Source organism: Cibotium barometz, chromosome 51, assembly GCF_041138505.1.
Source record: "Cibotium barometz isolate CiBa-2024 chromosome 51, ASM4113850v1, whole genome shotgun sequence".
Taxonomy (NCBI): domain Eukaryota; kingdom Viridiplantae; phylum Streptophyta; class Polypodiopsida; order Cyatheales; family Cibotiaceae; genus Cibotium; species Cibotium barometz.
Window position 1 is genome coordinate 36,098,646 of NC_141096.1, and position 72,089 is coordinate 36,170,734.

The following is a 72,089-nucleotide window of genomic DNA, read 5'->3' on the forward strand; positions in this document are numbered from 1 at the left end:
ATCGTATCCTTTTTGCATGGCGACGTAACATGCTAAATTATATATACTTCTATTTGAAATGAATATTAACCTCGTTGTTAAGAGTAAGTTAATAAGAGGTAAAGCTCATATTACAAGAGCTTATAACAATAGTTCATGGACAAGGTTGAGGGGGCTTAAGACCATTATATGAAGATTCACAATCTGAGTGGGCTTAAGGCCATTTTATGAAGATTCAGAATCCATCTACACAGAGCAGCTCTTGGAGCACAATTCTCAATTACCATATGGTTCTCACTACCATGTAGCCTTCCATAAATGGCATTGTAATCAGTAGGTCAGTTGGTTAAAGTGGATGGCTTGTAACCCAAGGTAACCCAAGGTAATGGGTTCGATCCACGGTTGCCTACATTGCATGGTGCAACCTTGTATCTCCAGAAACCGTAGGTGTGTGTGTGTGTTTGTGAAAAGGGTATGCGGGACCCTCATGTAATAAAAATCATCCAACTTTAAGAAATAAATAAAAATAAAACCTCTACACAAAGGAAACTTGAGCAAATATCAACCCTACCATCTTAAGTTGCAATGTAGCTATATGTACCACAATTGAAAAACTAATGGCATAGCTTTTTGCATCATTGACATAAATTAAGAATATTTTCAAAAGAAAGGAATTCAAGTGTACATTTGAAAAGGGCACACTCAATTTGAATCTAAACTTCAAGTATTGTGTATATCAGCCATAAAAATATTGAGATAGTTTATTCATAAAAAGCTATTCTAAAGTATCAAGTGCACAACTTTGCAAAGTCTTCAGTAAGTTGCATTATCTAGGAAAAAAATTTCTCATAATCCAAAGTTTGGTATGTGTTTATATGCTTTCATCAATAAGATGATTCCATTTTACCTTCAAACAACTCTCTCTCTCTCTCTCTCTCTCTCTCTCTCTCTCTCTCTCTCTCTCTCTCTCTCTCTCTCTCTCTCTCTCTCTCTCTCTCTCTCTCTCACACACACACACACACACACACACACAAGTGAAGAGACCACATCAACGAAACTTAAAATGTATCCACTCCATGCGCATAATAGTATTATGCTGTTTCTAAACACACATTAAATTATAGAGCTAGCCGCATTGAAGCCAATTCACACAATAACAAGATCTAGTCTTCCATAAATGGCAATGTGAAGTCCTTACCACTTATGGACTCTACATAAATTAATGCAATACATTTGTTTCAAAGAAAAACTATGTAGAATCTTATATAAACAAGCAGCATAACAGTTTTCTTTGCATACTTTTATAAGAAACCTAACTACATTCTCATGTGTGATAATTCATTTTTTTATCATTATTATGGTGCTCGAGTAGCTCTATGTGACCATTAAAAATATAAATAACCTTACAAAAATACACTGAAATTATGATGTTTATTGCCAAACAATCATCTAGCTTGTCCTTTCATTTGTGACACGTATTAATAATAATTACGAAGCATGGGTTGTTATACTTCTAGTAGAAGGTAAAGATAGTGACATGAAAGCACAAACCCCCCCCATACACGCACACACGCACTTAAACAATAAGAAGCCTAATTTACCACAGATATGATATTGCTCCTCCACAGGAACAAGGACCATATCAATGACCTTTTCTTACTACTCCAACTTAATGTGCTTAGTTATGCTACAAAATCAGAGCATTCTATGCCATCAATGTGTGTACTTGCATCCATCATAAAAAATCTAATAAATTCGATAGAGACTTGTTGACCCGTATTATGAATACCCATGCCCTCGCACTTATTATTACATTGCATAGGAACCTCATCTACTCCATGTAATGAAAGGGGCTTGAGTTTGTATATAAGGAGAGGCTCATGGGCATGGTTATGGCCAGTCAAGTATGAGGCCCAACATTAATGAGTGTGAAATGGTGATGGGTAAGTATATAAGTGAATATTGTAACTATGGTCATAACATACTTTTACTAATGAAATCATACTTCTTGGAGCTTCATGCTTCTATGGCTATGGTGGTACTCCCTTGAGTGCATGTGGTACTGCACTGAGTGCAATTTTTTTCTCTTTCTTTTTCCCATCATTACAGTTGTATCAGAGCCTTGTCTTTGATCCAAGATTTCTGAAAATTTTTAACAATTTTGTAGATATTTTCATCAATAAGATTCTATTTTACCTTCAACTCTCTCTCTCTCTCTCTCTCTCTCTCTCTCTCTCTCTCTCTCTCTCTCTCTCTCTCTCACACACACACACACATGAAGAAACACATGAATGAAACTTTAAAATATATATTTATAACAATATATATGTTTTCTAAACACACATTAAATTAAAGAGATGATCACATTGAACTTAATTTGCATAATAACAAGATCCGTCTCTCCATAATCGGTAATTTTTTAAGTGCTAAAATCATTTTGTAAACAAGTTCTACACAAATTAGTACAATACATTGCATTTGTGCTTTATAGGATCAACTTCATAGATATCATATGAAGAGCAAGCATATTAATTTTTCTTTGCATACTTTTATACTCCATTCTCATGTGTGCTAATTCTTTTTACTAACTAATATTATGGTGCTTCATTAGCTACGTTGCGGCCATGTAAAACCATGTGATGTTTATTACAATTGTTGCCAACAAACAATCAACTAGCTCATCCTTTTGATCACCCTGTCTTGAAAGTTGTGGTACGGTAGAGGTATGGTGAAACAAGCATGCTAGATGTTGAATTTGGCCCTACACATGGGTACGTGTTGATAACCAACAGCAACTTCTAGTAGAAGGTCTAGAAAATGACATGAAAGCACACCCCCACTATGCGCACCCAAATAATAAGAAGGTGCTCCATGTGAACAAGGGCCTTATCAATGACCTTTTCTTGTGGCTCCGACTCAATGTGCTTAGTTTAGTTTTTTGTAATGATTGTACTCTCACGCCCTTTTTAACACACCCCTTGGTGGAGTGGGTGAGCTCGATTCGAACTCGTGTCGTCCTGGTCGATAGAGCTCCCAGCTCTACCTCATTATGCTAAGTTATATCACATCAAAATTCAAAGGTTCTATGCCACCACATTTTAATAAATTTAGTAGAGGCCTATCGAATCGTTTGAATAACCCGGACCTTGTACTAAGTTACAATCAAAGGGCCATGCCATTGCATGGATACCTTAGTGACGTGTCTTTATTGTGGATGACTACTTATCATCTTCTTCGATAACCTCATATGTGCTTTTGTGGGGGATTTCAACGTACTATGCTTGATTACTAACTACCATATTCTTTTTGCATGGTAACGTAACATGCTAAATTATATATACTTCTATTTTAAATTAATATATGCTAATAGTAAGTTGATAAGAGGTAAAGCTAAGATTATAAGAGCTTATAACAATAGTTCATGGACAAGGTTGAGGGGGCTTAAGGCCATTATATGAAGATTCACAATCCATCTATACAAAGCAGCTCTTGGAGCACAATTCTCAATTTCCATATGGTTCTCACTACCATGTAGCCTTCCATAAATGGCATTGTAATTTAAGTGACATGGAATGATGAAAAATAAAACCTCTACGCAAAGGAAAATTGAGCAAATATCAACCCTACTATCTTAAGTTGCAATGTAGCTATATGTACCACAATTGAAAAACTAATGGCATTGCTTTTTGTATCATTGACATAAATTAAGAGTGTTTTTAAAAGAAAGGAATTCAAGTTTACATTTGAAAAGGGCACACTCAATTTAAATCTAAAGTTCAAGTATTGTGTATACCAACCATAAAAATATTGAGATAGTTGATTCATAAAAACTATTCTAAACTATGGAGTGCACACCTTTGCAAAATCTTTATTATCTAGGGAAACATTTCTCATAATCCAAAGTTTTGTATGTGTTTATATGCTTCTTATTCACATGCCAATATTTTCATCAATAAGATGATTCCATTTTACCTTCAACCAACTCTCTCTCTCTCTCTCTCTCTCTCTCTCTCTCTCTCTCTCTCTCTCTCTCTCTCTCTCTCTCACACACACACACACACACACACATAAGTGAAGAGACCACATCGACGAAACTTAAAATGTATCCACTCCATGCACATAACAGTATTATGCTTTTTATAAACACACATTAAATTATAGAGCTAGCCACATTGAAGCCAATTCACACAATAACAAGATCTAGTATTCCATAAATGGCAATGTGAAGTCCTTACCACTTATGGACTCTACATAAATTAATGCAATACATTTGTTTCAAAGAAACTATGTAGAATCTTATATAAACAAGCAGCATAGCAGTTTTCTTTGCATAATTTTCTAAGAAACCTAACTACATTCTCATGTGTGCCAATGCATTTTTTTATCATTATTATGGTGCTGGAGTAGCTCTATTGTGACCATTAAAAATATAAATAACCTTACAAAAATCCAATGAAATTATGACGTTTATTGCTAAACAATCATCTAGCTTGTCCTTTCATTTGTGACACATGTATTAATAATAATTACGAAGCATGGGTTGTTATACAACTTCTAGTAGAAGGTAAAGATAGTGACATGAAAGCACAACCCCCCCATACACGCACACACGCACTAAAACAATAAGAAGCCTAATTTACCACAGATATGATATTGTTCCTCCACAGGAACAAGGACCGTATCAATGACCTTTTCTTACTACTCCAACTTAATGTGCTTAGTTACACGACAAGATTCGAGCACTCTATGCCATCATTGTGTGTACTTGCATCCATCATTTTCAAGTTCTAATAAATTCGATAGAGGCTTGTTAACCCGTATGAATACCCATGCCCTCGCACTTATTACCTTGCATAGGAACCTCATCTACTCCACTCACTAACTAATTCCCATCCATTTTACACTTGTTGTAAAGCACTTGTGCCTATGTGCTAGGGTTTTTAGAGACAGAAAGAAGAGTGCACACAACGCACATAAGATTCCTAAACTATGGTCTATATTGTGTACAAAAAAGAAGTAATACAACTAAATCTCTAGTACAATGGATATGGCTAAGTGAAAACCTCAACTACAACTTTGTGACCTACTGTACACTCTTGGCTAGCACTTCACTAGAAATTCACGAAGGTAAGGTGGTTCAAAGTATAAAAACTACTTCATGATTAATTAGGATAATAATTAAGCACTGATCACAATTAGATCACAATTAGATGAATACAATGATGAGTAAAATCTAGAAACTGGTTTCCATTAATCAAGCTATAAGCCCCCATGCTTTTATAGCATTGGGAAAGTGTCCCTTAGACTCTCCAAAAGCCACGACTCTTTGCTAGCATGAAGGGGTATGCCCCTTTCTATCACCAAGAGCTACCTTTGACTCATCTATAATGTTATGTGGAATCTTCACTTTTACATTCACGCTTTTACATTTGACTTATAATCTTTGACCTTTAACCCTTGAACTATGAACTCTTCATAATTTTCTAAGGTTACATGCTCCCCCTTAATGCGTAAATGGTTGCACCCTTCATCGCTTGGTTTTCAGCACCCCCTCTCAAGTGATGAATCCCTATCATCATACATGTCTTGGGCCTACACAGTATTGGTCATTTGCTAGAGTGGTCCACCTCAATTTGCCTCTTGGGATAAAATGCTAACTATTGACTTCAAACTTTACATAAGCGTGGGAGTAGGTTTACAACACGAGGTGTGAGTTATGCCTTTTCAGTTTACTCGCTCGTGGCGAGTCCAAGATTCAATTTACTCGCTCGAGTGGCGAGTCCAAGAGACTTCCCATTCAAATTTTGGTTCACAAGTGCTCATAATGGATGCATACATCAAAGGTAACAAATTGTTTAAAAAGGAAAAATATCGATGATGGAAAGCAACACGTGAACCCAAAGTTTGATGCCAATCTTGCTGACGAACCACTTGCCCATGGAAATAGTGATGTAAATGCCACACAAGCCGGTAAAGAAACCTGTGATGGAGCCCAAATGAAAGTGCCCATGTGAATAGTCTCTTATTTAAGACTCTTTTACACAACTCAAGAAGCAGCTTAGGGTTTTAATTTTAGAGATGTTTTTGCCGCCCCCCTTTCCTTCTGCCGCCTTAACAGAATGACAGATGACTGCTACGCGTGGCGGCCTTGCTGCTCGCTGTCGAGATTGGCATTTCTATGCTCTGGTATACGCAGAAATGCTGCTTCTCTCGCCCTGCAAGAGGTGCTGCCTGATGAGAGGCAAATGCTGCGCTTGCGTAGATCTGCAGTATTTCGTGCTTGCGTTGAGCTACAGGCTGCTAGGGCCCTTGTGTCGTGCTTGTGGACACGATGATTGCCTGGGCAGCGTTGAGACGGAGGCAAGCTTGTGTTGGTTCTAACACAAGAGAGATGACGATGCCTGCGCACTCTGTTTGAGCTTTTGCAGATAGCCTGCACACATGGAAGAGTACGTTCCGACCTTTCTCCGTTCGGTAAGCCTGTGATGTCAGCTTTCCAGTGGCCCCCGTTCAAGAAAGAGAAGAGAGGGTTTTTCTGATGTGGCACCCTCCCATTTGCAGCCAGAGGAGCTTCCACCGACCTGAGAGTGTTTAGCCTAAGCACTTCCGTCGATGGATCCAGCAGAATTCAGCATTTTGCGTCGGTCGGACTCATGTGTGAGACATATCTCCAACCGGCAAGGTCCCGTTGATCGGACGGATGCCACCGCTTGGAAGCATGTGCGCAGGGTAAGAGGGTGCTGCAACTGGAATGAGCTACCCCTCTCTCTCCTCTTTGAGATGAATGATGCTTGGCAAGAAATCACCGCCAATTGCTTGTAATAATAAGCTGCTCTCTCTCTCTCTCTCTCTGCTTCCATGGAATCTAGTGCTTAGCAATCTATGAGATCGATACAGGCAAGCTCAAATGCCCATTAGAATCAAGAAAAGAGAGGGAGAATATTATCTTGCCCTAAATCAAGGTGTTCCTATATACACCATACCCTAAATGCTTAAACATTTCAAATCTCTTGCTAAGACCCACTAGCCTAGGATACTTTGATACCAACTTGACATTCACTAAGCTAAGGTGATTCAAAGTATCAAAATTTAGGCTGATAATCAAACACTAATCACAATTAGATAGACACGGTGATAAGAAAAATTAGAGACTGATTTCCAGCCTTTGTTGAGAAGCACGAGCCTTGGTAGATGCTAAAATCTGAAACAATAGGCACTCAAGATGTTGATTCTATCTGATCGCGACGATTACATATGGCTTCCATGCTTGCCTTGAGACCCAGAAGAATGCGAAACTAGGGATAAAGAATGACTGTTAAGGACAAAAGCCTTTCACACTGAGAAAGAATGGGTGGGATAAGGATGGTTACCCTATACCACAAATACCAAAAAAAACCAAGATTAATTACTTTTCCAAACCTGGACCCGGACTTGTGCCACTCCTTGAGCATAGGAACTTTACCTTGTCAATGCACACGAGTGGCAGAAAAAAAAAAATTTACAAGCTCACTAGGCCCTAATACCAACTGTACGATACTTGTGCCTACGTGCTAGAGATTTCAGAAATATAAAGAACTTTAGAGTGCGACAATCATGCCACGAGTCCTAAACTATTGTATGTATTATGCACAATAAAGAAGTAATACAACTGAATCTCTAGTACAATGAACATGGCTGAGTGAATTTAACATCACCTGCAACCTTGGGGCCTACTTATTGTACACCCCTCGCTAGCATTTTGCCTACAAAAAAAATCTACATGAAGTCCAACTCTAAGGAAAGAAGATGATTATGACGATTTGGCTACCCACGAATATATATGCTACAGGTCAGTCTGTTTTACTGCGTCTGCCAAGTCTATGACTTGCCACGTGGCACCTACACCTGCCCACGGGGCCTACCATACCACAGGTGAGGTGTGACGCTTCGCGATATGGTAACAAAATAAATTTATATACTTACCTTTTCAAATGATTCATAAAAACCTTGTGACAAAGTTAATGTGGTTAAGAGTAAGTTGAAAAGAGGTATAGTTCAGATTACAAGAGCTAACAGTAGTTCATGCAGAAGGCTGAGGGGGCTTAAGGCCATTGTATGCAGATTCGCAACTCATCTACACAGAGCAACTTTTGGAGCAATCGCCATACGATTCACACTGCCATGTGGCCTTTTTCAAGTGGTGAAGTAAATGATTTACATAATGGAATAAATAAGACCATGATTGATAAGCCTGATCATCATCCTTTACTTTCACACTGGGATGGCATCCATTTCCTGGCCAAAGCAAAAACTTACATGTAACTTGTGGAACCAGCCAAAACAGCATTTTTACCCCCTTGCATATGTTTGGACTCACAACAAGCTGCATGAGGTCTTGCGATGCCACTCAATACCTCCAAATTGCGTTTAAACGGCGAGAATCTTCTTTAGTACATAATTATCTGAAACCTAATGTTACAGAGTTGGGTTAATCTGATGTGGGCGACCAGAAAGACCCAAATATGTCTTTTACAAGCGAGGTATCGTTGACTGCAGTATTTCGACCTTGTCACCAACGATCTTGATCTCTTATCCACTTTGTGGCAACCCACTTCTCGCCTTTGATAACAGGGCAGCTACCATGTAAAGATGTCTGCTCAAGTTCGCGAGCCAAATCATTGTCAGCATCATGCACACGCACATATGCACTGACTATTCTGAATCAAGGCAACTAGCTATTACAAACATGTGCTGACCTTATCAAAAGTTCCATTCGGAAACATAGAATAAAAGAGAAGGGCATCTCCTTGCTGAGGTTTCACCTTCAGACCAATGCACTGTTTGTAATCATAATTAATGTTCATATTTTGATACCCCTGCATGTAAAGTAGTTGAAACACAGTATGCACTATTAGCAAACTCACATATCCTGTGTATGTTTAATATCACCTTAGTACTTACAAGAAATTTTTGCAAGATTGAATAGCTTAGCTTATAACCTCAAATGGGAACATGGTCTCCCCCCCCTCCTCCACATCAGATAGATAAAGAAGAAAAGACGCCATCTGTATATAACCAATGTGATGATCTAGAATGTCACAAATCCAAACTGAAACTTAAGGTGTATGGCGATGCAGAACAAAGCACAAAACTGTAATAATTATTCATGCATAAATCAAACACACCAAAAGAGAAAACGGTTATAAGACCTGCAAAGTCACATATTGGAGGATGAGACAAGCACATATGTGCAAATCAAGCACACAAAAAGGCAAACAGTTCAAAGGATCGGGTCTCACATCAATTAGCTTATAAAACAAATCGTTTAAGCAACAGCTCTTCAAAATGAGACTCACTAATTATAACTTGAATTTGCAAAGACATGCACCTACACAGTCTACATCAGAATTAAGCTACTCTTACCTAAGTAAGGATGCTCCTCTAGGGGCTTTGGAGCATATTTGATGAACGAAAGACCAGAACCAATACTTGCTCCTCCCTTTTGTATTCTATCAAAACACAGCCAGTGAAAAAGGTCCTTTGACTCACTTTGAATACAGATATACTCTTGCCAGCAGTGTGTAATCCTTTGGCTAGAGGCAGGAAAACAGCATACTATGCTTTCAAAATACATGCAAACAGGATGAGATCCTGGACTTGGGCTCTCAAGAGACAAATTTACCCCTTCTACTTGTATTTACCAAAGATAAAGAAGGGTGGAAAAAGGGTGCAGAGAAGGAGGGAGGGGGAAGAAGATTTTCTTTTTTCTTTTTTCTTTTTTGGGGCGGGGGGGGGGGGGGGGGGGGGGGGGTGGCGTTGGGGTGGTTGTCTGTCAACAGTTATACTTAGGAGCCTCTTCAAAGTCAAACCCTTCCCCTACATTCTCTTCCACATCATGATGCCATTCTCCATGATGGCATAGGAAGCACGATGCAACATGCAAAAGACACGGACGAAACTACCAAGATACAAAGACCAGCTCATGACGGAGCAAAGATGGTGATAGGACTAGAACAAATCCCAACCATTCTTTGTATCATTCTTTCAGAGCATTTTTGGACATGCCAAGCTAGAAAGGCAAACAGCGAGGGCGAGACAATAGGGCACCAAACTAGACAACAACTAGAAAGACCCCAGCCAGATGGAAATCTCCATCATCACCTCCATACACATACCTTCCTCTAGCTGTGCAAATGACACCAATTTTTACTATCGCATTAGAAGACATCTCATCGACTTTTCCCTAGATGGAATATCACTTTCCAATAAACAGGACTAAAGGCAGCCCCAATTGATCAAAACATGAAGTTATCAGATATGACCTTTGACAGCTCTAAATCCATAGAACTTGACACGCTCCCACCTAGAATAAGTCTATGCAGAGACATGAAAATCCATAGCACCATCAGTGTTTATTGAGAGGGGCTCAATCCCTCTATCCAGATGGCAGAGTCATTGAGCAAAAGAACCACAAACATTGTCTCTCTACTTGTAGGCATTCAAAGCAAATGTTTTTTTATCTCATAGGCCATTTGGGCCCTCCACAGACTCTCTCTCTCTCTCTCTCTCTCTCTCTCTCTCTCTCTCTCACGCACAAATTTGCAAGCTCAAATAATTTCATTGGAATTTTTTTGGATGGCCACATATTTAAGGAAAATTTGTAACCAGAAAAACACCACGGTAAGTGTTGTTGAATGATGATTTACCCTTTGACTCTTCTGAGGTCCATACTCAGCCGGATTGAAGAAATCATAATGGCTATTATACTTTTGACCTAGTTCATACCGCAAAATATTGAATGCCTGCAAATTCAAGGAAAAAAACACAACCACGTAAAGCAATTTCCTCAAAAACTTGGCTCACTCACGAGTCTGATGTGGATTAGCATGTGTGAGGGCTAGTCAAAAAGCATGCCAGAGGCCATCCATTCAGCATTGACAGATTGTTGATCAAAAAGAAAGAGGTAGACAAAGAAATTGCACACAAGAAATGAAATGGTTCAAAGAAGCAATGCTGCACCTCCCCATGAGAGACAGGAACCATTGTAGCTCTTGCCATCTTTTGCTCCACCAGAGCCAGGGATCCTGTTTTGTCTTGCCTTGCAATGAGGAATGTACCTGAGCTGGCAATAAGTAAACCTGTCTGTTAATATCGCCCTTTTCTTTAATTTCACCCTCCTCTCCATTGTACAAGATCTCTCTCTCTCTCTCTCTCTCTCTCTCTCTTTTCTTCGTAATTGAAGTACCTAAAAATTACTTTACAAATGGCCACATGGCTGCCATGTGATGTACTAGTTTTCCCTCACTAATTACTCCGAACCACAGGTGTAGCTCGGAGTACCCTCATCCAATATATAGCCATGTCATTCTCCACCAAATGAGCTGACCGCAAGGAAGAGACTTGTCACAATAGTAGCCCTTTTATACGACCTATGTGAGCTGTAATACCAACTTTTGCATCAAATATGAAGGCATTCCTAGTTAACCAGATATGCCACAAACCTGTCCACCTGAAAAAATGAAAAAAAAATTGAATGTTGTGGCTTATCTGGCCCATTCAGAATCTTGCCAAAAATCCAGTCTTTAACCTTTAAGGGCCTATCTCTCAACGGAGTCCATATGCGAGAAAAGAAATCCCACACCTTCTTTGCCACCGGACATGAAATGAAAAGATACATCCGCCGGTTCGCTAGTCACCCAATGGTAGGCCTTCAATTAGCATGCGCCATAGGAACACCTTCCCTTGATATGGAATCTTAGACCACCAGCCCTGTGAGATTACTTCCTTCCACCAGGCCTTACTTTTCCTAATGTTCCATACCCTATTAGCCTTCTCAGTGATCCAGCACTTATCTTCCACTATCATATGGTACACTTGATTTGTTGTACGCTGGACAATGTCCTGAGGTTTTCTAAATGCCCAACCAAACCAAGGTTGTGTCAGAATACGCAGCGGAGATGATGACCAGATCTGGGAACACACGAGCAAAAAACGCATGCAAAAAAACAGCACAAGAGAGAGAGAGAGATGTAGGCGTGTAACTCTGCTCTGATATACACAAGAAGATCCCGGTATGATACAAGTGTGGCATGGGGGCTAGGGGCCTATTTATATGCGCTCACACTTAATGGTCACCGGGGTGTTTGACACATTCCGATCGATCTGGAACCTGTGCTTGTCCCACTTGACATCAGGAAGAAACTTGTGAAACCACTGGATACCCAAAATTATGTCTGCTCCTACAAGAGGGGCAACCATAAAGTCACGCACAAACTCTATGCCCTGAATCACTAACTTCGCACCTAGAGCTTCATACTTGACGCTCGTTGTCATACCTGTGCTAAAACCCTCAACTTGTTTGTCCACCGGAGTTAGCTCGAAACGGGCACGCCTAGCGGCCTCTTCCGTGATCACATCCTCCGTGCTGCCGCTGTCAAACAAGACAACGACTCTCTGGCCACCTATGTAGCCAAAGGACTTGAGCAATTCGTTGCGCTCATACTCCTGGTCATGGGCGCCCGGCTAATAATTGCTCCAACTGAAGCACCGGGGGTTGAAGAACCAGGAGTAGCCGCTGGGGTCTGTGTGGGAGCTGTGCTCACCACGGAAGCTGTGGAGGCGGCGGCGGCGGCCTTTGGAGACTTCTTCGGACAATCCCGAGAAGTATGTCCTTTTGTGTGACAAAAGTAACATCTACCCTCCTTCCTGTACTGAGAAAGCTCCTCAGCACTCAACTTGCCACCTGTCTTGCCTGCCTCCGCTTTCTGGTCTGGAGTAAGCTTAGACGCATTGTTCGAGTTCTTGGAGCCAGAGGCTCCCGGGCTCTGTCCTGGGGAAGACCCCGTCTGGTTCTGGCTTTTGTTAGAAGTCATCTCCTGTCTAGATTTATACACCAGGGCCTTTGTTGTGGGTGTGCCCGCCCTTATGAGGTGTTTTATCATTTTTCCCCACTCTCCGTATTTTTCCCCTATTTTTCCCATTTTTTCTGAGGCTTGGGAGGGCTGCCAGAGGGTGCCAAGAGCAGTACAGTGCTGGCCGACTGGATGTTTATCAGTCATGGGCACTCTTGCTGCTGGCCGACTGATTTTGATCAGGTTTTGGCACCAGATAGCTGGCCGACTGCATAAATGCAGTCGTGGGACATATTCAGCAGTCGTGGGCTTTACTGTTGCTGGCCGACTGCCCTCTATGGGAGGTATATATATGTCCTCAGCCCCCATACCTCATTTGTATCATATTCGGGATCTTCTTGTGTATATAGAGCAGAGTTACACGCCTACATCTGTCTCTCTCTTGTGCTGTTTTTCTGCCTGCGTTTTTGCTCTTGTGTTCCCAGATTTGGTCATCATCTCCGCTGCATATTCTGACATGGTATCAGAGCCTAGGCTCTAGATAGGTCTTGGGATTTGTGTGAGCAAGAGGGGGGCTGTTTTGTGGCTGATTGGTGGACTGTTTTGGACTGTTCGGGAAGAGGAGAAGCAAGAGGAAGGCGGGCTGATTTGCTGGACAGCCACTTGCAGGTATCAGTTCTTCTTTGTTCCCACCCACCCACCCTTTTCAGAGTACATCCCCGCTATGGCAGATCTGTTAGAGATGGCCGAGAGACATGTGAAGATCCCGACACTCCCCACGTTCCCGGTGGACCGTCAGTTGGACGGGAGCAACTACGGCATATGGAAGGTGATGATGGAATGCGTTCTGGAGTCCTACGATCTCGCCGATTTCGTCGTTGTTGGGATTCCACGGCCGGAAGTAGAGGAAGGGGAGTTACCGTCAACCCGAAAGGACCGGGAGGCCCAGACGCAGATGTGGGATCGCGTCAACGCCAGGGTCCGTTCGTTTATTTTCCTCAATTGCACACCATAGGTAATCAATCATGTAAAGCACATGACGCTGGCCAGAGGTATATGGCAGCATTTGGCTTCTCTGTACAACAGGGTATCACCCATGAAGAGGATTTCTTTGGAAGTACAGATGCGGGTTATGAGCCCTGCAAAGTCGGCGACGATGCGGGAGCATATTAACAAGCTGCAGGCTCTTCAGCAGGAAGTTCTTCAGGCTGGGAAGGAGATATCGTCAGAGGACATGGCCATAACGTTGCTGTCACATTTGCCCTCTTCGTACTCAGCATTCTACTCGTCGTTGATTACCAGTGGCAGGCTCAGCACCATCACGTGGGAGGAGCTTGTGCCTATGGTCCTGGACCAGGAGGAACGATTTACGAACCCTCCTCAGGGTGGAGGTTCGGAGGCCTTTACTGGCCAACGGTCGAAAGGCCGTAACTCGGGCAAGGGGAAGGCTTCATCGGAGAAGTCTTCTGAGAAGATGTCCGACGCTGACCGCGAGAAACTAAAGGCAGAGAGGACCTGTAATGATTGTGGCGAGAAAGGCCACTACTGGAGGCAGTGTCCCAAGCGGAAGACCGAGAAGGGTGAAGACTCCTCAGCAATCATGAAGACTCCAGCTTTTGTGCACCTGGAGGTGATGGACACCGATGCTTCATTTTCTTCAGGCAGGGAGGAGATTGGAGGACTCTCCGCAATGGATACTCGGGAGTGGATTCTCGATAGTGGTGCTTCAAGGCACATGACTCCTTCCCGTTCCGGTTTACAGGATCTCTGCAGGCTTTCTGGTCAGATTCTTACTGGGGATACGTCCACTATCCCAGTTCACAGTGAGGGCAGGATGGAGATAGTTCCCGATGGCAGAGGGGGGAAGCATTCCTCCCAGGTGTTGTATGTTCCGGCACTTGGTTTTCATCTGTTGTCAGTGCATCAGGTTTGCAAGACTGGCATACGGGTGGAGTTTGATGAGCATTTTGTTGCTCTCCGGGACAAAGCAACAGGCCAAGTGGTTTGGGAAGGTGGAGTGGAGAATGGAGTTTACAGGCTTTCAGCACTCTCTCTCCCAGGTCCTCAGGATTGTGATGAGTGGCAGTGTGGTAATAGCTACTCAGGTGTGGATACGCTGCAGGTGCGAGCTTTCCGAGACCAGGTGGTGGATAGCGTACCAGTAGATGGCAGCAGTTGGCAGGAACTTTCCAGTACTGAGGTTGGTAGTTCTTGTGTTCGTGAGTCAGAGGAAGCTGAACAGGTCACTTATGCTCTGATGTCTCGTAGTGTTCGGGACATAGAACTTCCAGTAGTTGAGGATGTTCTTTCCACGGGGACCTTTCGGAAAGCCAGGCAGGTGACAGGTGTTTGCTTGCAGAAGGAGGTGGTTTCTCCAGGCTTTGTGGTTCCGGATTCAGAGGGGGTGGTTGACAGGTTTCATCAGGTTTCCAGGACTTGCTTGTGCACCGTAACAGGTGTTGATCCTTGTGAGCAGTGTGATGTCTCTGTGACTCAGAAGCTGTATGGTTCATGGATCTGGTTGATGGACACCGGATTGGACGGGAGATTCCTGATGAGGCAGTTGAGCTCTTGGTTGCAGATGTCTCTTTGTGAGGAAGGATTGCGTTTCCTGTGGTTTCTGCGGCATGCGAAGGATCATGGACTCTTGTACACAGGAGGGGGATTGTTGGATGGAGTCCGACTCCGCGGTTGGAGTGACTCAGTTTGGGGAGGAGATTCGGACACGAGGGGATCTACTTATGGCCCAGGAGCAGTTTTACGGAGCATGAGGAGGTTACATTGCAGGTTTGGGCTTCCGCTGGAGGAACCCTTGGTCATCCAGAGGCACTTTGTTCGTGAACAGATTGTTGCTGATGACATCTTGCTGGAGTTCTGTTCGACGGAGGACAGTACGGTGGACCTCTTCACGAAGTCGCTCTCAGGATTTGCTCAGGCGGCACCCCAGCTCCAAGTGGTTGGTCACACAGCCAGGAGCTGAGAGGGGGTGTTAGAAGTCATCTCCTGTCTAGATTTATACACCAGGGCCTTTGTTGTGGGTGTGCCCGCCCTTATGAGGTGTTTTATCATTTTTCCCCACTCTCCGTATTTTTCCCCTACTTTTCCCATTTTTTCTGAGGCTTGGGAGGGCTGCCAGAGGGTGCCAAGAGCAGTACAGTGCTGGCCGACTAGATGTTTATCAGTCGTGGGCACTCTTGCTGCTGGCCGACTGATTTTGATCAGGTTTTGGCACCAGATAGCTGGCCGACTGCATAAATGCAGTCGTGGGACATATTCAGCAGTCGTGGGCTTTACTGTTGCTGGCCGACTGCCCTCTATGGGAGGTATATATATCAGCCCCCATACCTCATTTGTATCATATTCGGGATCTTCTTGTGTATATAGAGCAGAGTTACACGCCTACATCTGTCTCTCTCTTGTGCTGTTTTTCTGCCTGCGTTTTTGCTCTTGTGTTCCCAGATTTGGTCATCATCTCCGCTGCATATTCTGACAGCTTTTGCCCCCCGAGGCGTTAGCCTTGGGAGAAGCCGGCTGGGAAGTCTTGGGCTTGCCACCATTGTGTTTCATTTCTGCACTCTGCGCAAGCGAGGGTGCGTCCTCAAAGGTGGCTGGCCTAAACATACGCACCTCCCATTGGATTTGCGTGTCCAAGCCATACAAAAACTGCCCTTTCTTGTCCGTATCAGATAAGCCTAATTGCAGACACAAGGTCGAAATTTTATTGGCAAACTGAAGGACTGGTTGCGCGTTCTGACGCGCTCCCCTGAACTCGTCTTCGAGTCGCTCAAGATAGTGGGGCAGTAGAAACCGCTGCTTAAGGTCGCGGACGAACTTGTCCCACACATAAGCTGCCATACCTGCTCTGGTGTGGGCATGAGCCCACTGAGTCCACCAAGGAATGGCCCCACCTTCCAAGTACCAACTAGCTAAGATCACTTTGTCAATATCTGTTTTCCTAACTGCGGCAAAGTAAGCTTCAAATTGATGTAACCATGAATAAAGAGTAGTGGGATCGAGTTTACCATTATACTTACTGCAATTCATTTTCTCGGGAAAATGATTCGAGGGCGCCGCCGGTGTCAATCTGGCGTCCAAAGCTCTGAGGTAACGCTCGTGTTCCACTCGTCGCATGGCGTCGTCTTCTCGTTGTCGAATCTCCAATGCACACATCTGCATCTCAAGCAAGGAGCTTGGCTGCAGCTGTGACCCCTCGAGAGGGTCCCTGTGACGAGGATCTGGTATCTGGGGTACGGAAGGAGAGGGAGGAGGAGATGGAAAACGCGACGCTGGAGAGCGAGAACGCTCCTCCAGAGCCAAAATCCGCGCCTTCTGCTCATCCAACTTGGTTGTCTGGTCTGCGATTGCTCGCATCATCTGCTGGAACATATCTGTTACACTCAAGCCGGGTGCCCTAGTTGGGCTGCCTGGTGCACTCTGGTCCCATGGTTCTGGTTCTCTCTTGTCGCCGAAACTCGCCATAGCGGGAAAATGCAATTCCTTTCCGGAACGCAATCTGACCATCCACTATCTGTGTGGGAGACTTCCGGAGACTTCCGGAGGCTAAAAACCAACCGTCCTTCGAGGGACAGGAGTCACTCCGAAAGGGGTAGTCCACCGGCGTCTAAAAACCAACCACACGAGCGAAAAAATTTTCTGGTTTTCTTTGCTGAATCTTTGTCCTTGAAGTGAGCTCTGATACCACTGTAATATGCGGAAGCTTCGGAGAAGGATCGGTACTTCAAAACTCAGAAATCGACACTCTTTTCGCGACGGAATTAACGCACAAACTGAAAGACGATGTGCAGAAAATAGAGAGAGAAGGGGGAGATGGAGAGGACACAGTATTGGGTCCCAATTACCCTCTGTAGGGCCCCCACCACGGATGGTGTATTTGCTTTATTAGAATGATGTAAATCTGAAAACAAATACAGAGTACTTGACCTTTTCTTGGCTGGAAAACCTGCCCTTGACCTTCAATCCTTCACCCCTTTGCTTTAGCAAGTTCTTGGCTGTCCTGGCCCTTGTTTGCTTGGAGCACTTGGTGAATTATGAGATGGATTCATGGATTCTAGGCTGGAGTATTTATACTCCCTCTTGCATCGAGTCGGCCAGCTTCAGGTAGCTCCACGACTGGGTCTTATTTAAATAAATGTTTTCACACTTATAATAAATGCTGCTTTCACACTAGGCAGCCTGCTGGCCTTTCTGCGCAGCCTTCTGGGACAGCTTCATGCGGCTGGGCACACCTACGCATGGGTGTGGGACTGCCCCTACACCTGGCCTGACCTGCTGGGTAGGGTTTCAAACCCTGTCGGCTGCCTGTCCAGCAGCCCTAGGGCTGGCCGACAGCCCTTCCAGCCCATGCCTTGGCTGGTGGGCAAAGCTTGGGCCCTCCTGGCCCCTTGGGGGTGGTTCTACACCTCCCCCATGCCCATACTAAGAGTGCAAGTGCAATTCTTCGCACTGGGGTAGCCCTATGGGCTGGCCCCATCTCTACATGCAAACCTACATGCCTACAGAGGCCTGGCATCCAGTTGCAAACCAGATACACAGAACATCTGACATCATTCCAGAGGGAGACTCATAGCGCGGACTGGCACTGCTTCATGTGCAGGACAGTGCACACCTGACCTTGGACTCATGTGCAGGACAATGCACACCTGACCTCGGACGACTGAGATGGATCTCTGGCTGACTCGTCCCGGACTGGGCTCACATGGGACCAGTTCACCATCCCAGGTCCTGCACCTTCTGTACAGAAATGTCTACGTGGCATCCAAGTGCGTGATGAACGTGACATATTACCATGCACAAGTGTGACCTCCTCTATGAGGGCCTTAGCCATTACCACCCATGACTCTTGAGATACACACATATCTGGCAATGAAGGCCATCTCCTAGCGACCATATGTAATCTGAAATCTAATAGGGATGCCCCTCCACTCCTCTTCGGAATAGATATGCAACTTATGCCGAAGTATTCTTTCAATGGAATAGAGAGGAGATTGCTTCAAGTGCTTGCTGAAAGTTGCAGAAATGATAAAAGGGAAGAGAGAGAGAAAGAACACAACGCACCCAATTAGGTCCCAACCGCCCTCTCAAGGGCCCCCGGCTATTGCCAGGTCTATTTGCTTATGTATTGCAAGATGTAAATGAGGTACAAGATTTACTGGCTGGCTGTCCACTAAACAGTGAACAAAGACACCTTGGGGACAGTTTTGGGCTGAATAGATGTCATGTGCATCCATTAATCCCGATGCTCATGGACATGCTTATCCTCATTAACAAATAACTCAGCAAGATAAGAGGCAGAATATGGACTGATTTGAGCAGTATTGGCAGCCCAAACAATGCCCAAAAGTGCCCAGGACATAGCCCAATGGTTGGGGCACAAGTTGGACACGTTATGAACACAAAATATGACTTTTTGCACAAAGCTTTGTGGGCTAAAAAAGAAAAACCGACTCAATTACGAATTTCTATCTTAATTGCTAAGAATAAGTACCTAGCTGCAGACAATGCAATACATAAGTCAAGAGCTTCTCCTATTTTGTCCATGAATTCATAAAAAAGGCCAATAGAGCTCCCTCCATGTCTGTACATGGGGTTCATCATCTTCACTAGGCTTGTTGCATCATCCCACCAAGCATCTCTCATGACCATGAGACAGAAAGCTAGTGCCTTAGGATCATTCTTATTCTCCCATTGGTACGCAACAAACCATGTCGTACTCTAACAAGCCTCTCCAATACTATGAACATATACGCAAACCTTGTCTTCGAAGGCTTTAGAAGCTCAAGGTCACTGTTTGCCCTGTACATGCTCAAAACCTCGGGTCTCTTGCAGACAAAATTGACCATGCTTGATGCCGCAAAGAAAATACGAGACACCCAAGGTAGCTTCCCCACATCCTCAATCATGAGATCTAGGCTATGCGTGGCACAAGGTGTCCAAACTATTGTGGAGAACTCCTCCTCAAGCATCCTCCCCATGGCCACACAGTTTGACCCATTATCTGTAATGACCTGCACGATGTTGGCTGCACCTATTTCATTGATTGCGTGGCGTAAGTGAGACCATATAAATGCACCTGTAACCACAGTCCCTACAGCTGATGCATCTATGGCATGGAGAAACATGATTCCTCTGCTTGTATACATTTCTCTTTCTCACATTTGATCATCCATTGCAAAGCAAGGTACATCCATACTTCTCCCATGTTGCCTTCAAAGTCTCAAGCTCTCTCGTCAAAGCTTCCTTCTCATAGCGAAGCTCCTTGGTGCACGATGTCTCATAGTTCGGACCCTCCCACTTGTGTGAAAACAGCATTTTGTCCAGCCCTAAAAAGGGAATTTTCTAGGCTTTTTTGGTTTTATTTGGTATTTTGTGGGTCTTTGCTGCTGGCCGACTGCTGCCTTCAGCCTGGCCAACCACCAGCCCCACATACTATATATAGGTTAGCCTCATCATTCATCATGGTGTACCATTTCTTGACCATATCCAGTACCATCTGCTGCTTCTGCCGGGCTCTACACCACATTGCTTCATCATCATCGCCTGACAGGACAGCACCTCAGCATTTTTATCATTTGGCCACATCTTGGGACAGCAGCCCACTCTCTGCTACAGGCCACCATGGGACAGCAGCCCTCTGCTACATTCACTACATTAGCATATCATCAGTGCTTACATCAGCACACCATCAGCGTTTACATCAGCATATTATCAAACTTTACTTCAGTATTTTACCACAGCTTATGGGACAGCAGCCCTCTCTGCTACAGTAGAGCATATCAGAGTCGTATCTTCAGCTCATGGGACAGCAGCCCTCTCTGCTTCATAGAGCACTTCAGCGTTTTTCCTCAGCTCTCACCATCGGGACAGCAGCCACTCTCTGCTACATCACATCATCGTGACGGCAGCCCACTCTCTGCTTATCTTCACCATCGACACCCTTTAGGTACGCAGCACCCTCGTCACCAGAGCTTGCACTACTCGGGATGGTAGCCCTCTCTGCTCCTCACCACCCTTTAGGTACGCAGCACCCTTGTCACCAGAGCATGCACCCTTCATGTCTTGTAGCACCCTTGTCATCAGAGCTTGCACCACTACACCACTCGGAACGGCAGCCCTCTATGCTCTTCATCTGCCACCTCAGGTACCGCAGCACCCTTGTCACCAGAACCTGCATCACTTCATCTTTTGTTGCCACTACCACCTCGGAGTGCCTCTACATCCAACGACATGAGCCTTCGACACCGACCACCTCTCGGAGTGTTTTGCCTCACATCGACGCAAGCCTCCATCATCGACCGTGCTTCAACTCCGACATCATCTCTGCTTCTGCATTAGCCTTCTACTCAGAGTCACCTCACATCAGAGGACTCTTATACATATGCCCCGTTCAAGATGTCACCTTGGGAGACGATCAACCCATCTACATCACCTCATCTTCACCAACTTTGCCATCACGATCGCCCTCTCTGATTTTATCAGAGGGGGTACATTCCTTCTGCCAATGTGTCAGTGTGGGACCCTGGCATCCATCATCCTCTCTCATGGTCTCCTTTTGGCCTAAGAGGGGGTGTATGAAAGCAACATTTTGTCCAGCCCTAAAAAGGGAATTTTCTGGGCTTTTTTGGTATTTTGTGGGTCTTTGCTACTGGCTGACTGCCTTTAGCCTGGCCAACCAACAGCCCCACATACTATATATACATTAGCCTCATCATTCAGCATGGTGTACCATTTCTTGACCATATCCAGTACCATCTGCTGCTGCTGTTGGGCTCTACACCACATTGCTTCATCATCATCGCCAGACAGGACAGCACCTCAGCATTTTATCATCTGGACACATCTTGGGACAACAGCCTACTCTCTGCTACAGGCCACACCCCTCTCTACTACATTCAGTACATCAGCGTTTACATCAGCACATCATCAACGCTTACATCGGCACATCATCAACGCTTTACATCAGCATATCATCAGCATTTTACCACAGCTTATGGGACAGCAGCCCTCTCTACTACAGTAGAGCATATCAGCATTTTATCTTCAGCTCATGGGACAGAAGCCCTCTCTGCTACATAGAGCACTTCAGCGTTTTTCCTCAGCTCTCACCATCGGGACAGCAGCCTACTCTCTGCTACATCACACCAGAAGGAGACGTGATCACAGAACGAGGTGTTTTCAATGAGGTGCCATTGCCCAAGATGCACGTGCCCAACGAGGTGCAAGATAATACGCAAAATATGGTCCAATTTGAGCAGCCTTGGCAGCCCAAACAATGCCCAAAAGTGCCCAAGACATAGCCCAATGGCTGGGGCACAAGTGGGGACACATTATGAACACAAAATATGGTCCGATTTGAGCAGCCTTGGCAGCCCAAACGACACCCAAAAGTGCCCAAGCAATAGCCCAATGGTTGGGGCACAAGTTGGACAGATACAAAATATGACTCCTTGCACAAAGCTTTGTGGGCTAAAAAGGCAAAACCAACTCAATTACGAACTTCTATATTTTTCCTATAAATGGAATCATTAGGCATTCATTAGAATCATAATTCAAAGGTCAAGAGTATCCTTTTGTCAAAGTCTGTAAGGTAGCAAGGACACAATGGTGGATCAGTAGGAGCTTCTCTTGTTCGATTGCAAGTAGACGGCTGCAAGGATCTTTGACATGCATCATGAAGCTGTGAATCAGGAAGATCATTTGCACGAAGCTATGAATCACCAAGATCATTGTATATACAGCATGTTTTGGCAGGTCTATCTCTCCTTGTCTTCTGTGTCTTTGCTAGACATAGGTATAGTTGTCAGGTACGATACCGTACGATTCATACGATACGATAACGTACAAAAAAATACGGTATGATATAAAACAATTTCTTATTGTACGATAAAATAAAGTGTTTTAAAAAAGTACTTATAAACTTAGGTATTTCCAATTTCGAGCTATGGAGTATTTGAAAAAGGAGGGAAACATCATAGTACAAAGGAAGCTCAAACAGTCATAGACAAGCAAAAACAAGACCATTACTTCCCAAAAAAAAATTATTTTTTAAAAAATTATTTTTTTTGGAAAAAAAAAAATCCCCAAAAAATCCGTATCCGTACGGTATCGTACCATCTGGTATTCCATACAATATGCCGTCGTACGAAAACAACTATGGCCGTCACATAGGATTAGCATTAATCTTCTTTTCTTAGCGTTAATCATAAGAACACGCTTCTACGACACCCATCACAATGGAACCTTTGTTTTGGGCTGATTCAGGGCACCTTACAGGCTGCGTTTTCTCTCTGTATGTACCCTGTTGCTGCAGCTCTCTGGCCAGCTTGTATGCTGCATTTTCTTACTGTTGTAGGCCATCTATGTGCTGTCCGTTTTTTTCTCCAGAGGTGGCCTTCTTGATGACCTGCATTTTAGGGTTATAGGCTGGCTGGAAACCTTCTATCGTCTCCTTTAGATGATGAAGATATGTCTGATCTCTATGCTCCCCTCATGCAAGCTTTTCAAGGGTCAATTGCCTCTTCAATGTTCATACTTGGGCTGACCCTTGAGCTCAAAGGTTGCAAGATGGTTTATGCCCTTGGCTGGCTGCTCTTATGTAGGCATCAAGCACCGGGTTTCCTCTCAAAAGATGTGACCTTAAAGTCTCTTTACATAGGCGCCCTCCATCAGCCCAATAATTGGTCCACCTTTGCCCCTTTTTGGTCCCCACCAAGGGTGCCCATGGCCCCCCAAAGACTCAGGCTTTTGAGCATTTCCTTTTGACACTTTGACACGCACATTTTGCCCAAGACTTGGACAAGGACTTGACACACTTGCGCTTCCCTAGGCACCCAACCAAATAGTCTAATAAGTGCCCGGTTGCCTAGTACAAGATTATTCAACTTGCAAGGAGGGTAGGGTTACATAGACTTGTGCCACAAGCATGACAGACACTGACCCTAAACCTAGATGTTGCCTAGCGCCTTGTCCCTTGGACTAGGGCTCACAACATGCTCTTGGCCCATCAAAAAAAGTGATTGATTGTCTTAGAAGCTGCAGAATGTCCACATGGCACCCTAGGACAATGATGTGCATGACTCTCTCTCTCTCTCTCTCTCTCTCTCTCTCTCTCTCTCTCTCTCTCTCTCGATTTTTGGAAGTCCAAACCAAAACAAACCAACAACCACACCCAGATTTGATGCATGGTGTGTCATAGATCCACTGGTTGATTAGTAGGTTGTTTTTTTGCTTTTGCTAGATCACAGATTTAGCTCAAGCTCAAGACTGACAAGGTCTTTACGTTTATATTGTGTCTCATAGGCCATCTTGGGCTTTCGCAGACGTTCATATAGTTCTCTCTCTCTCTCTCTCTCTCTCTCTCTCTCTCTCTCTCTCTCTCTCTCGCACGCATGCACGCACTCTCAATAAACAGAAATAAGACTAGCTGTTGTGCAGGCATGTGAAAGCTAAGACCAGCAATCACATAGCATATGAGTAGCATGTAGGGAGCATATGGAGCAATCATGGAGCCCCAAAGGGATGAAAATCACTGTCGCAAAGCATGAGCATCAGGGTGCCCAGTTTGGGAGTAAATCCTCTGCTAGTCATTGTAACTTCTGGGGTGCCCCGGGGTTTCGCAAAACACTTGACCATTAATGCAATTAAACACTGAAATCGGCCACACCCTTAAACGTATGCCAATTAATCAACAGAACTGTAAAAGAGAGATGTGCATAGCTAACACCGCATAGAGGCCGGAATGGGCTGACCCCCCCCCCCCAAAAAAAAAAAAAAAAAAACCCAGAGTATTTTATGACCCAAGAAGAAAATATCATGTAGAAGCTTTGAGGGCCTTACTCTCCCCATGGGAGATGCCGGATTATCCATATTCAAATCATAACACATTCCAACACGAGGCAACCATAAAATTCAGCCGGAACACAGGCTGAATAAATACCAAGCCAACAATATAATCCATATACCTCCGTGTGGGTACTAGTTCTTCCCCAAAAACCACGGGTCTTCATGCAATAGAGTTGGTACAATAGGTTCAACTCTCCATTCAGCCTGTACAGCAAGTACAATAGTTGGTACAATAGGTATAATGGTTGGTACTGCTAGACATCATCCCCTTCTTGCTAGCTTCCTGTTTGGCGTCCTATTTTAGCCTCTAGGGCTGACCATGTTAGCTAGAGAGGCTGGTCACCCGTTTTATAGCAGTTCTCAGCATTCATACCCCCCCTGTAGTGCTGGTCACCTGTTTTGCACAGGCCAGCAACAGCATATTTACTGCGTTTTTTCTTCTACATGTTTCTGATGGTGATTAGTTGATCTGAGGCTTGAGTGTACCACATATCTCTACTGCTTTTCCAGATTCAGCCCGTTCTACAGCCCCTTTTACCTCTGCGTTTTCAGATTTACAGCCATGGTCGCTGCATTTTTCTGAATTGATTCTTGCTGGTAGCTCTACCTTCACCTGGGCTTCATCCGTTGGACCCGAAGGTACCTTCTCTTCAGCGTTTTTCCTCATAGGAGGTGTGGACACTGGTTGACCTGAATTTTCAGGTTTGTAGCCCTTGTTTGGCTGCGTTTTCTTCTCCAGTAGACACAGATCACTTGTAGAGGTGGTGTTTTGTTTGGATTGTGGCTTTGGTGGCAGTTTGGTACTTGAGGAGGATTCTGAATTTCTGATTTCAATCAGCGTTTTTGCTGATTTTGGAGCATCTATACCTGCATTTTTGTTCCTTGCGTACACGGTTTCCCGGTTTCTTCATGTTCCTCGCCTTCTGTTGGCGGTGGAGTGCTGTTTTTTGCTGGACAGCAGTGTTTTGGCTGCGTTTTGCTTCCCAAAGGAGTTTTCTACATGCAGAGCGGGCCCATCTCCAGCTACTTCACTTGAGGATCAACTTTGGGAGCTGTTTTGTATCTGTGGAGACTTTCTTCTGTGACAGGAGTTTACAGATTTTGGAGGAGAGCAGTAATCTTTTCAAAGATCCTAAGCAAAGTTTCTTTTTTCCGAGCCTGTGTTCTTTGCAGTGTTGCAGAACAAGGAGGGTGTTTTGCCTATGAGGTGTGATCCTTTCATATGAAACATTTGCTCATTGCTAATTCTCGAGATCTGAATCTACTTATGGAACAGTCTTCTGCTATCAGTGATACTTTTGAGGACTTTGTTACCACTGCAGTTTATATTCCTGCTTCCCTTCCTCATTGTGAAGAGTCTATCTCCGCATCTCTTTGTGATGCTTCTAAGGATGCCCCTCCCCCTGCTAGTTCTGCAGGTTTGTTGTTTTGGAGGATGGTTTTTTGGACCAGTGGGATGCTTTGGATTTGTGGTTGCTAACCGTACCTGGGGCACAGTGGTACTTCCAGAGTTTGTTGGATTTGGATCAGAATCAAGTTGGGCTTGTACCAATCCGACGACATCAATTTTCAAAGGGGGATGTGGAGTCCTTTCATCTTACAATGCCCACCTCAGTGGCGTGTGCTTATTTACAGCATTGGGCAACTCATGGCACATAGTTTGAGCAGATGGACCCCATCTTTACTACAGAGTCTTTACATCTTGCGATGCCGACCTTTTCAGAGGATGCTTTTTTACAGCATTTGGCTACTCTTGGTAAAAAGTTGGAGCAGATTGACTCTATTTCTTTTGAGGGTTCCAGTGAGGAGCAGTTTGCTTCTCCCAGGATTGATTATCTACAGGATCTTGGTTGGTTATGAGGTTTTTTATACCTTCTCCAAGCTGGATACACGACATTTGACTTCGGGGAGTGTTCTTACACTTGGGTTTTGAACCATTATTTGGAGCAGCACGTCGCAGCCTATATGGTTGTTTTCTTCTAGAGGAGCGGTGTACCTGGCAGCTTGTTCTGTTTCTTTTGTAGCTGAGTAGCTGACGAGATTGCTTGTGGAGCTTTCTTGTTACCTGTTTCTGCAGTCTTTCATCTTTGATCGAGGACGACGTCTCTGGCTTCTTGGAGTTCACTCAGCATCCGGTGCTGAGAGGGGGTGTTAGACATCATCCCCTTCATGTTGGCTTCCTGTTTGGTGTCCTATTTTAGCCTCTAGGACTGACCATGTTAGTTAGAGGGGCTAGTCACCCCTCGCATTTGTTTTCCCATATTATTCCCCATTTTATGGAGTCTTGGGTATTTTTCCCGGTCGTGGAGGATTTATTCCCTAGTCGACTGCCTTCATATGGGCATATATATAGCTGGCTTGCCTCCCTCATTTCTCACTGCTTGCTTAGCATTGTTTGTTGCAGTCCCTCACATACGAGGTTTTCTCCCCTCTTGCTCGGGACATGTATTCCTTTGGATGATGATATTAAGAGCAGGTTCTCACCTGTATTTGCTCTCCGTCTCTCTCTCTCACTCTCTCTCCTGTGTTTCCACTTTCCCTTCTTCCGTTGCACATTCTATCAGTACAATGGCTAGTGCAGCAAGTACAGTACAATGGCTAGTGCAGCAAGTACAATGATGTCAGAATGCGCAACGGAAGACTAACGCACGTAGGAGACGCATCACCATCGAGCTCCACGAATACCCCCAACGGGCACTGCAGCATCCCTCCACCGGGCTCCCATCTCTCGGTAAGCTACCTCCCAAAACACCGGCCGAAGGAGATGATTATGACAAGGTGCCACTCTAGCCTATATATGGCTCTTCAACTTCCCATGCTTCCACTTATGGAGTAATCCAAGGCACCTTCTAGACATAGATCACACGCTCGAAATCGCCAACCTTCCAACACCCTCCCTCGATTCGAGCTCCGCAAGCCACCAAGGTGCGAGAGGGTCGCCCAGGACTACAAAAGCCTGAGCCGCCCAAGACCACACATGCCCGGGCTCTGATACCATGTCAAAATGGACAGCGGAAGACTAATGCACGTAGGAGACGCATCACCATCGAGCTCCACGAACACCCCCAACGGGCACTGCAGTATCCCTCCACCGGGCTTCCATCTCCCGGTGAGCTACCTCCCAAAACACCGGCTAGAGGAGATGATTATGACAAGGTGCCACTCTAGCCTATATATGGCTCTTCAACTTCCCATGCTTCCACTTATGGGATAATCCAAGACACCTTCTAGCCATAGATCACACGCTCGAAATCGCCAACCTTCCAACAAATGACTGGTACTGTATATAATGGTTGGTACAACAAGTACAATGGCTGGTGCAACCAATAGTGGCTGGTACAGCAGGTACAACAAGGCGGGCTGTTACAACAAGAACAATGGCTAGTACAGCAAGAACAATGGTTGGTACGGCAAGTACAATGGCTGATACAACAAGTATTTAATCATTTTATTATGATTTCTAGCCATTGTATCCTTGCCTTCAGTATTTCGTCGCGTTGGAAGCCTCCAAAATAATCCCCAACAAACTGATATTCTTCATGGGCAGCCTGAGAGAGAGAGAGAGAGAGAGAGAGAGAGAGAGAGAGAGAGAGAGTAGCCATCATTAGAGCAGCCTGTAACGGCATTAGAGGCTAGTGTGCAGCAAGAGAGCCTCCTTCAAATGAAGAAAAAAGGGCTCCAATTTATAGATTTGCGCCTCTAAATGGGCTAAAATGGCAAGAGAAGGCTATAATGACAAGTGTGAGGCCACTTGTCTCACTTTGATCCACTTTCTTGCCACATGTCCCAATCTAAGAGATGGGCCCTTCCATAAACTTTATCTCTAAAAATATCCCAACTGGTAGCCCATTTGTCATAAGGATTCTGGCAACTCTTGGTATCGGCTCAATTCCAGACGTAATGACACGAATAGAATTTCCATCGTAGTCGGGCCAAAAAAAAAAAAAGCAACTCTTCTAAATTTTAGGAGTGTGATCCTTTGTATTCCAAGATGATCCCCCATTCCCAAAGCTTGTTCTTTCCGAATATTTGGACGTCCTAGAGTCCACCAGACCTCTTTCATATTGGGAAATATCTAGGCTGGTGAACATGCACCAGAAAGTGTGTGTTGTCCATTTGCCTAGTCATGAGCAGGCCACAGAAGGCCAACCAGCCAAGTAGCCAAATATGAGAGGAAAGCTGCTTACAGAGAAGTAACCCCCCCCCCCCCCCCCCCCCCCCCTTGGCACACCTACTCTGTCCTAAAACTCACGTAGAAGTGGTCCATGAACTCAGCAATCTTCAACAGAACTCCAATGCCCATAGCATCAATGTTATGGCCTTGATACAACACCTTTACTAGGTTTTCATACAGCATCTATTGCTTATCATCAGCCCTACCTTGCTCCTTGACAATTTATTCATGTGACAAAATGGTATCATAGTGCAAACCTCTCCCAATGTGTCGTTGTGTTGATCTCCATTTTTGCAAGCACCCCCTACATCTCTTTTGGCATCTTGCCTTCAATCCATGTCAAAAGAATTGCCATGCACTACAGACATGTTGTGCAACACTATGCCACGCTATGTACATTTCCTTGAGTCTGTATCACATCTCCTTAGAAGGATGTAAAGCCTTGCCTTCTACATTCCAAATGTCCTCTCCATAGGCAACCTTGAACCACACATTGTATGAGGCTCTATAAACTCTGGCCTTAGAAGCACAGTGGGGTTATAGTTGTTTAGCTAGTGGAGACTGTCCAAGAAAATAGAAACTTGGAAGTCATTCTCTCACCCCCGTGATTTAGAAATTAGACCATGTTAAACCTGCCAAATCATGGTTTGTGAGAGGTTCTGCATTATTGTCTCACCTTGACTCTTAAGCAACATGTTTTCAGGCCCATTTCAAGTGCAACCAAACCAAGACTCTCCTCTCAAGCCCTGTGATACAATTAAAAAAGGCTATATATAGAATGAACAGTGAGCATCATATGAATTGCATAAGAGGAAGGAAATGTACCACCCTGAAAAATCATGCCTCGCCATTGGAGCAGTGGCAGCAGCAATTTGCACAATAGCAGAAATGAATGCACAAGAAAACCGCAGGAAGTGTGCCTTCTTTCACATACGTTTATGGTAGGCTCTAAAACGAGTGCCTTCAGGAGGTCTTCTTATAGGCTTCCACAAACTTGAGAATACTTGGGCCTACCGATACCTTAATAGTAATTACAAATCGAAAAAATTCAGGTACCTTGTCCTTGTATCCTTTGTGTTATCTTCTGTCTCCCCTTTACGCAGAGCCAAAGACGAAGGTGTCAAACGTGTCTTAGCCAATTTGATGATAGCTCCACATTGCTCCTTACTGGCAAAGTTTGGAAACAGCAGTGCTCGCGGATGCCAGCTCAAAACCTGGCGCCAAAAATCAAAGACAAGTCACGGAGTTCCCCCTGCACACCATCATCTGCTGTAACAAGCCCCATTCCACACAATTTTAAGGACCAGGAAATGCAAAGACAACATATATGTATAACGACATATCTATAAATACATACATAGGCACATACATATGTACCTACGTACATACATGTATGCAAGCAGCATTCATAGATACATTCATACATATATGTGTGCGTGCCTGCACTAGTAGGCGTAGCTAAACAATGTATATAATAGAGACAAAGTCCATGCCTGAAAGGGTATGTCACTGATGTAGCTGTCACCGGTTCCCCCATGCTGAGAAAGATCTGAACCTTTTTCTTGATGAATCTCCAAGGACTTTCGACCTCCCACTCCTACAACTTTGTCTTGAGGCAAAAGATTCTGCAACAGAGTGCAATCTTTGATCAGTAGCAGAGTACACATCAATTGTGAGCGTGGACAAATGAATCAATAAGTCATCTCTTGTTTGTTTGTGAGAAAATAACACACCCCACTGCACATGTCCAGCTATAGAACCTATCCCATAACCTCGATGGGGGGTTGCGATAATCACTCAGACTAGAGCGTGTGGACTAGTAGGGTTCATGTTTTTTATTGGCCCACTGTTCTAACTTTGCGCAGGATGTTGTGCTTGGTTCAAAACCAGATCTCCCTGTCTTTGGGCCTAAGGCTGCCTGTAGCTTGGGTGTGTGTGTGTGTGTGTGTGTGTGTGTGTGTCAGGGCCAGGGGCCGGGGGAGGGGGGTTGGGGGGGGTTGTTGTTTTGGGGTTTTGGGTGGTGGTGCTCCATTGCATGGATGTGATAAAAACATGTGGTGAAAGAAGTGCCCCTCATAGTTGCTTAGGCGCTTGTGGATGAGATAAATAAGAGGGCCAAATGACTCCTAGCTACAGTTAATCACATTTGATTTAATTTACAAAACTGGATTAGATCAAATAAAAAGGAGAGGTAAAAACCTGGGATACAAATGTGGTAGACCCATAGAAGCCTGCTAGGAAGAACACCAGGCAGAAAAGGAGAACCAAAGGCATGGGAAGCCTGTAGCCATTGGCAAACCATTTTCCCTTGCTTTTGCCCTTCATTCTGTAAAAACCCTGATAGATCCTGTATCATAGAAATGTGAAGACAACCCTTATAAATCATTATAATGAATCATACAGTCTGCTTAAAAGGCACCCTAATTGATATTAACAACAACTAAACGCAGAGCTGCATCTAACATTGAATTAGTGGATGCACTAAACCGATCAGACTAGCTGCAAAGATAACATTAGTGGATGCACTAAACCGATCAGACTAGTTGCAAAGATAACATTAGCATAACAATACCTGGCCGATTTGAGCGCAAGAATATAGATCAGACGATTTCGAAACCCTGAGGGAGGGACCTGAATATGGTGATGAAAGATTGAAGCCCTAATCCTAGACACCGACCTGGCTATGCCAATGAGAATTGATTACTATAGAGACCTGAGTAGGACAATGCAATCAGAAGACACAGATTAGTATGATGCAATCGATGCAAAACGCAGATTTCTGGCTACAGCGATGAGGAGAAGCAGAATTGAAGAACAGGAGGATGAAATGGATGGGTCGAAGCAAAGGAAATCTATGTGCTAGAGAGATTCTGTCGTGAGAGGGCCAAGGCTGAGCCTTTAAGGATTTGCATTTACACACGGACCTACATCTAAAAATATGTGAGAATTACCCTCATGTCCAATCAAATAGGACCTACTCTACCAATCAAATGTAGTGTGTCCAATTAAATACAAAAAGGGTTGGAAAAAATGTCCATAGTTGATGAGAAAATTCCCTCCTTATATTGCTCCAATGATGTCGCCTATTGGTTTATCCCTACTGATAATAAAATCAGCTCATGTGCATGCCTTCCGGGGCATCGTTGATCCTTACCAACCATCGTCTTGTCTGTTGATAAACCTTTGCAAACCAATCATCTAAGGCCAGTGTAGCAATTGCAATCCAACATACTATCCCCCCTCGCCATAAATAGCTTTGAGAGCTTAGGGCTCATATGACATGGGCCACAGTTGATAGTGACACACCCAATACAATCCCAAGTATTGTCTCAATTGCCAAGCAAACTCATTTCGACTTTTCTAAGCAATCACCCTTGACTTCATGCCATCTTTTGCACAAGAATTCAAAGGCTAGAAGGTAGTATAGTGTAAAGCAATGTAAGGCGCCGACCCAATCCAAGCACCTCTCTAGTTTCTACAAGAGCTGAATAATTTTTTCCCAAAATGACTTTTCTAAGAGAAAAGTAAGATATGAAAAAGAAAGAAGTAACCCTTTATTAGTGATGCTACATGTAAAATACAATTGAAGAATGTGTGTGTGTGTGTGTGTGTGTGTGTGTGTAAACACTTGCACATAATGTGTGTGTGTGTCTGTGTGTAAACACTTGCACTTTACACACACACACACACACACACATAAGGAGAGAGAGAGAGAGAGAGAGAGAGAGAGAGAGAGAGAGAGAACAATTACCACTAGAAATTATCAATCAATTTATCCAAAAAATAGTTAGTACTTAATTTTTCGCTTTCTAAGCTCCTCCCAAAAGCACGTAAACTAACTCTACAAGTATCTCCATAATCACCCTTCATGCGACATCTCCCTTTATACAAACCCCCCATTGGGGACACTAAAACTTTGGTGAAGCTGCTCCCCACTAGTTGCCTTGTAGGTTACTTGTCTCCAATCATGGGTGAGGAGATCAAGGAAAAAAATTAAAATTTCCCTTCTATAATGCTCTCTATTCCTAGTGCAATGTATCTTTCCTAAAAGGGACAATGTTCTTGTATCTAAATCCTCATATAATCCTCTAAGCACTACAACACTCTATATCACATATAACAGTCGTTCTTTTTTTAATGTGAAAGATGGAATCTTTAAAAGGAAACAAAATAGATTATGACCCTGCCATGATATCTTAGTATGCCTTTTTTCGAAATGCCACAAAATGTCAGTGTGCCACATGACAAGAGGGGTCCTAACAACATCACTTGATACATAACAACACCTTCCAAGGGGGCCATGTCGGCTTTTATGAGAACCCTTTGATAAACTTAGTGTGCTTTTCATTACTTAAAAAGCCTTTATTTGGCACTATATAGTGGTTAGTACCACCACATGTAGTCCATGTGTGCTACCCCATTCATTGTTAGCTTGATATGTAAGATACCACCATATGTTATTACCACATATAGAGTCATATGTAGTTCATGTGTGATGCCCCACTCATTGTTGCATGATATGTAAGTGTCAGGAACTTGCCACACACAAAAGAGAATCAAAGTACCAAAATTGCACACAATAATCACGAATAAATATTCAACTCCAAACAAATAACAAATTCAAACATATTAAGCATAGACATGGAAATAAACATGGATGATAAACCATAGACTTGAAAACTGTGCGGAAAATAAACATCACCATCCATTAACAAGGATTGGGTTAAATCTCCCCCTCATGCGTGCTGGCTCCTTACACGACATGAGTATTTAATCATGTATTCCCAAAAATAGCCCTTGAGCCAATCCTGAAGCTTTAGCCAAAAATAGGGCTCTTTTACAAAAATAATTAATCCTTCTAGAGGATGTTCACACTCATCTAGTGTGTACCAAAAATAATAGTGAACCTCTAGTGTTCACACTCATCTAGTGTGTACCAAAAATAATAGTGAACCTCTAGTTCACACGCACTACACCCATGCACATCGGGGTGCATAAATATTCGAGTACAAATAAATGGCACACGGCCAACCAAAAATAATGGAGTATAACTTATAAATGTCGACGCGATGTAAACGCCCATGCACATGACAAAACCCGCGCGACACCTCGTTTGGTAACCCTTGCACACTCGTGTTGTGTGACACCTCGTTTGGTGACCCTTGCACACTCGTGTTGTGTGACACCTCGTTCAGTGACCCTCGCGCGTGCAACACCTCGTTTGGTGACCCTTGCACACTCATGTTGTGTGACACCTCGTTCGGTGACCCTCTCATAAGTACGATGCCTCATTCGACATCCTCGTACTCATCACCTATACTCAACAAGTTAGCATGTTAGGTGAGGCAATCAAACACCAATATCAACAACACTAGCATACATACACATGGCATCACCCAATCATAGCATACATAGCATAGACCCGCAAAGCATATGCTAATCACACTTACAATGTAGTATTTAATATGACATCACTCACGATACTAATTGCAAGCATGGCACAATGGTCGGATGGGTGTCCCCAATAGACCATAGAGGGCCAATAATGTAACATCCCTCTTGCTCGGGTTAGCAAAACTGACCTCAGTTGCATGTTTGATAAGAGTGTATTAAGTGAGGGCATGTGCGAAAAAACCGCTCGAGCATCCAACGAGCATCTTCTCTCGGATGGTTCTTGAAGGTAAAAAGATATCTGTTATAAACATTGCCAGTTCTTGTAGTAGTCTGCTCATGGTCGATAATTGCATCAGGTATTAATTGCTCTTCATCATCATCAACTAGCCTTGGAGGTTCTTCATAAACATGATGAGTAGGGATTGGTCCTTTAAAGGGTCTCAATAGACCAATATAAAAAGAGTTATGAATCCTCTAATAGGATGAAAGATCTAGTCTATAAGCCAGGTCATTGATTTTGTCTACTATCTTGAACGGACCGTAGAATCTAGGTGATAGTTTGACAACAGGATTCTTTTCTACACTCTTAAGTCTCCTCTTTTCTATCCTCAAAAGTACATGGTCTCCTTTTTCAAAAAATCATGGGTTTAAACACTTTTCTTATTGGCCTGCTTTACATACTTTTCCTGAGCCTTCCTAATAGCCTCTTTAACTTGGTCATAAATAGAGCTAACTTGCCTCACCTAACATGTTGACTTGTTGAGTATAGGTGATGAGTACGAGGATGCCGAATGAGGCATCGTACTTGTGTGAGGGTCACCGAACGAGGTGTCGCACAGGCATGAGTGTGCAAGGGTCACCGAATGAGGTGTTGCATGCGCGAGGGTCACCGAACAAGGTGTCGCGTGAGTTTTGTCATGTGCATGGGCGTTTACATCGCCTCGACATTTATGAGTTATACTTTATTATTTTTGGTTGTGTGCCATTTATTTGTACTCGAATATTTATACACCCCGATGTGCTTGGGTGTAGTGCGTGTGAACTAGAGGTTCACTATTATTTTTGGTACACATTGGTACACACTAGATGTGTGTGAACATCCTCTAGAAGGATTGATTATTTGGATAATGATCAAGTGTGAACTAATAAAATATATAACAAGAGATGGATAAGATGGATAATGATCAAGTGTGAACTAATAAAGATGGATAATGATCAAGCGTGAACTAATAAAATATATAACAAGAGATGGATAAGATGGATAATGATCAAGTGTGAACTAATAAAGATGGATAATGATCAAGTGTGAACTAATAAACATGGATAATGATCAATGTAAATTTGTTGATAAGATGGATAATTAAAATATATAACAAGAGAAGCATGTTAGCATAGTGGTCAAGTTTATGCAACCATGAAGCAAGTGTTTTATGTATTCAAATCAAGTCCATGATACTATGAAGGTACCATGGTTGTCTTTAGGTGATAAAACCATATGCCTTGTGTACTTTGTCTTTTGTCATTATTTTCATAGCATGAGGTGGAAGCACATGAAGGATTTTTTCACTCTTAGATCATGAGGTGAAACCATGTGAAGGATATTATTTTACTTTTCGATTGAAATAGTTTGTGTATAAATATCAAAGCCCACCCACAAGCGATCTGACAATTCTTGGGAGTAAAACCCTCATTATTACGAAGGGTGGGAGTAAATAATCATTACATTGGAGTAGAACATTATTCTCCATGTAGTGGGATATGGGTCCATGAGAGGTGGTTTCTTGGGGAAGGAACTCGAGAGAGTGAAGGCCAAGTGGGCATGGTCAAACAGGGGTGAGGAGGGATGCGGAACTCTGATATATGCGAGGTGAGGCTTGGGGATCCCATCAAGTTGTCCACGGTGCTTACTCCTCCCTCATGAGGAAAACAATTGTAGTAAGTGACTTTAGGTAGTGAGGGAATAATCAAGGTTGTGTACTTTAGAAGTGGTCCTATGATTACTTATCGCCAACTTTGAGATGAACCTTCTTCGATAACTACGTAGATATTCCTTTAAAAATAAATATTTAGGATGTCACTTTGAGGAAATAGGAGATATTTCTCATAATAATAAGATAACAATTAAATGTAGGTTGTAGGTGAATCTCTAAAGCAATAGTGTTAGATATTCTTTCTTATATTCTAGTGTGGTGTTTGTGCTCACATGTTCATGAGTTTCTCATAGAGTACAATATTATAACTCTTTTATTGATGTTAAGCCAAACTTTACAAATTTTAGCTAGATTAATACATGTGCATATAATGAAATAGTTTGAGCATTGTTTGTACATTGTTACTTCCTATATTTTAGTGTGGTGATTGTGCTCACATGTTCATGAGTTTCTCATAAAGTATAATATTATATCTATTTTAGATTGATGTGAACAAATAATAACATGTTCATGAAGTACAATATTATATCTCTTTTAGATTGATGTGAACAAACAATAACATCAAACTTTAGCTAGAATCATTCATGTGCATGAAATGAAATATAATCAAAAGAATAAGTAACATTTGAATCATCAAGAGAATACAAAATAATTAAGCAAAAAGATACATGCTAGCTACATTTGAATTTTTAAAATCGGCTTCCTAACGGTGAAAATATATGAAATATAATATACCTTGACTATTTAACAAGGAAAAATAACTTTTGCATACACTTCTAAAGAAACTAGATAACTAAAAGCCTTGTGAACCAACATTTTATTCTATAAAATAATTCCTTTTGCATTATTACATTGCACTTTTACTAACATTGTCTTGGGAAATTTTACCTTGTTGATCAAAACACTCAATGTAAGAACATGTTAATACAACTCAACAAACACTAGAAGTGGAAGGCTGAAAAACTTACACACACACACACATACATACATTACTTTTAACATGGATTTCCAAAGAAGTCACAAAATCATTACACATTTATCTTGAAACATAGTATCAATAAACAAGATAATTTTACTCAAAGATGAAATATGTCTCAAGACAAAATATAAACTTCAAATCCCTAAAAAGTTTCTCTCTTTGTCTAGGTAAATAAACAATTTGTTACATGTACGTTGCCTATTATAGCCTTGTTAATAATAGATTTAATGATATGTATTTCTATTGATGTGAAATATAATGAAACTGTTATTATTTCATATTTTTATAAAAGGATCTTTGACATCAGGTCATGAGGATGGTATTTTTATGAAAGGGTCTTTGACAAAATAGGTCATGTGGGGATGGTATTTTTAAAAGGATAGAAAGCATTCAATTACACAAGACTTTGTACATAAGGTTGCTAACTCTCTCTCTCTCTCTCTCTTTCTCTCTCTCTCTCTCTCTCTCTCTCTCTCTCTCTCTCTCTCTGTGAGGATCTTTCACAACAGGTCATGAGGATAGGATAGAAAGCATTCAATTACAGAAGACTTTGTACATAGTTTTGCTAACTCTCTCTCTCTCTCTCTCTCTCTCTCTCTCTCTCTCAGAGGATCTTTCACAATAGGTCATGAGGATAGGATAGAAAGCATTCAATTACACAAGACTTTGTACATAGTTTTGCTAACTCTCTCTCTCTCTCCCCCCCAAAAAAACCCAAATCTCTTATCCACAAGTTCCACACCACAAACCCATAGACTCACTCCTTTAAACAGTTAACATGTGCTATCAAAAGTTGAATCTTGAGCCTCTAAAAGCTCGTTAGCTTAGAAGTCTAATAACTAGGAAGTGCATAAGCTTATAAGCCAAAGTTTGCAAGACCATAAGCTTGCAAGTCGAGGAGCCTACTTGTTGGTTAGTTAAGAAGTTTGCAAGACGAAAGGTAAGTAATTGGGAAGTCCACAAGATGAAAAGCCAACTTGAGAAGTCCTAGTCATGACACCTAGCAAGGTGGATATTGGTAGATTAGTTCATGCAACCATTAATCCCATAAGCTAGCAAGAAAGTCTCCAAGTGAAGAAGCCCACATGCCCACAGCCCTTATAACAAGCTTATAAGTTTGCAGCACAGTCATAAGTTCACAAGTTAGAAGAGTACATCATGGTTATTTAGGAAGTCTACAAGCTGAAAATTTGCAAACAAGCAAGCTTAGTAAACAAGTTTGAAAGCTATGGAGCCAATAAGCCGATAGCATATCTATTAGGAGAGCGAGAATTTCAAAATGTGAACATGGTAAGTGGAAGACATGAGAACAAGTATCCTCGAGGAGAAATGGGAACATAAAAACTACATGTTTTGATTAAAACGAGCATAGCAAACAAGAGATGTGCCTAAGAAAATGGTCAACATGAAGCTAGAGAGTTTCAGTAAAAGTTGATGGTCTTATTTAGCACATGTATTGAAATCATGTTATACATATTGAGGAATGGGAAAACATAAATCTTATGCATGTACACATATAGATATCTTATGCATGCTCGGACAAATGCATTGGAATGTACACATAATATCTCTTATACAATAGGGTAATACATTAACCTATTCATTGTACTATTTTAGGTCTCATAGATTCATTGGGACTTTTGAAGTTGTTAATCTCTCTCTCTCTCTCTCTCTCTCTCTCTCTCTCTCTCTCTCTCTCTCTCTCTCTCTCTCTCTCTCTACTTACATGTCCCGTGTGATTCCAACTTCGGTATGCTCATCTCCTGCACAACAACCTAGTTCCCACGATCGGAAGGTGTCAGAGTAGGTGTCAGCATCTCCAATAATCATACCTTAAATGTGCTATATAGTGGCATTGGCCGTAGAGGCCATGGCATACTCCAAAAAACTATCCTATGAATACTCCATCTATGAGGATTTGCTTAAGCAAAATAAACAAAAATCTCCCATTAGCTTTGTTGGTGCAAGTCAAAAGAGACATTTAGCATGAGAAAGACATTGATATTGATAATGTTAGAGACTACATACTTATGCCTTTAGGCCATGAGCATGATGTTGACAAATCCATGAGCACATGCTTTTTGGGCTTCAAGAGATGCATCTCCATCATGTAGCACTAATCCTTTGGCCCTTAACTAAATTAGCATCTCCATCATGTACCACTAGTCCTTTGGACCTTAATTAAATTAGCATCTCCATCATGTAGCACTAATCATTCGTCCCTTAACTAAATAACGAATCACTAAGTTTAAAATAAATTGCTTTCATAAATGACAACATTAGTCTTGTAGTTAAGCCATAAAACGGGTTTCAACCAAAAATATGGCTTAAGGTTGTTATTAAATTTTAAAGAAATAAGAAGGTAAATAAACTAAAAATCCCTAAAGTTCTTGAATGTATTTAGTTAGCATGTGGTACACATGGTGAACGTTTTGAATAAAAAAGTTATACCTAATAAATTCATGATTTTTAAAGTTACTAAAAATTAGCAAAACATTACTCATCTAATTATGGCACAAAAGTAACCTTTAGCCACAAAACAGTAATTTATTATTTTTAAGAAATAAAAAGACAAATCAACACAAATTTTCATTTCTTGGCTAGCATACATCTATATATGGCAAAATTTTTGAAACTTTTTTTGCATCAACCCAAGAATATGTATTTGGGAAAGTAGTTTTGTAAAGAGCTAAAAGTAGCGTGCATAGAAAAGCTCACTTGGTGCTTTTTGTTTGAAGCATGTGCACATTCATCCTCTTACTTTCGTTACAAGGAATTTATTCCTCATATGTCCTTGATACAACACCTTTACTTGGTTTTCATATGTAACATCTCAACCTTGATACAACACCTTTACTTGGTTTTCATATGTCCTTGATACAACACCTTTACTTGGTTTTCATATGTAACATCTCAACCTTGCCTTACCCTCGATAAATTATTTCACGTGTGACAAAATGGTATCATAGCACACGACCCTCCCAATAAATGAAGTGTTGTTGTGTTGATCTCTTCTTTAAAAAAATGAGTACATTATACACTCTTTTTTTCACCCCTTAGGGGTGGTGGGTGTAATGGATCTAATTTTTATTAGAAGATAGAATTTAAAAATAAACTTGCAAGGATTGATTTAATTCAAATAACTCATCAAATACATATGCGCTACATATTCAATAATTGAGAGAAAACAAAATAAAAATACTTAGCTCACAAAGCATGACTCCAAGATTGGGTGCAATCATCCCCCCTCATGTGTGTATGGCTTGTTTTCCCTCACACATAAGTATTTACAAGATATTTTATTCCAATTCAGGTCATAACCTCCAAAAATACAAAAAGGTGCTTTGCTTGCCGACACTCTCTTATGTTCAAAAATAGAGTCCATAAATTTAGGCTTGGGTTTAAAGCATATTACACTTTAAAAAAATATTAAAGATCAAGTCTATGCTTGATAACTAAGGTTTTTCCAAATAAATCAAAATGTGCACAAGCTAGCACATGTATATACGAAGCTTGTTTACAAAAATAGTGTGCCAAGTAATAAATTTGTGAAATTCCTCAATCTTTGGAATCCTCTCCACCTATAAAATAACCAACAATAAATTAGTGAAACAAATATTCCATAAGCATACAAACCATAACCACACACATGTTTGCCAGGCGTAAGTAGCCCGGGAATCACCCCCCCATACAAACCAACTGAAACAAACATTGGAGACCCCAAACATACGTCAATATCTACCAAATGTATTAATATTTATAATGGTATCACCCATGATATTAACATAATTTGGCTTGATGCAAAGATAATCCGTGTCCCTGAATTATCTAAGAGGGTAGAATAATATTTTTAAGAGGGCTTAAAATATATTCCTATAACATTCCCTCTTGCTTAAGTTTGCAATTGCTGTCAATGCCGGTTTGTTGAAAAGAATGGAGGATCTCAAGGAAAGCACAAAAGTATTTCTCAGGCACTCATCTTGCATCTTCACGAGAGGATGATTTTGGAAAGTCGCTAAATATTTGCTATATTGATTTTCCATTCGAGTTAAAGTAATCTGATGATCAATGATATTGTCTGGGAGTAAAACTTCTTCCTCACCTTTAATAAGTGGTGGTTCTTCATACACTGGAGGAGTGGGAAATGATCCTTTGAAAGATTTTAACAAGCTAACATGAAATGAATTATAAATTTGCCAATAAGAAGGTAATTTAAGTTTATATGCAACATCATTAATTTTGTGAATCACCTTAAAAGGTTCATAAAATCTTGGGATAAGCTTAAGAGCTGGGAATTTTTCAATACTCTTAAGTCAACGCTTTTGAATTCTTAATAATATTTTACATCATTGAGAATTCTACTAAAATCGATAGTGAATTGATTAGTAGCTTCGATTTTGTGGGAAAGTCTAGTTTCCAGAATAGGCAAAGGTTTTCCATACACAGTTTCAAAAGGTGTCCAAATGAGGAGTATTATTGTAAGCAAACTGGAGAAGATGAATGTACTTATCCCATGAATTAGGTTGTTGGACAACATAGGCTTTGAGTAGATCCAAGATAGTACTATTAGTAACCTCAGTTTATCTATTTATTTTCGGATGAAAAGCTATGGAAAAGTCTACTTTAGTGTGTAAGTTGAAGAATAGCATGATCCAAAAGTTACTACAAAATCTTGAGTCTCTGTTATAAACAATGAATTTTGGCAAGATTTCTGGCAAGATTTCCGTGATGTATAAAGATTTGTTTGATAAACATATTCGCAGATTGCTGAGAAGTCAAAGTTTTCTTACAAGGTAAGAAATATGCTTGTTTGCTCAAGAGGTCAAATATCGTCCACATCATATCATTTGACTCAATGTAGTAGGTAAACGTGTAATGAAATCCATAGAGATTTGTTCCCAAGTATCATTAGGAATTGGTAGAGGAGTAAGAAGTCCTTGGGTTTTACCTTTGTAGCTTTTAATTTTATGGTAAACAGAACATTCAGCTACAAATTTTGTTACATCTTATTAAGATGAGGCCAAAAGAATTCTATAGAGACTAATTGTAGAGTAGCTGAAATACCTCAATGACCCATATATGGTGGTTAATACATTTCCTCTAGTATAAATTGTGTGAAAGGTTGTGTAATACACGATCTCTTTTGAAAGAAAAGATAACCATAATGGTATGAATAATCACCAATAGGGTTCCAATTATTATCTCTAAGCTTAGTCCAAACTTCCGTAAAATTTGGCTCTGTATCATAGGATTCTCTCATAGGACTTAATGGTTCACTTTGAATAATAGAAATGTTGTGAACACTACGACGTCTACTTAAAGCATTTGCCACAACATTTTCTTTGCCTGGTTGATATTAAATTGAAAACTTTGGATAAATGAAACCCATTTGATATATTGATCAGAGATCAATGGTTGGGTCAACAAATGACGAATGCTTTGCTGGTCTGTCTCTTGATTAAGAATTCAGATCCCATTAAATAATGTTTCCAAAGTCTTAAAGCATGAACAACTGCAGCTAATTCTTTTCATATGTACTATAATTTCTTTCTACTGGTTTAAGCTTACGACTTTCATAGGCAATGGGATGTCCATCTTGCATAAGAATAGCACCAAAGCCTTGCTCACTTGTATCAGTAAAACTACAATGAAGAATGGTTGTTAAAAATCTGGTAGTGTAAGAACTAGTACATGGGTCAATGCTTTCTTAAGTCTGCTAGTCTAATCAAAATGTCTAGCTTTCTTAAGAAGTTCAGTCAAAGGATGTGCGATGTAAGCAAAATTTCTAACGAACTTCCTATAGTAACTACATAATCCAAGAAAAGATTGGAGTTCGTGAATATCATGTGGTCTAGGCCAATTGGCAATGCTTTCGATGTTTTTGGGGTCTACTTGAATACCATCAACAAAAACAATGTGTCCTAGATATTCGATTTCTTCTTGAAATAATTTGCTCTTTTTATAATTAACATAGAGCATCTCTTGATGAAGTGAGAATTCTAAATGTTTTTCGTGCTCTTGACGATTCTTACTGAAAACTAAGATATCATCGAAAAACACTACAACAAAGTTTTCGTATTTCAATAATATTCTATTCATTATTCTGTTGAAAGTAGCCGCAGAATTACTCAAACCAATTTACATAACTAAAAACTCATAATGACCAGTTTGGGTTTTGAAGGCGACTGTCTTAAAGATATCTCCTTTGTCCATTTAAATTTGATGATAACTAAACTTTAGGTAAATCTTACTAAAGACTTGGGCTCCCTTAAGCTTACCTAGCAAGTTGTCCATCGAGGTATCAGATATCGATTATTAACAGTAATCTTGTTTAGTGCACAATAATCGATACACAATCGTATGTTCCATTCTTCTTTTTAACGAGAAGAACTGGAGCACCAAATGGAGAACTACTGGGTATAATCAAATGTTTATCTAATAGTTCTTTGACTTCTCTTTGGAATTCCTTTTGTTCAAGCATGTTGACTCTATAAGGAGCTTTACATGGCGGTGAGCTACCAAGAATTATCTCAATTCTATGGTCTTCTAGAGACGAGGTCTTGGTAAGCCAGGTGGTAAATCATCTATGGAGAAATTAGAGAACTTAGAGATGAAAGGGTTATGAGACACATTTGATTTGGAGTCATCTTGGGTAGTAAGCTGGTTGACAAAAATAAAAAATGTCTTCTCCTTTTTTTGTATAGCTCTTTTTGCTTGAGTATGAGTAAAAAATGGGCCTAATACACCTTTGGTCTAGCATTGAAGACAAATTTCTTGGTCACCTTTTATTAACCACATGGTATGGGTATCACAGTCAATCTGGGGATTATGCTCATGTCTCCATGGCATACTTAAGATGACATCCACACCTAGCAAAGGAGCCACTAATAATGTTCTCTTTTCTTTTAGTGAACCCATTTGTAATTCTAAATCCTTAACCTCCTTTGTGTAGTTGTAATTAGGACCTTAAAATGTAGCTTTTACTTTAGTACGATGCATCTAGGTTAAGTGCTTTCAAATTTTTTTTCCAAAAATGAAATCATGAGAGCTACCATCATCATGCAATATAGAAATTAAATTTTCTTTTATTTTCCCTTGAATTCTCAGTAAATCATGACTTGAAAACTTACCTTCATCTGAATAATGGGATCAGAGTTACCCTCAGCTTGAAAGAATCTTCTTTGTCTTCTTCAATAACGTTGAGTCGAGCCATTGAAATGGAATTCTTCTTTTTGTCAGGATAGTCTTGCGCGAGGTGTCCTTCCTTGTGACATTTGTAACACTTGAAGATTCGATTCTTTGGTTAACCATTGGAAAGTTTGTTGTTGTTATCCTTCCAAGCATCTCCTTTAGTCACATCTTTACCCTTTTGCATCCTGAATTTATTAGAAGTACTAGAAGGGAAAGAAGATTTAGTAGACTTTGTAAAAGATTTATCTTGCATCTTGAAATCTCTAGATATAGACATCTTACGTTCTAAATTTAAAGCGAGGTCCATGGAGCAGAACTAAGGTCATGTGAATGAAACATATTAATGTCAGCTCTAATGGTAGACTTAAGTCTAGCAATGAATTTCCTACATTGCTCTTTTTCCTTGACTTTTTCAATTTCTTGAACTTGTAAAAGAATATCCCAAAATTTGTCAATATAAGCTTGGACATTCTCTTTCTTAATCTAGCGTAGAGTGTCCCATCGTTGACGTGCTTTAGCTTTATACTTTAATGGTAGAAAATGTTTCTTTAAGAGTTTTTGGAACTCTTTCCATGTTAAAGGTTTATGTTCACTTGTTTGATCACATTCCACCATAAAGAAACACTTTCGATCAAGTGATTACAAGCACATTTAATTTTGTCCTTTTTCTGAGAACTTTTTGCCAGAGAAATAGTCATCTAGTTGGCTAATCCATGCAATAAGAACTCAAGCATCCTTTTTGCCATCATAATTTTGGAAAGTGAATGCCTTTCGACTAATTCGTGAGCCTTTCCACCAAGAACTTTGAGCATGCAAGATAGCTTCAACAGTGCGTCTAACATGATCACTTTCCCCCTCATCTGAGTCGGAAGAGTTGGAAGAATCACATTTACGTTTGGAATGCTTCACTTGATGCTCTAATTTGCATCGGAGTTCTCCCTCACACTAGCAATTTGTTCTTGAAGTGCTAAGATTTGTTCTTACACAGTGGGTGGTGCGGGTAAAGTAGCCATTACAATTTAATAATGTAAATAAATGAAGATAGAGAATTTAGCTCTTGAATTCGTCATCCAATATTTGGCTAGATACCGTCCTCCAAGAATTTTGCGAAAGCCAATACTTCTTTGATGCCAAAAATTTAAGAGCAAGAGCCTTCTAATATCCGAAAAAGAAAAGAGGACTTCTTTTGAAATTTTTTATAATTTCGAATGCCTTCAGAAGATTTGAATTTTCCTCTGAAATTTTTCTAATTGAATAAAACCCCTTTTTCTTCTTGAAGATCCCTCTGATGCTTTAAAGGTAGGCTTTTATAAAAATTTAAAGCTTACTTAAGCTTTTGTAAGCTTATAAAGCTTTAACCATATAAGATTTAAAGCTTATAATTTAAGCTTTTAACTTTGTATAGTTTACAAAGTTGTAAGTATATTCTTCTCTCTTCAGAGTGCTGCCGGGATGTGCAACAAAGAGAAGGGACATTTAATAAAGCTTTATACTATAAAGCTTATAAAGATTTACCTTTTTAAAGCTTTGTTAAAGCTTTATTAACAAAGCTTTGAATAAAGAGACAAAACGGTGCGCTTCTTCTTCTCTGGAAACCAATGTTGTGTGAGTGCGTAAGAGAGAGAGGAGAACAATTCAGTAATTTCAGCGCTGCTGCCGTCGTGGGGGAAGAAGAAAAGGAAAAATGAATTAAAAAAGAGAAAAAGTTTAACTGTCACCCAATTGAAGAGGAGAGGGAAACAGATATTTTAAAGCTTTAATTTAAAAAAAAAGCCTGCAAAGTGATTAAAGCCTCTTCAATTAAATTAGTTTGAAGATAAACAAGGGCCCTCCATTATGGATTAAAGCTTGCAAAGTGATTAAAGCCTCTTCAATTAAATTAGTTTGAAGATAAACAAGGCCCTCCATTATGGATTTTCTCTGTAGTAGCAGAGGTTTAGCAATTGAATTATGGGACCCAAACCTCCTTCAAGAGATGATTCCATCCATATGAGAGAGGTTTTGGATTGGGAAAAACCACTTTTTCAAGAAGAAGGTGGTATTATGGTTTTCTACAGAGTGGTTTGCCACCCTCCCCTTATCCTTTGGTCTTTATAGATGGAACTCTTTCAAAAACCTTTGAATTAAGCTTTTAAGCTTTCAATTCTTGTATCCATCTTCCTAGATCTAGCTATGATACCACTGTCATGGATCTAATTTTTCTAGGAAGATAGAATTTAAAAAGAAACTTGCAAGAATTTATTTAGTTCAAATAACTCATCAAATACCATATGCTCCACATATTCAAAAATTGAGAGAAAACATAATAAAAATACTTAGCTCACAAAGCATGACTCCAAGATTGGGTGCAATCATCCCCCCTCATGTGTGTATGACCTATTTTCCTCCACACATGAGTATTTACAACATACTTTATTCCAATTTAGGCCATAGCCTCCATAAATATAAATACAAAAAGGTGCTTTGCTTGCACGGCATTCTCTTATGTTCAAAAATAGAGTGTCCATAAATTGAGGCTTGGGTTTAAAGCATATCACGCTTTACAAACATATTAAAGATTAAGTCTATGCTTGATAACTAAGGTTTTTTCAAATAAATCAAAATGTGCACAAGCTAGCACATGTATATACAAAGCTTATTTACAAAAATGGTATGCCAAGTAATAAATTTGTGCAATTCCTTCTCAATCTTCGGAATCCTCTCCACCTATAAAGTACCCAACAATAAATTGGTGAAACAAATATTCCATAAGCATACAAACCATAGCCACACATGTTTGCTAGGTGTAAGTAACCTGGGAATCACCCCTCCATACAAACCAACTAAAACAAACATTGGAGACCCCAAACATAGTCAATATCCACTAAATGTATTAATATTTATAATGTCATCACCCATGATATTAACATAATTTGGCTTGATGTAAAGATAATCCAAGTGTCCCTGAATTATCCAAGAGGGTATAATAATATTTTTAAGAGCTTAAAATATATTCCCATAACGGTGGGCCAAAATCAAACTCGCGTGGAGGACAAAGGAAGCCATCTTATCCACCCAGCTATTTTCACCACCTCTTCTATTGATATTCATTTTTGTAAGCACCCCCATATTTGCATCTTACACTCAATTCATGCAAAAAGAATTTGTGTGCAAACTATGCGATACTATATACATTTTCTTAAGTCCGTATCACATTTTCTTAGAAGGATGTAAAGCCTTACCTTTAACATTCCAAATTCCCTCTCTCTTGAACTACATTGTATGAGGTTATATTATCTCTTACCTTAGAAACACACATGGAGCACAATGGGGTGATAGTTGTTCACCTAGTGTGGACTATCCAAGAAAACACAAAATTGGATGTCATCTTCTCATCCCTAAGATTTGCAATGTGACCATGCTAAACCTGCTCGATCAGAGTCTACGAGAGGTTCTAAATCATTGGCTCACCTCAACTCTTAAGCAACATATTTTTAGGCCTAATTCAAGTGAGCTCAACGAAGACTCGCCTTTCTTATTCCAAGCCTTATGATGACAAGATAAAAGAAGGCTATATATATAATACACAATGAACAATGAACATCATAAGAATTGTGCATAAAAAGTAAGGAAATGTATCACCCTGAGGTATCATGCCCTTGCCATTGCAATTTTCTCAATAGTAGAAATGTACAAGAAAAGTGTGCCTTCCTTCACGTATGTTTATGGTGCCTTCCTTCCCACTAAAGACATATGTTTATGTTTATGGTGCCTTCCTTCACGTATGTTTATGGTGCCTTCCTTCACGTATGTTTATGGTGCCTTCCTTCCCACTAAAGACATGCACCATGGCTACTCCTCATAATGGGGGCCTTATAATTGTGCATTATACATCAAAGTGAGATACATGTTGAGAGGTGGGCATTGATTGTATACTAACACCCCCCCTCACCCGAAGATGAACTAGGTTTTTGGCCCCCAATGCTAAGTAATCCACACTTTCCTTCTAATTTACTTGATTCTTTGATCACAGTAAAGGCCCCCAACCAATCAATTGGTTTGGTCGATGAAGATGTCGAATGAGATGGTCCTTCCCAAGAGCATTGGTGAAGATGTCAGTGCAAATTTGCTCTATAGAGAAATGCTCTAGCTCCACTATCTCATCCTCTATCGGCTCCTGCACATAATGATATTGAATCTCAATGTGCTTCGTGCGAGCATGAAACACAGGGTTCTAGGAGATAGCCATGCAACTCTGATTATCGCACCACAAGACTGTAGCTTCCTTGATTTAAACTCCCATGTCAACTAAGATTCTCCTCAGCCATACTACCTCTCACATGCAGCAAAGGAAGCTACCTTATACTTAGCCTATGTGGAGGAAAGTGCTACTGTAGGTTACTTTTTTACTGGTCCAAGAGAAAGCATTGGAACTAAGCGAAAAACAATATCCAGAAACTGATTTCCTAGAATCAAAATCTCCTATCCAATCTTAGTCACAATAACCTCTCAGAGTGTCACCCATGTTGTAAGTGATGCCATACTCAAGAGAACCTCTGATGTACCTAAGTACCCTCATTCCTTCCTTCCAATGACTCTCTCATGGCTTCTTGGAAAACCTGCTCAACACACCAACTGTGAAGCTGATATCAGGTCTAGTGTAAGTGAGAAAAATCAAACTCCCCACCAACGTCCTGTACTTCCTGATGTCAACAAGTGATGAAGAGTCCTCTGCAAAAAGCTTCATGTTCACTTCCATTGGAGTACACACATGCTTGTAGTTTGTCATCCCAAATGCTTTGAGAATCCATAACTCAATCCCCAAACAGAAATGCATAAGACCCAATTCTGTCATCTCAAACTCATGGCTCAGCATATCCATTGTCTTCTGGATCATCTCTTCATTGTCACCTGAAATGTTTAAGTCATCTACATATACAAGACAACCAAAACAATATTGCCATGCCTTTTTTAGAACATACAAGTTAGCATTAGAAGCACTTCTTATAAACCCAATCTTTTTGAAAAATTGGTCTATCCTGTGATACCATGCCCTTGGGGCCTGTTTCAGCTCATATAATGCCTTCTTTAGCCTGCAAACTTTGTTTTCTGATCTGGGCATCTCAAAACCTGGTGGCTGAGCTACATATACCTCCTCCTTGAGATGGCCATTCAATAATGCTCATTTGACATCCATGTGAAAGACTGGCCACTTTTTGTCATGAGTAGCCAAGGCAAGTATCGCCCTGATATTTGTTATATAAGCTGTGGGAGCAAAGGTTTCATCAGTGGCCATGTCTTGTAAAGATTAAATTTAAAAAAAATCATAAATTGGGAGTGCACACCACTACAAAAGTTGCACAAAAACCAAAACTTAAACTTTGTTCAATGACCATGCCTTATAAAGATTTAGTCTCAATAAAAACCATAAATTGGGAGTGCACACCACTTGAATGCAATCGAGAAAATAAACAAGTAAGATACTTCAAACTCGTGAACTACTTATAAGTGTGGAGGTTGGCTAATCATTTGCCTCCATTACCAAAATTGCTAGGCTTTTTTTAACAAACCCCACTCCCACCTAACACAAACACACACACACACACACGCACACACACACACACACACACACACACACACACACACACACACACAAACACACATGCACATGCACATGCATTCACACAATGGATCTCAACACACCCATGTTAAAGGTAAGAGGTGCTTAAGACTAAAATTAGTCAATACTAATGGACTCTTGCTTGTGGAGGTTGGCTTGTTTCTTTCTACACAAAATGGTGGCCTCGTTTATTGTGATCTACTACTCTTCGCTTGCACTAAGAATAAGAAGATTCACATGGGTTAATTTTCCTAGAAAACCCCTTGTGCAGCTCCTCTTCAAGTAGCATAGGGCCAAAACTCCTCAAATGTAATAGGAGTGGACCTAATTATTTGGTGTGTGTGATCACAAACGACTCATTATGAGTTGGCAAGCTTATCCAAAACCATGGAGGCCAGCATGGTGGTGTTACGAGACCATGAGTGGTTGGTAGTTGATCATGAAGGACCTTAATTCTTGAAACTAGTACTGTAGCTTGCTCAGCTTTAACCTCTCGACGTTGAAGACCTACACCACCTCATTTATGTATCCAATGCACACCCCATAGTATTAATGAATATTACTTAGCTCATAATTACCATCATAATATGATGTGCACGGCTCTTCATAGTAGTAGGTAGCGCTTGGCTGAGAGCCGCTTCGTGGAAGTTGCTCATCCACCTTGCATCAATACTAGCTTTATTCAACACCAACTGCATTCCATTATTCACATATACAGTGCCCCCAACATTGTCATTCCTTGCAGACGTGCCATTACTCTCCCAAAGGTGTGCCATGTTTAGTGTAAGACCTTAATGCTAATATCATTGAAATGTTCCTCAATCAATGATTGTTCATCAAGCTTTATATAATCTAAGTATATTAATCATGATGCAAATTGCCTTTGCAAGTGCATGATCCATCAATTGTGGCGATATCAATTGGCCTATTTGTGTGGGTGTGATACTAGACAAAGTAGATATAAGGAGACCTACACGGGAGCTGATATAAGGAGACCTACATCATCACCGTCTTCTCAAGAGAAACTACCTGCGATTTTAACCCATCCAAGCACGAGTAGAGGTAGTCCTCATATATTTTTATTGGGAATGCACATGTTTTCAAGTGAAATTTTACTTGTAATGTATATGTTTTCTCATGTGTAATTTATTGAATTTTTGACACAGTCAAACATGGTTGCTTTCCATAGTTTTTTTAAAAGCCGAGGACCTTCTATGACGTGAACTAGTAGGGTGCAGTTCACGACGTGAAGTGGACTTCATGGAGTTTATCAAATTTGATTTTTTTTGGGCGTGAACAGCTTAAGGCATGAGACCTTAACGCATGAAACTTCTGATTTTTTTGAGATGCTATAGGCATGAACCGCTTAAAGGCGCCAGACCTTAACGTGTGAAACCTCATTTTTTTTGGCAACAGAGCATGAAATTGCTAAGCTCTGTGCATCAGCTAATGTGTAAATTATTTTATAATTTGAGATTAATTAAACTCTTAATTCTAGTCCCTTCTCTTTATGCAAAATTAAGCAAAAGAGAGGGAAATTCTTCCAATTGATCAAGAATTTGATGTAATTAAGTGTTTTGATGCATCTAGATGCTCTCAAAATACTAATTTTGACCTCACATGATCAATTTTGACTCCAAAAAACACATTTTCTAAAAATTTTACCTCTTGAACTGGATTAATCACCCTTAATGACAAAAACCAATCAATTAAGAAAGATTAGTCGATTTCAAGGATTTTTTTGATGGTTTCGAATTTTTTAAAAAGAATTAACCTACTCCTAATGCTTACTAACACTCTAATACATACAAATCAAGGAAAAATTAACGATTCTGGCTCTATGTTTATCTCTAAAGGAAGCTAAAAATCACTAAAAATTACATTTTATTGCATTTTTTGATGCAATGGAAGCAAAGAAAGCCTAATAAACTCTATGTTCAAGCCCTAGGAACATTAAAAATCACATTAACAAAAACAAAAACAAAAATTTAAGCAAAAAGACCTTTACAAAACTGTGTCATGGACAAGATAACAACAACTCCAGTATGCTATATTCTTATTTTTCTCCATGGATTTCATTCTCAAAAAAGGCATGGGTATGGATAATTTTATGGAAGGGCTATACACCTCTTCAAGTACAAGAGAAACACATTAGAAATGTGCATGCTAGAAGTATGGTAGATGCAAATCACAAATTTACTCATGATGAGTTTCTCACAATGAGAGATACCATGAATATTTCAAGGAAGTATGACACCACCATATGTATGAAGGCCAAGACGGAGATGATACAATGGGTATTCATGAACCTTTGGATACTATTAAAGCTCCTATTCACACTCCATTATTTATTAGAAATGATGAGAAGATTTGAGAGGTGACTATCTACAAACACCACTCCACCCTTAAATACACAACACAGTGATGGCATTGTAGATGAATTGTATCAGCAAAGTCGTGCTTTAGCTATTGCAAATCAAACATTAATTCCACATATGATCTCACATTTGCAACACATGCTTGCTTGTGGGAAATAAATGCTTAGAATGGAGATAATGTTATGTTGGACCATGCAGCTCACTTTGCTAGCTTGGATGATGGATTTGGCACATCTCTTGTTTGTGCTCGACCCTTTATTGAATGTCAAGTGTCGAAGAAAAGACTCCTCCAAGCACCTCCAAAGTGAATGCAATACAATTCAAAAAAGCTCAATCAAGCCACAAAAAAAACCATGTAAGAAGATTTGGATTTAAAAGCCCAGAAGAGCACATAATGTGATATTACACTTAGCTTTTGAACTATTTTCATTTTCTTTGGATTAATAACAATAAACTTTTAGCTTTGTATATCTTGATGGAAATTAATTTGTTATCAAATATGTGTAAGTTTGTTATGTGGCACGTATTATAGAATTGATTATCATGTATAGAAATGTTCCAATGTGTCAGTTGCCTTTGTGCTTTGTATTTTTGGTTTGTATCATGTGCATCACATGGTGTTAATGTTTGAACATTATAATACTTAATGGTTATACATTTGAACCCTTTATTATGCAAGATGAGTTAAAGATTTTGTGGCAATTTATTTGTCATCATAAATGAATACTTTTATTGGGTTGTTCATTTTATAGAATGAATTTTCATGTATTGAAGTGTTCTAGTGCATTACTTGTCGTCGAACTTTGTTTCCTTGGCTTGGTGTCATACTTTGAACATTAATGTAGTACTTTTGAATGGTTGTATGTTTAACTCTTATAATGTCAATTATTGTTGTTAAGGAAAACCTACCCTAACATGTCATGTGGGAAGTTGCCTATCCGTCGAGAGCTTGAGCATGGCTCTCAAGAGCTCCACCGTAGTAGCCACGTCTCATCATCGCCATCCTCCCGCACTCGTTGTCACACTCAGGCGGTTGCTCTAATCCAATGGGTGATGCAAGCTCTCTCGCAAAGATCGTGTGGGATATCCACGGAAGAGGATCGCGTTGGTTAGCCTAATCACGAGAGAGAGAGAGAGAGAGAGAGAGAGAGAGAGAGAGAGAGAGAGAGAGAGAGAGAGAGAGAGAGAGAGAGAGAGAGAGGAACAAGTGAGTAGCACTAATCACTCCCACATAAGTGTGTGGACATAGTTGTCATAGTAATGTGTTAACCAGTATGTGGTTAACATACTTCTCTTCCTGAAGTTGATCACGTCCTTCGTGATCGGTGAGGGGTTTTTGAGGCACGCGGGAAAGTGTTGCACTTGGTTGGTTCTCCTGTCTCGCCAGAAATGAGAGGGGGTAGGAGAGTTAGTAAGATGGAAAGAAGTTAGTGGAGTACTGGCGATTAAGTATCCAACGAGTTTGATGGGCTCTTATGAGTTTGCTTTTATGTATGTGCCCAGTAGTACTCTCTTTTTTGTCTTTGTTTTTGTTTAAATTTAAAAAATCACCTTTACGGCAGGACATTCTCATTAGAGGAGTCAGAGTACTTGAATGAGTAGACTAGCATGGAATACTTAATGACCAGTATCCTAGTGGTAGGTGGTATGATTAAAGAGGAGGTAGTAAAACAATGGGGTTATTAAGCACGATGTTCAAGAAGCTCTAGAATCTTTGTCAAGACACAATGATTGGTATCTTGGCTCGCGTGGATGTTGAGTCATCAGGTTGCAGTGTTCTCTCTTTTTCTTTTTATGCTTGTCTTCTTATGTTATTGGAGCTCTGGGATCCTATGTGGATAGGAGTGATAGTCGATGTCAAGGATCCATAGATATTAAGCCGAAGTAGAAGTTTTGGGTACGATTGATTAGACATGAAGCGTAGTTATTTGGGTGCAGTAGGGGTGATTAAGAAGATCCATGTGATGGGTCATACCATGGACCAGGCTTGTGCCCACCATGGTCCCTCCATCTAGAGATGTACCTGGATGGCTATATCGATGATGAAGCTTTATGCAGTGAGTGCGCATAGGACAGAGCCTAGTGAGATTTACAGGTGTTGTGCATGGGCAAGGGAAAAAGGTGTGCCCGTGGTCCTAATCACCTAGATCCTAATCACCTCGAGACTCCCTTTATATAAAAAAACGTGTGTTTATTGGTTAGCACCCCTAAAAAGGGTTTTGTACTGAGTGTCCCATGTGGCTAGAGTTGTGAGATTACCTTTGAGTTTATCTTTTAGTGCTTGGATAAGCTCAGCCATGTGTAGCATTGCCCCATGGTTTGGTGATGAAGTTGAGGGGCGTGGTGGAGCTTCGTGGGTTAAGGCTCTGTGGGTAAAATGGGTTGGGTGAATTGAGCTTTGGAGTGTCCATGGGTTGGGTGTGGCGATTCCAGAGGATTTTATAGAGGAGGAGGGAACTTGCCTGCCCGTTAGTCACACCAAACCATATTTGTCGATTGGATAGATACTTGCGTGGTGGGTGTGGTTTGGGCAAATTACTAAGGGGTATGCCTTTGGAGCCAAATGATGGAATTGCCATCATGGAAGCCTTGGACTTCTAGGAGAGATTTGGGCACCCAACGCTGTCGAGTGTGATGAAGGTCCGTGGTTGGTGAGGCTTCTGGCTTTTTTGTCGATGGGTGAGGCTTTAAGCTATGAGGTGGTTGTCGATGCAGAGAAGAGGCTTTTGATTGTGGCTTGGGGAGTGGTTGTGGGGTGGATGAGCACAAGCAGCATTCTTAGGTAGCCAGAGGTGAGTGTTGCCTTCATAGTAGCCTTGTACTCGTACGGTCAAGGACTAGCCAACTTTGAAGCTTTGTCTTAGGGTTGGTGTTTTTTGGCTTAGTTAGCTATTTGCGCTTGGGTTTTAGAGATGGCCGTCTAGGTAGCTAGAGGTGAGTGTTGCCTTCATAGTAGCCTTGTACTCGTACGGTCAAGGACTAGCCAACTTTGAAGCTTTGTCTTAGGGTTGGTGTTTTTTGGCTTAGTTAGCTTTTTGCGCTTGGGTTTTAGAGATGGCCGTCTGGTGAGTGTTGCCTTCATAGTAGCCTTGTACTTGTACGGTCAAGGACTAGCCAACTTTGAAGCTTTGTCTTAGGGTTGGTGTTTTTTGGCTTAGTTAGATTTTTGTGCTTGGGTTTTAGAGATGGCCGTCTGGGGAGCCATCTAGGGATTCATAGTTATGTGTAGACATCGTAGAATCCCTGAGTAGCTAGAAGATTCTTGGGCACATTGTCATGATAAAGATATGAGGTCGGGGTACTTTGCGGTGTGGGTGGTCAAGAATGTAAGTAGAGGGGCAATGTCGAGTGACGAGGCTTGTTTGTCATTGGGTGGTGTTGATAGTGGCTGATTGACCGGCTTAGGTGAGGCATGGGGTGGGGGAATAGGGGAGACTATTGGTGATGATGATGAGGGGGCATGAGGGGGAAAGGAAGTCGAGGGTAAGGGTGGTGTGTGGATGATTTCCTCTTGGGAACACAAGAGGACAGTGGCCTTTTTGCCATTGATTTCCATGGTGGCCGTTTCTTCACGCCAATTGATTTGGTAGTGAGTGACATCAATCCACTATTAACTAATGATAGTCTAGCCTTGGAGTGCTCCTGCATCTATAACATGAAATATGCACTCCAACTGGTTATTTCCAATAAATATTTTAGGAATGAAATACCCAATTTTGTGTGATATTTGAACGTGTCTTCTTTTGTTAGTGTGGGCTTTCCAAGAGCTTTCCACGCCTCCAAGAATAAGAGATTGGTGTGGACCATAGGATATATGTGGGCTTGCCACTGTTGGAGACCATTCTTGGTCGGGAGTCCAATCCATATTCTTGGTGGGTTGAGTTCCAATGGTAGGTCAGGGACAGTGGAAGACTTACCAGTTAGTGTGGGTGGAGTGAGAATACCCTTTGTGAAAGAAGTTGGTGGTGGCAGAGGATCAGAGTGGATGCACTCCTCGTCCCAGCAGAGGATCATTGTTACCTTGCCCTCGGGAAGCTTGAGGGTAGCTGTGTTGTCAATAGAGTTGACTGTACTTTTAGCATTCTAGACTCCGCTTCCTCTAAGGATGACTGCTTCTTTTGTCTCACCTATGGAAACCATATAGAACTTACAAGCCAATGGGTTAGCTAGAGTATGTACAGTTTGTGTAAAAGACCCAAGGATTTGTATGCATTGTTCACTATGGAAACCATATAGAACTTACAAGCCAATGGGTTAGCTACAGTATGTACAGTTTGTGTAAAAGACCCAAGGATTTGTATGCATTGTTCACTAGGCAATTGAACTTTAGCATGGGCAGTTTTAAGAGAGGGTTTGCCCAGAGAGACCCATGTTTCCCATGGCAAAAGATTATGGCTACTTGTGGGAGATAGCAAGGCATGTTTTCTTTGCATGTTTCTACCAAAAGGGAAATCTATCCAGACCCAAAGGGTGGTTGTTTCAGGTTGTGGAGCTACACTTACACTCAGGGTGTAGCGAGGAAATGGCTTTGTAGGGTTTATGAAGGGTCTGGCCGTTTAGGAGCATGAATTGTGTGCCAAGTTTGCAACCTGGGAGGGTGTGAAGTGTAGCAAGGATTTGAAACCAATCGTGGTCGACTTCGTCACTATTGATAGAAGCGACCATGCATGGCACCTGTGCATCATCAAGGGCTTAATGACAAGCCTTGCAAACCAAGAGATCATTGGTCCTAGCAGTGGTGGTCACAGAGTCTTTAGCAAAGGGAGATTTGGCCATGGAATGTGAGTGCCATGTAATAAATTCACCTTAAGCATTTGAGATTGTTTGCGGAGGTAGACATGATGCAGGTTCCAGTCATGGATTAGTCAGGTTTGTCTCATGAAGGGTCGACCTAAGATAGCATCATAGGTGGCATTACGAAAGTCCATGACCACAAATGTGAGGTGTAATGTCATATCATAGACTTTGACCTTGAGGTCATGCACTAGGCCTAGGGGTTTTGCAGATTTCTCGTCCGCAAGTTTGATCACCAATTTGGTGGGATCAAGGCGTGGTTGGCCCCAATTTTCCCAACATGTTTGTGTGAGAATGCCTACACTAGCACCTCCATCAAGGATGCCTTTTACCACATGTCCGTTATAGGAAATGGGCAATGATGCTTTTGTGTCATCACCTTTACAGTATTGTGCTAGTGCATTGACGCGAATTATTGGTGCACCTTTGTGTTGTGGTGGTGGTGATGGAGTAAGTCTTGATGATGGGGCTCAAATTCATCCAAGGAATCTAGAGCTTCCTCCTCCACATAAGCGTGTAGTTTGTGTTCCATCCAATCCTGAAGGTCATGCCATAAATTTGGACTACCTTTTAATAAGGTTCCAATGGGCATGTGGATTTGGCAAGAAAGGAAGGCAGAGAGGCCGGCCAGGTTGCGTTGATGAGTAGGGACTTCTTGAGGGGTGTAGCAGAGATCTCATTTTTCCTTTAGAAAATAGGTGCCTGCAAAATCGCGTAGAACTGTTACGTGCGCCGGGCGGTTTGAGCTTTTGTTTGAATGGGCTGGAGCACAAGGGTTATAGCTATGCTTGGCTAAAGTGGTTTGGGCTAATTTGATGTATGAAGGGAGAGAGAGCTCCTCCACTAGCTGGGGGTACAGAGGCTAATTGAAAAAAGAGGTAAAAACTTAATTATATACTAATCCTAATTAGCTAGGTGATTAGTAAGATAATGGGCTCATAAATTGATGGATTTTAGGCTAGGCTTTGATACCATGTTAAATTTGCAGCAATGTGATGAGCTATGGTGGATCAAATGCTAGAATCAACATCATTAACAAAGAGATTAGACGATAATTAAGACGTGATTAGTGAGCAATTAACTGATAGCCTAATGTAGGCATGGGTAATAAAAAACCAGCAAATTCTCATTAGGCCAATGGCTCAATTTATAGAGTTTACATCCAAGCATCTAATCCCATTGATTTCTCCTTGATTCACTCCACCTCTTTTGCTTGATTCTCTCCACTCTTCCTTGAATATCTCCACACCTCCTAAATCTCCTCATGCTACCCTTTATTCTCTCCTAGTAGATACTTCTCACCTTTTCACAGCTTCTCTCACATTTACAGATTCTCTTTTATAGCCTCTTGCTAAGGGCTTGTTCCCGCACACACCCTATTCACTTGTATATTTCAACAGTACCCCCCTTCCTCAATAGGGAAAACCTTCTAATAGTCTACTAAGTCTAGATTGGATAATTTTCTACTCATCGACACCCTGACCATGTAAGATACAGGGATTCCTAAAATCAAACCACTCATAGAGTGATTGACCTTAACTTGGGAAACCTCTATTCTTGACTTCTAGAAACAACACTTTTTTCCTCGTCTATGTAAGGCACAACTGTTGACCTAGTCCTCTAGAGTAAGGTTCCCTAGGGACTTATTTATCTAACGTAGAAGCTTCAATTAATTTTTGGACAGTTACCCAACTAATCGGGTCCACTTGTCCATACGATGTTGCCATCAGGGTATTCCATCATCCCACTTTCCATCCTCCCACTTTCCACCCAAGTCACGCGTCAATTTGATTTCTAATTAATCCTACCACACTGTTTGACATAAATAAACAAGTTCCTTAATTAATGGCCTTTCCAATTATTCGTTTAAACATTCTTTATTATCAATGATACACCAATGCTTACAAACAAACAAAGGATTTAATTAAAAAAATAGATATAACATTCAAAATTATTCATAGCCAAATCCAAGCTCTACTTTATTCTACTGATGATCTAGAATTTGGCCTTCCAGCCTCTATAGACTAGGCAATCCCTACGGGACCATACACCTAATCGTCGCTGCCGGCAGTTGTGGGGCGAGTACTCAAGCTGGCCTGTCGTCCTCGTAGGCTCCATCGCTTGATCCTCCCTCCCCTCAGAGAGATGTCTACATGCTAGGGAGGGCTTATTCACCGCACTAGCCTGGGCTCGTAGAACTAGGCAGCATCACAACAATCGCCTCCATCGGTGAACCTCATTCTCCCAATGGTATGAGGAATACCTAGTAAGGTTCCCTAGGGACTTATTTATCTAACGTAGAAGCTTCAATTAATTTTTGGACAGTTACCCAACTAATCGGGTCCACTTGTCCATAGGATGTTGCCGTCAGGGTATTCCATCATCCCACTTTCCATCCTCCCACTTTCCACCCAAGTCACGCGTCAATTTGATTTCTAATTAATCCTACCACACTGTTTGACATAAATAAACAAGTTCCTTAATTAATGGCCTTTCCAATTATTTGTTTAAACATTCTTTATTATCAATGATACAACAATGCTTACAAACAAACAAAGGATTTAATTAAAAAAATAGATATAACATTCAAAATTATTCATAGCCAAATCCAGGCTCTACTTTATTCTACTGATGATCTAGAATTTGGCCTTCCAGCCTCTATAGACTAGGCAATCCCTACGGGACCATACACCTCATCATCGCTGTCGGCAGTTGTGGGGCGAGTACTCAAGCTGGCCTGTTGTCCTCGTAGGCTCCATCACTTGATCCTCCCTCCCCTCAGAGAGATGTCTACATGCTAGGGAGGGCTTATTCACCGCATTAGCTTGGGCTCGTAGAACTAGGCAGCATCACAACAATCGCCTCCATCGGTGAACCTCATTCTCCCAATGGTATGAGGAATACCTTGGGTCGACTCTGGGCCTTGCTAACGTCACCGCCCGGCTACAGAAGCATGGAAACTGGGTTAGCGTCGAGGCGGGGAGAAGATGTACCTCTACTTCTTAACTTAATCAAGATAACAATTTCTAAAATAAACCATAGAATATGATAGATAACATCACTTTCTTGAGAAAAAAACAATTTCACAAAATTTTTGGTATAAAGAAAAGTGATATCTTATTTCTTAATTTATTAAAGTTAACATTAAAGATTAATCAAAATCTTTTTTTAAACGATGACCAAGCTAGCCTAGCCATTAATTCCTTATGGAGCTCCCAAGGGGAGAGTTGGGACCGCATTTGAAGCAACCTCTCTAGCCTCGTTATTGTGTGTGTCTCTCGAGGTGATATTTTGGTGCTTTCGTAAAGGATCTACTCTTCTTGCCTTCTTGTAGCCCATGTTGCCACATCCAACGCTTTAGTCAGATCACAAATTGGAGCTCGTTTGTTCAAGTTATGAGCAAAAAACTCCTAGGTGTGAACCACCTCTAAGAGCCAAAAAGCCCTTACAAGTCACCGCCGGCTAAGGGGGAGGGAGGGGAAGGTGTCCTTAAACTAGATTTTCAAGGAAGAAGGCTTCACCTGGGGGGGGAGAGAAGGGGGAGCCCTCCCTTAAGTCTATTCACATGAGGGGGAGGAGAGCAACTAAGTACACTCTACCCCCACAAGGGTGAGATGAGGCAAAACAAAATTCTACAAAGGGCTTACTTGTTGGAGATGGGCAAAAAGGGCTTGTTGGAAGAGGGGTGCAGAGGGCTGTCAGATACAGTCCCACGCAGAGTGCTAGGTATAGACGGGCTATTTTGGCACAATAGAGTGTCGTATGGGCATGGGCAACACAGAGTGTCAGGGTACTGGTCGTGGGGTACTCGAGGATTTATATAGGTACATGTACGGGTATGGTTGCTGGGAAAGGAAGAGAAAAGCGGGGGTGCAAAGGACAATGTACGGGGAAAGTACATCGACCTATGGCTTGCATGAGCATGTGGAAAGGGATGGTACCTGTGCATGGGCAAAAGCTAAGGTACGCATGTACCTTTTGGTTCAGTGGCAGCATGGGTGTCCACGTGACGGTCCGTGTGGACCGTACGCTAGGGCGTCGGCCTTTGGTCCTTACGCGGGCATTGTATGGGTGTCTAGGTGTGTGTATGATATCTTTTTGGGGTGAGGACCCCTAATTTGGGGCATTGGCCTCGTTATGCGTATCAGAGCATCTAGCAATGCGAAAATTATTTTTCGACGAAAATGTTCAGAGTGTTTCCTTGGTCGTAGGGGTGCAGACGGTCCATCAATCGGGCACCCAGTCGTGCATTTATTAAGGTTTAAGTTTAATGTATTTTAACTCAAAATAACTAAAAATTTACGTATAGGCTTGATCCAGTGTCCGTTTTGGATACTATAAAATCCTAAATTAGGGTAAAATTGCATGCAGATTCTAAATTTGGACTTAGAACTTTAAGATTCTAAGTGGAAATAGCTCGTTTATTAAAATAGTTAATTTTTATACCACAAAGACCATAAATTCATCTATTAAATGGACATATATTATTATTGAAGATGTGCATGTTACATCCTTCCCCCCTTAAATAAATCAAGATGTCCTTATCTCATCTCATGAATTCGGGGTAATCCTTTAAGAGTGTAGCCTCATCTTCCCAAGTTGCATCCTCTTCAGGGTAATCTTTCCACTACACGAATCCTGGGATGCTAGCAGCGGAAGTAGCACTTCTTGCACGGGGTAGGGTCCTTCACTCGGGGTCTCGCTTACGAATATCCGGACAAGAGACTAATCCATCGGTTCTTCCAAAACTGAACCCGAAAAAACTTTCTTCGCTCCCAAAAAGCACGGCGATTCCTCCAGGATATTTTTACTCTAACGTAGTCAAGAGCCTTACTAATTGAACTGATCTGACCGAACCCGTAAGTATCATAGTTAGATCAAGGAAAAGACTTGCACTTGGATCATAGAGACCAATGCTTTTTTCCTCATTGAGAGAGGCACAACCATTTTGATTCTTTTCCATAGAACAATTTTTATCCGAGATTTACTTCATCTATCGTACCATACCAGAATTGAGTCTAATTTTAGGGATCCATCAGTCCAGCCTAACCCCATCCAGTCCCGTGGGTTAGCCAACCACCCACCAACCACTGTAGTGATGGGATCCATTTAAGAATTTGGTTAGGTTTTGTCCCGGCGGGTACTGGGAAAAAGAGTTCCCAGGCCCCCTAGCAGGATATTCATGCAAACTTAAAACTAGTCACACCACTTACACACCCAATATGAAATTGCCTTTTTCATAGATTCAGCTATCTTTAAAATAATCATTTAATGAAACTATAGTATCACTGATCATAATCCTCCAAAATATCCGGTTGAATTCTAATTTCCAATTTTTCCTTCATCGGTGTACCTATGGCATCATCAGTAACCAAAACGCTCACCACCTATCCACTCAGGGGCCTTTTTGATAGTTCCTAGTTCATAGTACCCGATAATATATTGACTTATAAAAATCAAAATAGAATCTCCGTTGAAGATCAACAAGATCAACCAACAGATCCATATAAAAAAAAGCCGTGGACTCATCCGTTTGAGGACCAGCAAAGTCAATCAACCAGATCCATACCCGAATTCAGAAAACAACTCTTACTCCTTGTTCTAATATCTTCCATGATGTACGTGTGGGTATCTTCAGTGACTCAGAGCCCAAGCACCGTATGATCAGCACCCTCGAGGATCCTTCACAGGTCACCTAGCGCTTCACTCATAGGCCACTTCCTTAGTCCCTCATCCACCATACCGGAAGCTCACCATTTAAATTGAACCGAGGCTGGTCAAGACCTCGACCGACCTTGCTATGTGAGACATCCTCCGTTGACTCTCCGTTCATCAGCTGTTGCAACTTTATAAAAAACGACCTCATTCTTCACAAGACGGTCAAAATGCTTCTTTCCCAGCATTTTTGACATAAAACAATCATTTAAAAATAGGTCATAAATACAGTTTCTATAACGAACTCTCGTCTTTCCACATTGTTCCACATTGTTCCACATGAATCCTCATTTATTTCATATGTATTCCCAATCTCATCACATCATTTTCCATCTCATCACATCTTTTCTCATTTATCCGCATCAGATCTCATCCACTTGCATCTACCCATATCCACATCTCATCACATCTTTTCTCATTTATCTACGTCATCAGATCTCATCCACTTGCATCTACCCATATCCACATCTCATCACATCATATTCATTCACATCACATATCACATCTATCTCAATTTACATCACATCTCATTCACTCACATCCCGATTCACATGACATCACATCTCATTCATTCACATCCCGATTCACATCACATCACATCACATCACATCTATTCACATCCATCACATTCATTTACATCACTGTAAGATTCGTCTCCTCAATCGCCTAAATAACAAATAAGCCTCTACCTCAATCCCTTGTAATCATTCTATGTTTTTGAATACAAGAAAATATTATTTTTCCTTGTTTGGCCTAGTGAGATAAAAATTTCTAGAGAGTGGTAAATCAATATTGGGATATTTTTGGATAAATAAAATCTACAAATATCAAAAAAATGTTTCCCTGAAACAAAAAATCAAAATAGATTTTCCAAGGTGCAATTGGAATCAATTAAAAATGATTTTTTAAAATTACTAAGAATTATCAGTAATAGCAGCAGCGGAGCTATAGCAAAATTTCTAAAAAATTAACACATAAATCATTTTCATTCATAATATAAAAAGAGGACTTCCTACCATATCCTAGGATTAATCATCCTAGATTAATTGAACATTATAATCATGGAAAATTTGATTTTTATGTTTATGCAAAAATAATTAATTAGAAAAAAGAGAAATTTCTAGTAATCTATTTTTATGTTAAAAGAGTAATCCCCATGACAATGGAAATCCATGTATTCCAATGAAGTAAGAGAAAAATTGGGATGCTAAAATAATGTATATTTTATTTAAAAATTAAAGAAGGATTTTAGTTTAATTTATCTTTTTACATACATAAATTTAAATGATGAAAGAGGAATTCCAACCATATCGGAATTCAAATATTTAAATGAGGAAAGTGTAATTCCTAGTATAAAGGAATTAATGGAGATTTTTATTTAAATTTTAGGAGAAAATTTAGTTAAATTTATCTTTTTGCATAGATAAGTTTAAATGATGAAAGAGGAATTCCCACCATATTGGAATTCAAATATTTAAATGAGAAAAGTGGAATTTTTAGCTTAATGGAATTAATGGATATTTTAATGTAGTTTTTAAGAAGAATTTTAAATAGATTTAATTTATAGTAAAAGAGGAATTTCCATGATAATTGGATTGCACTCATTAAAATGAGAGAAAGAGGGATTTCAAGTTTATTCAAAAAAAAGGTATGATATTTAGTTAAAAAGAAGAATTTTTATGATAATTAAGAAAAGATGGATTTGAATTAAATTTTAGTGTCAAAAGATGAATTTCCACCATAATTCTACCAATGAATTAAGGTTGAGAAGTTATGTGATAGAAGGAATATCTTTGGATATTTTAATTGGTAAAATCACTAAATGGATATTTACCCAAAACTAGATGTTTATCTGAAGGGAATCCTTGTAGAAGTAAACCAAATGAATTGGTAGACTACGAGAGGGACGGACAGTAAACCTACTTATCCATCTCTCGATCTGAATGAAGTAAAAACTTCGTGGGTGACCAATTTCAGTTTCTATTCAAAGAATAGACTACTGGAACAAAACTACGTATCCATCTCTCGATCCGAATCAAGTAAAAACTTCATGGGTGACCAATTTCAATTTCTGATCAAAGAATAGACTACTGAAACTAAACTAGTTTTTTCTAACCGAACTCACCAAGAATCTAGTTGGACAATCAGATTGAATGATGGGTAGATTACCCTGATGAGAGATCAAGGATCCTCATTATGAAACTGGGAATTATGAAAAAAGGGTTTTTAGAACCAATCTCAAATTGGAATTTTACTTGCATTGGAACCTCTGTTTTTTTAATTCAAAGAACTGTTTTACTGGAGGAAGCATTTGGCTTATGTTTTCCTAAGAGGAGGTTCATTATAGAATAGCTGGCGGGGTGTCATCAAGGGACTCGTGGGCAAAGCCTGTCGAGGTCTTGACCAACCTCGATACGGTTAAAATGGTGCGCTTTCGGTACGATGGGCGAGGACCGACGAAGCAGTCCTGGAGTGAAGTGCTAAGACACCTAAGGAGGATCCTAGAGGGTTATGACCAGGCAATGCACAGGCTCGTGGTTTCTAGGACACCCATGCGTACGTCGAGGAAGATTTCGGATGGACTAAAAGGAAAGATTTTGGGGAACCAAATTTTGATACTGGATCTGGTTGGTTGGCTAGCTGGTCTTCAACAGAGAGTCTAGAGGATATTATTGTAATACAATGGACTCAGAATTTTGGAAAATGATGATCAGAAATATTATGATTTTTATTGAAGGATTGTTTTTGAAGGATTGTTTTAAAACCAGTCAAATCTGTTATAAATGGTAATTTCATCTTGTTCGTGTACGTGGTATGTCTACCTTAAATTTTTCATGAATTGTCGGCGGCTAGGGGGCTTGGGAACTCTTTTCCTCTCAATAGCCGGGCAAAAACACAACCAAATCTTTATAAAAGAATCCCACCAATACAGTGGTCGGGTTTGGCTAATCCATAGGCTGGATCGGGAAAAATAACTAGATACGATTAGTTACATTAATTAGTTTAAATCCTGAGAAGACCTTGTTTTGTGGGAGGGATCAGCAGGGCTATGCATTGTAGATGAGGAAAAAAGCAGTGATTCCATGGACCAAGTGCAAGTCTCTTCTTCTTGATTTGACTATGTGACTTCAAGTTTGGTCAGATCAGTTTAACTAGACTTTGACTCGTTAGAGTAATTCCCCGTTAGAAGATTTTTCCCTTGGTGGAATCGCTTGTGCCTTTCGGGCAAGGGGAGTCTTCCGAGCCCGTCTCTCGGAGGGACCGCCAGCTAGCCTCTCATCCTGGATATCCGGAGGTGAGGCCCCGAGTGTGGATCCCTGCCCCATGCGGGAGGCCGATGCCGCTTCCACCGCTGACATGGGCACCGCGGATGGGGCAGGGACCTCACAGCTGGTATTAGAGCCTTGTTGAAAGCTAATAAGGATAAACGAATTCCTATCAGAAATTGATAATAAAAAACTTAGAAAAAGCATTTTTCATAATGTATTTTCATTCCGCAAGTCTCATTAATAAAGAATTTTTAATCAAAGAAATTATTTTTTTAAATGGAAGTTCTATCCTTATTTGGTGTTCCCGACCTCACCCAGTCACAAGACATGACTGCGTTCGCCTTCGAGCATCTCATCTCTTCCATTGTAACTCGAACAAGCCGAGTCAAACTCGCTCGCCATTTCGAGGATTTATATTTTCCTGACCAAGCAGAGAGACAACAACATAAGTGGTTTGCATGGCAGTATGTCCACGCCTCTTGTGACTAGCATGCAATGCTGAGGTAGAACCTCTCATTGGCCATGATTTTGATAAAGTTGAAAGTGGTACATGGTGTCATTCTATATCATTCAACGCCTCAGAATTTTAGACTTTCATGCCAAATCTACAGACTCCTTAGTCACTTTATTCCTAAGGAGAAGATAATAGCTCCCTTGGCAATAAGAGAACATTTGTATCAGGGCATGGCTATGGCCCAGTACCATCGTCTTATGCGTCTCCCGAAGAGATTTTGATTTCTGGAGCCGAGCTGCTCTATGTACATATTGAAACTTTTATATAAATAAAGAAATGTTTTTTGGAGAAAAATTTCCTATTATATAAGTGATTGTTTATGGACGAACTGATAAAGAAAAATCTGTTACCAGACATATGTCATAGATCTCCAATAAGATCATTTATCTTGTTTAAGAAATTATTTTTTGAATCCCTTAAGTCTTAGGATCTTGGATGATATTAAAATAAAAATTTAATAATATATCATTTTTGACAAAATCATGAGACAAGGAAACCGTGGCCGTTAGCCAGACCCTCTCTCTAAAATGATGAGCTTGACCTCGACGTTCGCAAGGCTCTTCATAGAACTCAGCCAAGACCCTTCAAAGGAGAAGGGGAGAACCTGGGCGAGGCTGTGGAGAAATGGGTGGAAGCTATGGAAGAATATTTTGATGTCACATGCTACAATGAGCAAAGCAAAATGGCTCTTACCAGGCTAAAAATAGTGGAAACAACCAAGGTAGCATGGAGGAACCATTGTGACACCAACCGTCTGGATAGGAATACTCAGTCCTGGAATGACCTTAAAACCTATTTGAGAAAGAGATTTTGTCCCCCTAGATTTTTGGAAACCAAAATGAATGAATTCTTAGAGCTAAAGCAGGGGAACAAAACCATCGAGGAATATCACTAGGCTTTTGCTCTTTACTCAAATATTCACCACCTCTAGATGAAGAGCAACTCATGGCTAGGTTCATTCGGGGAATGAACGAACCCTTGGACACACTGGTCAAGAATGCCAAGCCAGTGTCCATGGCAAAAGCTGTCAGAATGGCAAAGGACTTTGCCAAAGCCTTCATCGTATGAAAGTCCCCGGCCAAAGCCAGCTCCCTCATCCTTTAAAAGATTTCAGACATCGGGAAGTTCTTCCAACTTTTTGCCTCCAAAGAGACACCAAGGTCCTAACCAGAATGTGGAGATGGGAAGCTTCAGAAATGAAGGAAGAACTTTCCCCTGAAGTACATTCTCAGGAACTTCGGCTCTCTCCAGAATGCAAAGGGAAGAGCTTCAAAGCGAGTACAAATGCTTCGGATGTCAAGGATTTGGGCACCAGCTCAAGGATTGCCCATCTCCTTTGGTGGGCCAAGGAAGCCAGGGTCCTAGAGTTCAGAGACTGACTCCTTCATTTCAATCCCCCCCGTGCCAGAATCAGGGTAACCCAAGAAGAGTGCCAGCTTAGCCTCTACAATCTCCATGCAAAGCAGTCTCCAAACTCCCTCCCAGAATTGGAATAACCAAAGCGAGAGAGTTCCACCTCAAACTGCAGCAGCCAGAGCAGTCACCATAGCTGAGGAAGTAGAGGAAGAGAAAGGACAGATCTATGCAGCAATAGAGCATGAGGGGAATAACCGTCAATTCTTAGTCCTCCAGACTCCAGCAGAGTACCAGGGTAAGCAATCAAAGCTTTTGATTGATTGAGGCAATACTCATTCTTTTATTTCCCGAGGATGTCTGCGTAAATTAGTCCTAAATAAAAAATCAAGGAAACCTATGCAAGTGGAATTAGCTAGTGGGAAGATTCTTTTCACTCACCTTGAGACTAACCTTATTCAGTTTAGCCTAGATGGGAACATAAAAGAGTTCCAGTTGAGAGTCCTATCTAGGAATATATGATGGAATCCTTGGAATGGATTGGCTCCAAAAGAATCAGGCTGACAGTCATTGTCACAAGGAACCATCTCTTTCCTTGACCTTCACGGAAATAAAATTCAAGGAGCTGGAATTTTCGGATCCCAAGTGCTACAATTAGCCAAGGCTTCCAAATTATTACAAGGGCTCAGAAAGAAGCAAGCTGTATATGTCGTTAAAATGAATCTAGTAGACATAAAATGCAAGGCTAAAGAACTAGAGTGGTTAAGTGAGTATGCAGATGTGTTTCCTGAAGAGCTAACAGAGATGCCTCCATCTCGTGAAGTAGATCATGAGATTGAATTAACCCTCGGAGCTCAGCCAGTAGCCCAGCGTGCATACAAAATGCCAGTCTCCCTGAAGCCATAGAACTTAAGGAACAGTTAAGACAATTGTTAGAACAGGGATTCGTCACACCTAGTGTCTCACCTTGGGTGCGTCCGTCCTCTTTCAAAAGAAGAAAGATGGAACGTTAAGACTCTGTATTGACTACAGAGGACTGAATCAATTAACAATTAAGAATAAGTATCAATCCCTAGGATTGATGAACTTCTGGATCGGTTAAGTGAGCAAATGTTCACAAAGATAGATCTCAAATCTGGGTACTACTAGATGTTCAGAATCAAGGAGTAGGACATCCCAAAGACAACATTTAATACTCGCTATGGGCATTATGAGTTCATAGTCATGCCGTTTGGATTGACTAATGCCCCAGAGATATTCAATCATCCTATGCAAGATATTCTCAGAGAATACTTGGATGATTTTGTTCTTGTCTTCTTTGATGATATCCTGGTATACTCAAAGAATGCTGCAGACCATGAAGATCATGTGCGCAAGGTCCTGGAAATCCTAAGGAAACACCAACTCTTTGCAAAGAAGAGCAAATGTTCTTTCTCTGTTGACCAGGTGGAATACTTGGGATTCATAGTGTCAAAGGATGGGATTTCTCTTGACCCCGCAAAGATCCAAGCAGTTATAGAATGGCCAGAACCCAAGTCAATAAAGGAAGTCGGAGGATTCCTAGGGTTAATCGGATGGTATAGGATCTTTATACCTAGGTATGCTCAGATAGCATCCCCCTTAACTAACCTTCTCAAGAAGAGTACACTTTTTCAGTGGACTGCAATGTGTCAGAGTGCCTTTGACAAGCTAAAGACAGCCTTAGTAACCAACCCTGTCCTTAAATTGCCAGATTTTACCAAACCCTTTGAGGTAGTTACTGATGCCAGTGGGTTTGCCTTAGGTAGTGCTCTAATGCAGGAAGGTCATGCAGTGGCCTATGAATCCAGAAAACTCAAAACACATGAGAGGAATTATGCCGTCCATGACTTGGAGTTACTCTTAGTAGTGTATGCTTTGAAGTTGTGGAGACATTATCTTTTGGGACAAAGGTTCACCTTGATGACATATCATCAAAGTTTGAAGTGGATCTTCACCCAAAGGGATCTCAACACGCGTCAAAGGAGATGGATGCAAACCCTGCAGGAATTTGATTTTGAAATAAAGTATCGGCCTGGGAAAGAAAATGTGGTTGCAGATGCTGCTTGCAATAACAGTGGTGTCAAATCCATTGATCAATGAAGCAAAGGAGAAAATCTTGCAAGACAAATTCTTTGCCCCTATTGCTACCCTTCTGAGGAAAGCAAGACTCCTCAGGAAATGAGTTGAGTTCTTGGTTACAAACTGGATGAAGGATGCATGTATTATAATAATCGGCTATGTATCCCCAATGATGAAGAAATCAAGGGAAGAATTCTGAGAGAAGCCCATGATAGCCTGATAGCTGGACATCCAGGGTTTATAAAAACCTATATGTCTGTGAAGAAAAGCTTCTTCTGGCCAGGACTCAAAAAGGATGTACTTGATTATGTGCGGAAACGCTTGATGTGCCAAAGAGTCAAGGCACAGAGAGTCAAGATGCCAGGGAAACTGCAGCCTCTAGACATTCTACAAATGAAGTGGACCAAAGTTTCCCATCTGATTCCAGTGAAAGAAACATACTTTGCAGTGGATGTTGCCAGAGTTTTCCTTTGGAGATCTTCAGATTGCATGGTTTACCCAGGAGGATAGTAAGTGACAGAGATCCCAAGTTCACATCTCCTTCGGTCATGCTACGGCGGCAGCGGGCAGGGAACCCAACAAGAAGTGGTTATGTCATCTGCATTTGGTCGAATTTACTTATAATGCTTCTTATCATCGGAGCATTGGGATGAGTCCTTTCAAAGCTTTGTATGGACAAGATTGCCTTACACCATTGACTTGGTCTGACCTGTTACCATATTATAGTAGTGATGTGTGTGAACACACTTAGGACCGCCGGGGCACTTTTTCCCTCACTAGGAGGTTTTTTCCCCCGTGCATTGTATATACGCCCATTATCTTCTAGGGCTTGTTATCTTTCATTTTTGGCACTCATAATACACTACTGTGTTATGCTCAAGCTTCCTCATCTTCTTGAAGTTGTGTGTGCATTCCTGCAACCCTAATTCCAACAATTGGTATCAGAGCAGGCTTCCTCCTCCCGGGCAGCATCACCGGCACCTGTCGCTTCATCTCCTCCGATTGCGACGAGGTTTCACGAGCGTCTGCAGGTTAGTATATGCCTTGGGAGTGCCCGTAGGGCTTGTTCGTTTCAGAATTTTGATCTGAAGTCATTTCGCCCTCCGTTTTTGCATTCCAAGTACTGCGCAGGCAAAATCGTCCTACTGTGCAGATTTTCTGTCAAGATTAAAATCTGCAGGACAGGTGCCCATTCGTCTGTTTTGGGCTGTGCTATATAGCACAGGTCGATTTTATACAGGTTTACCTCTTACAGACAGCATTTACATCCAGTAGTACAGTCATTAGCCATGGCTGACAACAATGATGTATTCCGCATGTTGGCTGCTGAGGATAAGTTGGATGGCACCAACTATCCATTGTGGGCATATATGATGCGACATGTATTGGTAGCAAAGGGGTTATGGAACATTGTGCAGGGTATTGATGCACGTCCTGTTGTGGCTGGGAATGTTGCAAACACATCAGAAACAGGTACTGTTGATGATGGTGCAGGCACAAGTGCTGTAGCAGCTGTTCGAGAACCACCACTTTCAGCAGAGCAGATTCGTTGGGATGGTAGAGATGCGCAGGCTCATGCCTTGATTGCGCTGTCTGTCAAACGTACCATTATCCCACATATTCGCTCCTGCAGGACTTCTAAGGATGCTTGGGATGTACTTGCCACATTGTATCAGGCAAGAAATGAGGCTCGTGTTGCTTACCTCCGAAAACAGTTGGAGAGTGAGCATATGAACGAAGGTGATTCTATGGATAGCTTTTTGACAAAGATCAAGGATTTCAAAGAGCAGCTCATTTCTGCAGATGAAATCCTGTCAGACAGTTCACTTGTGCAGACTGTTTTGAATGGTCTACCAGATTCTTATCAGGGTTTTGCTTCCACTCTTCGCTTGATGATGAAAGGCAATCCCAATGCCTTATCATTTGAGGAGTTAGTTTCTGTTTTGCTGCAAGAAGACCAGTCAAGGCAAAACAGGAATATTATGCGTGTCGCAGATCAAGCTTTCGTTGCTAGTCAGAGAAGCGGGAAA

The 72,089-nt window shown here is 41.2% G+C and overlaps 1 protein-coding gene across 2 annotated transcripts; it reads right to left on the minus strand.

The window, feature by feature from the left end:
* Positions 1 to 8,126: 8,126 nt before the first annotated feature.
* On the minus strand, positions 8,127 to 31,787 carry LOC147609594 (2-oxoglutarate (2OG) and Fe(II)-dependent oxygenase superfamily protein). 2 transcript variants are annotated; one of them, XR_015264232.1, is made up of 10 exons: positions 31,415 to 31,787; positions 31,042 to 31,189; positions 30,336 to 30,467; positions 29,899 to 30,056; positions 10,978 to 11,080; positions 10,665 to 10,760; positions 9,382 to 9,467; positions 8,958 to 9,023; positions 8,715 to 8,834; positions 8,127 to 8,611 (listed from the first exon to the last, which is right to left on the minus strand). XR_015264232.1 is itself a non-coding variant. In XM_086787596.1 (9 exons), the coding sequence occupies exons 2-9, from the start codon at positions 31,165 to 31,167 to the stop codon at positions 8,528 to 8,530; spliced, it is 885 nt and encodes a 294-aa protein (XP_086643722.1). In that variant the 5' UTR covers positions 31,168 to 31,189; positions 31,415 to 31,777; the 3' UTR covers positions 8,127 to 8,527. The 2 variants fall into 2 exon arrangements, 1 of the variants encoding a protein (XP_086643722.1); XM_086787596.1 differs by lacking the exon at positions 9,382 to 9,467 and having other exon boundaries at positions 31,415 to 31,777.
* Between the last annotated feature and the right edge of the window lie 40,302 nt (positions 31,788 to 72,089).

Bases quoted from the DNA above. Each gene is read 5' to 3' on its own strand.
- LOC147609594 (XM_086787596.1), bottom strand. From the start codon at position 31,167: ATGAAGGGCAAAAGCAAGGGAAAATGGTTTGCCAATGGCTACAGGCTT. The intron at 30,468-31,041 runs GTTTTTACCTCT...ACTCTGTTGCAG, and splicing joins CTACCACATTTGTATCCCAG to AATCTTTTGCCTCAAGACAA. The intron at 10,761-10,977 runs GTGCAGCATTGC...TTGAATTTGCAG, and splicing joins TTCCTGTCTCTCATGGGGAG to GCATTCAATATTTTGCGGTA.